General features: G+C 42.1%; 1 protein-coding gene and 1 long non-coding RNA gene across 2 annotated transcripts; both read right to left on the bottom strand.

Moving 5' to 3' along the window:
* On the bottom strand, positions 149–21,351 carry BPY2 (basic charge Y-linked 2). The gene is made up of 9 exons (NM_004678.3): positions 21,321–21,351; positions 20,923–21,045; positions 17,721–17,857; positions 13,193–13,311; positions 11,016–11,133; positions 8,057–8,162; positions 7,240–7,364; positions 565–689; positions 149–470 (listed from the first exon to the last, which is right to left on the bottom strand). Exons 4-7 carry the CDS (start codon positions 13,268–13,270, stop codon positions 7,346–7,348), a joined length of 321 nt encoding a protein of 106 aa, NP_004669.2. The 5' UTR covers positions 13,271–13,311; positions 17,721–17,857; positions 20,923–21,045; positions 21,321–21,351; the 3' UTR covers positions 149–470; positions 565–689; positions 7,240–7,345.
* TTTY4 (testis expressed transcript, Y-linked 4) lies at positions 32,330–69,159 on the bottom strand. Its single transcript, NR_001525.1, has 4 exons — positions 68,999–69,159; positions 41,911–41,986; positions 39,999–40,106; positions 32,330–33,330 (listed from the first exon to the last, which is right to left on the bottom strand). It is a non-coding gene; the product is annotated as a testis expressed transcript, Y-linked 4 (long non-coding RNA).
* Positions 69,160–72,089: the final 2,930 nt, after the last annotated feature.

The following is a 72,089-nucleotide window of genomic DNA, read 5'->3' as shown; positions in this document are numbered from 1 at the left end:
TAATCCATGTAGAAGATGGCAATCCCACTTGATAACTGCATTCCAGGGGGAGAGTCCCAGCCTCACAGATGTGCTGAACCATGCAACCCCAAACCACCTGTGAGTCAGATCCACATATGAGAGGAACAATTTCAATCTTTTACTGCTCTTTTGGTGAGATTTAGTACTTTATTTGCAGGTTCTGTTCTTGTGAGAGAATGATAGTCGCGTCAGCTGGGTGTGAATCCAATAATCACAATAGCATTGGTTTGCTGTTCCCTGTTATAACACTCATTGTACTACTCACATTTTCTATGATACGCTGGGAGTGTCATAATACTGTGTGAACTTTATACCACTATGAGAACCATTACTTTGCTTGTGGCCATAAGAATGGCAATGAGAATCAAAATATCTCTCCTCTTTGGGTCCAGGTATGATAGTTGTATTATTGCATGGTATCTGAAGCTGGGTATATGACAAAATTTTACCTGCGGGCAGAAACAGAGCAGGAGAGTCTCATCACCTGGATGGTGAGCTCAGGATACATTATAATCTTAGAGAAACAGAGAAGACTCACATCACCTGGGTGCTGGACTCCGCAATATGTGATAATCCCTTGTTTTGGCAGACTCCAGAATAAAGAGGAGAGTTGCATTACCCAGTTTTTGCAGTCAGCGTTATGTCACAATTCTTTTAGTGGGCAGGACCTAGGCAGGAGAGAAGAATCACATTTCCTAGATGTTATCACCGATGATGTCACAATGTTCTTTGGTGAAAAAGCAGAAGCAAAATAGACAAATCACCCAAGAAATAGGCTCAGATATATGTGACAATATCCCTACTTGGCAGGATCAAGTAGTAAAAAGTCACATTATTGTGATTCTGACCCAACGATATGTCACAATGCACACATGGGAAACAAAGCAGTTTTTACACCTGGGTACTAGGCCCAATGATATGACAATATCTCCTCATCTTTTAGGGTGACACCTTTAACTGTTAACTCATATGTATGTAAGTCACATTGTCACGTGTGTGCTGGGCCATTGTATGATATCCTCTAGAACATCTGAGAGTTTTATACAACATGCGTGAGATTCACAAACTACTCTGAGGTCCACATGCTCATTTTGACTCTGAATATTATATATTGCCTTAAACCCAGATATGAGAGTCAGTATCTCTCATTTATGCTTAGTTCAGGAATGAGGCTTATTTTTATGCCTGTGAGCTGGGTCTAAAAATGAGTGATGGTTGCACCTGTGGCAAAATCCACAAATGAGAGTCACAATTCCATCTTTGTACTGTTTTACTTGTTAGACTCAGTATCTCAGCAATGGGCTTTCTTAATGAGGGGTGGTGACAAGTTTTACTTTCAATTGTGTGTGTAATTCAGAATCACAATCTTAACTTTTTGCTGGGCTTTGTTAGGAAACGCTGTACCACCCAAGGAGTTTATACAATATTAATTATTGTTCTGTGAGCTTTCCTCAAATACGCAACCCAGGATTTTACCTATTGCCCTAAGCCTTGCGATGAGAGGCAAAATATCTTCTATTTGCTGAATCACAATGTAAGTTTGACCATCATACCTGTAAACTGAAGCAAGGTATATTTTATAATCCCATTTGTGGGCAAAAAATTACCAAAAAGAGTAATGTCACTTAGGTGCTGTGGCACGCAGCATGTCACAGTGCTGTCTCTAGGCAGAATACAGAAAGCAGGGTCATGTTATCTGGATGCTGGACCTAGCAATATGACACAATTTTACTTGTTAAAAAAAGAAACTCAACCAAGGGATGAAAGCCAAAACACTTACAGATTTGGCTGAAGATATGTCAAAATGCCCTCTGTGGCTCTGGCACTGGTGGGACTGAAGCATCATTAGAGTGTTGGGCCTACCATTATGCAATCACTCCCTCATTATTCAGGACTGCAGCAGAAGAGTAACATCATCTGAGTGCAATAGGTGAAATTTTCCCTTTGTGGGCATGGTTCAGAAAAAAGGAAATAGTCACATAACCTAAATCCTGGTCTCAGAAATACATCACAATTTCAGCATTTTAAAGGCTGAGGCAAGGGAAGAGAGTCATATCACTTAGGTCATGGGCTTAGAAACATGTCCCAATGTCCCCAGTAGGCAGAAGTCAGGCAGAATTCAGGCAGAAGAGGAGAGTGGTGTCTCATTGGTGCTTCTTTAGGTGTATGTCTCAATCTAACACATGGGCAGAACCAGACAGAAGAGCCATATAACCTGGGTACTGGGTCCTAAGGTATGTTGCAAATCCCGATTAGTTCAGAACCAAGGTGAAAGAGTTACATCACCTTGGTTCAGGTTTCACTTTCATGTCACAATGCTCTATGTGTGTGAGGCCAAAGCATTTAGTCCCATAAACTAGTTTATTGGCCCAAGAGATAGGTCACAAAGTCCCCTGTGAAGCATAGTCTTGGCAAAAGAGTATCATCACCTGTGTGCCTGGCCTAGAAATATGTCATTCTCCAGGTTGTCAGGGCCCAAGCAGGAGAGCCGCTTAACCTAGGTAATAGGTGCAGAGATATGTCACAATGCCCTACTTTGGGCATGGCTGTGGCAAAAAGTACCCACAGCTGTATGCCTGGCTTCACAATATGTCACCATCCTTCCTTTGTGCAAGGCCCATTCCAGAGATCAGAGTTTCATCCCTATGAGGTGCACACACAAATATGTTCACAATAATTTTGGTTGGCGTGGCACAGGCAAGAATGTGAACATCACCTGGATGCTAGATCCAGTGATATGTACAATCCTTACTGAGAGAAGGGCCCAGGCAGGAGAGTCACATCTCCTTGAGGTTGGCCTAGGTAGATATCACAATCCCACATATGGGCTGGAACAAGTCTGGAGAGTCAAATTACACTGGTGCTTAGCAAAGATTTATATCACAATCACACTGTCAGAAAATTCCAAAGATGTGATTTACAATACCACACATGTCCTGTTTTCATGTGTGACAGTTGACTTCATCCATGAGAGATGATGACAGTCCTTACTGTCAGGCGGGTGTGCATACAAGACTCACAATTTCACCTGAGTTGAACCCTGCTTTGACTCTTTCTGTATAAACCAAAGACTCTGTAAAATGTGTGTGTTGTAATCTTTTGTGATGTTTGTACAAGAAAGTGATTCAGGACATCACGCATGTCCCTAAACTGAATTATAAGAGTAAAAATATTCTCTGTTGGATGAGTCCACATATAAGAGTCATTATTATTCCTGCAAGCCCTGCCTAGGTATTTGTTATAATTTGTTCTGTTGTTATGAATCAGGCCTAACAGCCACATCACCTAAATGCTGGGCCAGAAATATTCCAGTATTCTTTTTGCAGGAGGGGTCTTGTCCAAAATATCACATAACTTGTGTGCTAAATCCAACTCTGTTGCACAATGTTCATTTTGGGCTGTGTCTAGGCAGGAGAGGAGAGTCACAGGACCTAAAAGCTGGGCTCAAGCATGTGTCAAAATGCCTCTCAACAGGAGAGTTTCTCCAAAAAAAGAGAGCCATGTCATTTGAATGCAGTGTTTAGAAAAGGTACAATTACTATAGGAAGCAGGGTACAGGTCAAAGAGGAGAGTCATATACCCTAAATAATGGGTCCAGAAACATGTGACTATTTTGCCTGAGGACACTTTTTAGATAGCACAGTCAAATCACCAAGGTGCTTGATGAAGATATTTGTCAAAATCGCTTTTGTAGGCTATATCTAGGCAGAATTATTAAATCACTCAGGAACTGAAATACAATATATGTCACAATTACACTTGCGGAAAGGTTTAGGTATAAGACTCAACTGTGGGCTTTGTAAATGTGGGATGGTGGCAACTTTTAATTCCACCTGGGTGTGTAATCGAGAGTCCCAATTTGAACTTTTTGCTGGCCCCTGCTATAAAAATTTCTACCACAAAGGAGTTTATAAAATGTAAGTTAGTTGTGTAAGTTTCTGTGAGCTTGGTACAAATATGCAGCCCAGGACCTTATCTATTGCCCCAAGCCTAACAATGAAAGGCAAATATTTTCTATTGGCTGAATCCCAGTATAAGTTTGATCATCATGGCTGTGAGCTTAAACTGGGTATATGTTATAATGACATATGTGGGCAAAACACTACGCAGAAGGGTAACATCACTCAGATGCTGTGCCCAGCAATATGTCACAATGCCTTCTGTATGCAGGGTGTAGGAAATTGGGTCACGTTAACTGGGTGCTGGACCCAGAAATACGACACAATTTCACATGTGTAAGAAACCCAGCCCAGTTATGAGAGCCAAAACACCTACATAATGGGCATAATATATGTCAAAATACTTTCGGTATCAGCAGCACAGGCAGGAGCATCACATCTTAAGGGTGCTGGGCCCAGCAATATACAATATGCCATAATTATCTCTTTATGCAGATCCCATGCAGAAGAGTAACATGATCTGCATGCTGGGCAATAATATGTGTCAAATTTCTTTTTTGTAGGCATGGTTCAGGAGAAAGAGAAGAGAAACAGATCCTGAGTCCTGGGCTCAGCAATGTAACAAAATCCTCCTTTTATGAAGGCCCAGGAAGAAAAACAGAGTCACATCACTTAGGTCATGGGCTCAGAGACATGTCCTAATATTCCAACTAGGCAGAGCTCAGGCAGGTGAGGACAGCCGAGAGTCACATATCCTGAGTCCTGGGCTCAGCAATGTGACAAAATCCTCCTTTTATGAAGGCCCAGGAAGAAAAAGAGTCACATCACTTAGGTCATGGGCTCAGAGACATGTCCTAATACTCCAACTAGGCAGAGCTCAGGCAGGTGAGGACAGCCGAGAGTCACATATCCTGAGTCCTGGGCTCAGCAATGTGACAAAATCCTCCTTTTATGAAGGCCCAGGAAGGAAAAGAGAGTCACATCACTTAGGTCATGGGCTCAGAGATATGTCCTAATACTCCAACGAGGCAGAGCTCAGGCAGATGAGGACAGCCATATCACCTATGTGCTTCCATCAAAATATGTCACAATTTAACATGGGGGCAGAAACTATGCAGAAGAGCCACATCACTTGGGTGCTGGGTCCTGTGATATGTCACAAAGTGCTCTTAACACAGCACCTAGCTAAGAGAAATACATCATACTAGGTGAAGGGTCTCTGCTTATGACACAATGCTTCATCTGGTTAGGACCCAGGGAGAGAGTCACTTCATTTAGGTGATAGGCCCAGAGATATGTCACAATGTACTGTGTGAAGCATAGCCCTGGAAAAGGGTACCATCACCTGTGTGCCTGGCCTAGAAGCGTGTCACTTTCGAGGTTGGAAGGACCCTAGCAGGAGAGCCACATAATGTAGGTGATAGACCCAGAGATATGTCACATTGCCCTCCTCCAGGCATCCACAGGATAAGGAGGAACCTTGCCTGTGCGCCGGTCCTTGCGCTATGTCACTATCATTCTGTTGTGCAGTGCCCATTCCAGAGAGGAGACTCACATCAACTATGAGGTAAACACAGAAATATGTCACAATAATTTTGGTGGGCAGGGTGCAAGTAAGGATGTAACGTTACCTGGGAGCTAGGTCCAGTGATATGTCACAATCATTACTGAGAGATAGGACAAGGCAGGAAAGTCATGTCACCTCGAGGTTGGCCTAGGTAGATTTCATAACCCCACCTATGAGCTGGAACAAGTCCGGAGCCTCAGATTACACAAGTGCTTAGCAAAAATTTATATCATACTCACACTGTCAGAAAATTCCAAAGATGAGATTTACCATCTTACCACACATGCCCTGTTTCATGTGTGACAGTTACCTTTATCCATGTGAGATAATGAGTTCTTACTTTCAGCTGGGTGTGCAAACAAGACTCATGATTTCATCTGTGTGCTGAGCCCTGCTTTGACTTTGTGTGTATGACCCAAAGACTTTGTAAAATATGTATGAGTGTTGTAATATTTTGTGACCTTTGTACAAGAAGGAGATCCAGGACATCATGCATGTCCCTAAACTGAGTTATAAGATGCAAAATATCCTCTATTGGCTGAGTCCACACATGAGAGTCATTATCATGGCTGTGAGCCATGCATAGGTATATGTTACAATTCACTCTGTGGTTAAGAAGGAGGCCTGACAGCCATATCACATAAATGCTGGGTCAGAAATATTCCAATATTCTTTTTGTAGTCAGAGCCCTCTCAGAAATATCACATAACTTATGTGCTATGTCCAGCTCTATGGCTCAATATCCCTTGTGGACAGTGTCTAGGCAGGAGAGGAGAGTAATATCACCTAAATGATGGGCCCAAAATTTTGTCACAATTCTTCCTGTTGACAGGTCCCAGGCAAGAGTGTCATATCATTTGGATGCAGGGATTATAAATACTACAATCCACCAAAGAAGCAGGGTACAGGCAGGAGAGAAGAGTCACGTAACCTAGATGAAGGGCACAGAAATATGTTACAAGAGCCCCTGAGGACATTTCAAGATACATCAGCCAGATCACCAAGGTGCTTGACCAATGTATCTGTCAAAATCTCATTTGCTATACCTAGGCAGAATTATTAAATCACTCAGGAGTTGAGCAAAGGTATATGTCACAATCAGACTTGTGGAAAGGCTTAAGTCTAAGAGTCACCATCCTGCACAAGTCGTATGCTCTAGTCATATGAGTTGTTACTAGGCTTTTGTTTTGGTCTCTGGCACATGGCAGAATATCACCTGTGGCCAGAGAGAACACAAGAAAGTCCCATCACCTATGTGGGTCTGGGCCACTAAGACATCACTATTCACCTTGTGGGTAGGAACCTGGTGGAAGAGCCACAGCACCTGGATTTCAGTGACATATCAAAAGCCTCTCTTCTGGGCAGGGCTTTGGCAAGAGAGGAGACTCACTTCACAAAGGCAGTTGGCCTAGATGTTTGCCACAATGTCTATTCCGTGCAGTAACCAAACTGTAGAGTGGCCTCACATAGGTGTTTGTCCCAGGAAATATGTCACAATCTGCCTGTGGTCTGGGCCAAGGCGAAAGTGAAGAAACATCACCTAGGTACTGAGCCAAGTGATATGTTCAATGCTTCCTGTTGGCAGAACCCAAAAAGAAGAATCACATCACTTGAATGCAGTACCCAGTTCTTTGTCACAATGCCCTGTAAGTGCATGGCCAAGGAAGTAGAAGAGAGTCACATCACTTACAGGATGGACCTAGATATATAACAAAATTCCTTTTGTAGAAAGGTTTCAGGCAGATAACTCACATCATCTGGGTGATGGTCCCAGTGACATATGTAAAATTTCCCTTTGAAGGCAGAGCCACGATGGATGTTATCTATTGCTTAGCTGCTTGTTCCACATATGGCACAATTACTTCTGTGATCTGGGCCTAGAAAATGAGTCAAATTATTCATTTGCTGGACAAAGTGACCTATCCCAATATGACACTCTCATATATGTTCGGAAATAAGTTTCACATCCCACACAAGTCCTGGTTTTGTGTATGTGAGTCAATTCTTTCTGTAAGTTGGATCAAAATGGAGGAGTCAAAATCTCAACAATGGGCAAGATTCATGTATAAGAGCCGCAATCCCCCTTGAACATTGTGGTCCAGGAGGGGAGTCACGGCACCACAGGTGTGCTGAATCCTGGTTCAAATGTTAACAAACCACCTGTGGATCAGGTCCATGTAGGTGAGTAATTATTTCAAACATCGACTGCTTTTTATGTGTGAGATTTAGTCCCTCATTCCTAGACCCTGTTAATATGCGAGAATGACAATCATTTCAGTGAAGTGTGCATACAAGAGTCATATTCTTACCTGGTTGCTGGTCTCTGTTATGACACTCTTTGCACCATTAATGCTTTATATGATATACCTGAGTATTATAATCCTTCGTGACTTTTATACAAGTGAAAAACACAGGGCTTTACCCATGGCCGTGAGACTGGCTATGAGAGTCAAAATATTCCTACAGGCTGGGCCCAGGTATGAGAGTTATTTTTGTCCATGCGTGCTTAACCCAGGTACGTGTCAAAATTTCACCTGTAAGCAGAGACAAGGAAAGGGAGTCAACTCACCTCGACACTGAGCCAGTGATACAGCATAATCTCATTTGTATGCTGGGCCTAGTCAGAAGAGTCACTTCACCCGGGTACAGTTTCACATAATATGTCAGCAAGCCCACTATGGACAGGGAAGAAAAAAGAGAGGACAGTCAGTCCACCTATGTGCTGGACTCCGCAATATGTAACAACCCTCTCTCTTGGTAGAGTCTAGAATATGAAGGAGAGTCACATCATGTAGGTTTTTCAATCAGCGGTATGTCACAATTTGTTTGCTGAGCAAGGCTCAGGCAGGAGGTGAGAGTCACATTACCTAGATGTTAAGCCAAACAATATTTCACAATGTCTTCTGGGTGCAGGACACTGTCAGAAGAGACAAATCCTCTAGCTTATAGACCCATAGATATGTGATAATATCCCCTTTTGGCAGGGTCCAGACAGAAGAGACACATTATGATTCTAACACAGTGATATGTTACAATCCACCCAAGGAAAGGAATTTAAGCCAAATAGTCTCAACACCTAAGCACTATGCCTATTAATAGGCCAAATCCCCTTGTCTTTGAGAGTGACATTATAAACTCTGAGCTGGGTGTGTATATGAGAGTAACAATTTCACTAGTATCCTGGGCCGTTGCATGACTCTCAACAATTTTCAAAAGCTTTATACATCACGCATGAGAGTTTCAAACCACTCTAAGGCCTACATATTCACATGGATTCATGACCTTACATATTCCCCTAAACCCAGGTATAATAGTCAGCATCTCCTCTATAGGCTGGGTTAGAAATGAGACTCATTTTTATGCCTGTGAGCTGGATCTAGAAATAAGTCACAATCCCACCTGTGCCAGATCCACATACGAAAGTCACAATTCCAACTTTGCACTGCATTCATTTGTAAAACTCAGGTTCTTAACAATGGCCTTTGGACATGTAGAATGATGACAGCACTTGCTTTTACCTGGGTGTGTAATCAAGAATCTCAAACTGAACTCTTCACTGGTCCCTATCACCAAACTCTCTATACCAACAAAGAAGTTCATACATTATGAGTTAGTGTTGTAAAGCTCTGTGAGCTTGGTACAAATATGCAACCCAGACTTTATGTATTGCCCAAAGCCTAGCAATGAAAGGTAAAATATCTCCTATTGGCTGAATCTCAGTATAAATTTGACCATCATGCCTGTGAACTGAAGTCATAGTCCCATTTGTGAGCAAAAAAAGTAGGCCCGAGGGTAACATCACTTAGGTGTTGTGCCAAGCAACATGCCACAGTGCCCTCTCTAGGTAACATAGAGGAATTAGAGTCATGTTAACTGAGTTCTGGACTCAGCAATATGAAACAATCCATTATGTGGAAACAAACAAAAACAAAAGTGAAAAAAAAAAAAAAAAAAACAGCAAAAAGATAAGAGCCAAAACACCTACATAATGGGCCCAGGATCTGTGAAAATACCTTCTCTGCCTCCAGCAAAGTCATGAGTTTTATATTTTCAGGATGCTGGGCCCAGCAGTATGTTATAATATTCTCTACATACAGGACCCACGTAAAGGCGTAACATTATCTGGGTGCTGGGCCCTGCAATAGGCCAAAATTTCTGTTAGTGGGCATGATTTGAGATTAAAAAAAAAAAAGGTGAATCAAATAACCTGATTGCTAGGTTGAGCAATATTTCACAATCTCTCCATTGTAAAGACCCAGCAGAAAAAGAGAGTCACTTCCCTTAGTTCATGGGCTCAGAGATATAGTCCAGTGTACCCAGTGAACAGGGCCCAGGCAGAAAGGGAGACTCATATCACCTAAATGTTTCCCTAGTTATATGCCAAAAACCTTACCCACGGGCAGAAACCAGGCAGAAGAGCCACATCACCTGGGTACAACTGCAAGTAATATGTCACCATCCCCAGCATAGATAGGTTTCTTATAAAATTAGATAATGACACCACGTGGGTGCTCTGCTCACCAATATGTAACAATTCCCTCTCTTGACAGAGTCCAGGAAAAAAAGGGGACTTCTGTCACCTAGGCTCTGCACTCAATGGTATATGACAATTTTTTCAGTGAGGAGGATCCAGGCAGTAAAGATGGGTCAAATTTCCTAGATTCTAAATCCAGCAATATGTCAGTGTCTCCTCTGGGCAAAGTACTGGCAGGAGAGACATATTACATAGCCAATAGGCCTGGAGATATGGGAAAATATCCTCTGTTTGCAGGGCCCTGGAAGAAGAGTCACATTATTTTGATTCTGACCCAGTGATATGTAACAATGCCCTAATGGAATGAAATTTAAACTAAAAGTTCTCAACACCAGCTAGTAGGGCAAGATATATGACAAAATCTCCTCATCTTTAAGGGTGACACCATTAAATGTTAGCTATCTGTGTATAAGAGAGTCACAATCTCATGTGTGTGCTTGCCATTGTATGACACTCTCTATAATACCTGAGAACGTTATGCAACATGCATGAGAGTTGCAATCCTCTCTGAGGCCTACAGGCATTTACAGAATTATGATTATGCATATTGCCCTAAACCCAGGTATGACAGTCAGCATCTCTCCTATAGACTGGTGTTAGGGATGAGATCATTATTATGACTGAGAGTTGGCTCCAAAAATGAGTCACCATCCCACCTGCGGCCATATTCATTTATGAAAGTCACAACTCCATCTTTGTGGTGTATTTGCTTAGACTCAGGATCTCAACAATGGGCTTTGTAGATGTAGGATGGTAAAAACTTACTTTCATCTGAGTGTGCAGTCAAGAATCATAATCTTAACTGTTTGCTGGGCACTGTTAAGAAACCCTTTGTATCACCCAGGAAATTTTTATTACATGAGTTAGTGTTGTAAACTACTGTGAGCTTTGTAGAAATGTGCAATGAGTAACCTGACTCTTTGACCTAAACCTGGTGGTGAGAGGAAAAATCTCTCCTATTGGCTGAATCCCAACATAAGCTTGATCATCATACCTTTGGACTGAAGCAAGGTATTTCTCACATTCCCATTTTTTAGCAACCTATGCAGAATATTAACATCACTTAGGTTCTTTGTCAAGCAATATGTCATGATGCCCTCTGTAAGCAGCACCTAGGAAAGAGGGCCACATTAACTGCAGGCTGGAGTCAGCAATATAATACAACCACACGTGGAAGAAATTCAGCAAAGTGGTAAGAGTGAAAACACCTAGAAAATGGGCCAAAGATATGTCGAAATACCTTCTGCGGTCCTGGCACAAGCAGGAGAGTCACATCATTAGGGTTCTAGGCCAAGAAATATGCCACAATTTTCTCTTTATGCACAACCTAGGCAGAAGAGCAGCTTCATCTGGGTACTGGGCCCTGAAATACGGCAAAAGATCTGTTCCTGGGCGTTGTTCAGTTACAAGATGAGAGTCACATTACCTAAATGCTGAGCTCATCAATATCTCATAATCTTACCATTGTAAAGCCCTAGACAAAAATAGAGTCACATCACTTAGGTCACAGGCTTAGAAATATGGCCCAATATCACCAGTAGGCTGGGTTCAGACAGAAGAAGAGTCATATTACCTAGATGCTTCTTTAGCTATATGTCACAATTTAATATGTGGGTGAAAACCAGGTTGAAGAGCCACATCATGTGGTCCTGGGTACTGAGGTATTCACAAGTCCCTCTTAGAAAAGGACCCAGGCAAGAGAGTTATGTCACCTAGGTGCAGATTCCACGCTTATGTCTCAATACTTCATGTGGGCAGGACCAAGCAGGAAGTCACATCACCTTGGTGATAGGACCAGGTATATATGACAAGGCATTTTTGAAAGCATGGCCCTGGCAAAAGAGTTCCATCACCATTGTGCCTGGCCTAGCAGTATGTCACTATTCAATTGGGCAAGTTTCAAGCAGAAGAGCCGTATCACCTACACGATAGGTCCTGTGATATGTCAAATGCCCTTTTTTGGGCATAGCCCTGGGAAAAGAGCATCATCACCTGTGTGCCTGGCCTAGAAACAGGTCACTATTTTGCCCAGTGTTCAAGGCCCTTTCCAGAGAGGAGAGTGACATCTTCTAACTGATGGACACTGCAATATGTCACAATGATATCTGCGAGCATGGCGCAAGCAAGAATGTAACGTCACCTGTGTGCTGGATCCAATGATGTTATAATTCTGAGTGGAGGGCCCAGGCAAAAGAGTCACGTCACTTCAAGGTTGGCTTAGGTAGATACCAAAATCCCATAGGTAGGCTGGAACCAATCTGAAGGGTGAACTCACACAGGCACTTGGCAAAGATTTATATCAGTCATGATGGAATAAAATTCTAGGGATTAGATTTACAATATCAGGCGTGTTCTATTTTTATGTGGGACAATTGCCTTCATCATCTGTAATGGTGAAAGCCGTTACTGTCAGCTGAATGTACATATGAGAATCCCAATTTTCTCCATGTGCTAGGCCCTGTTATGACTCTCTCTATACGACACAAGGATGTTATAAAATATGTGTGAATGTTGTAATCTTCTGTGACCTTTTTACCAGAAGGAGATGCTGGATATCACTTATCTCCCTAAGCCTAGTTATAAGAGTCAAAATGTTTCCTATTGGCTGGGTTCACATATGAGAGTCCTTATCATGTATTTTAGATGTGTCTACAGATACGGCGCCATCTCATCTGTGGTAATTAAACAGGCAGAAAACGACATCACCTAAATCCTAAGCCAGAAATACCCCAACTTTATTTTGTAGAGAGGGCCCTAACAGAAATATGACAAAACTTAGGTGCTAGACTCAGCTCTATGGCATAATGCCCTTTGTGGAGTGTGTCCAGGCAGTAGAGGAGAGTCATATCACCTAAATGAAGGGCCCAGAGAGATATCACAAAGCCCCCCCTTTAAAAAGCCCAGACAAGAGACTCATGTCATTTGGGTGCAGTGCTTAGAAATGCTACTCTTCACTGGAAGCAGGGTTCATGCAGAAGAGGAGAGTCATGTAACCTAGACAATGGCTCCAGAGATATGTTATGATCACTTCCGAGAACCTGTTAGGACACAAGAGTAAAATCACAAAGGTTCCTGGGAAAGGTGTAGGTCCAAATGTCATCTGCGGGCTATAACAAGGCAGGATTATTAAATCACTCAGGAGCTGGGTAAAGGTGTATGTCACAATAGTACCTGTGAAAATCTGGGGCAGGGATGAGAGTAATGATCCTGTCCTGCACGTGTCCTGGCTCTGGGGACAAGCGTCATCATTAGGCTTTTTATCTGGTCTCAGGTAAATGGAACAATATCACCTGTGGGCAGAGAGAAAAAGGAAAGTTCCATCACCTTAGTGGATGCTGGTCCAGTGAAATGTCTCAATTGTCCTTGTGGCTAGGACTCTGATAGAAGAGTCACATCATCCGGATGCTGGTTTCAGTGACATATAAGATCCCCCCTGTGAGCAGAACTTAGGCAGGAGAGAAGACAAACTTCACTTAGGCAATTGGCCTGAATATACGTCACAATGGCCCCTATGTGTAGGATCAAGGCAGGGGAGTAACCCTCGCTTTGGTGCTAGGTTCAGCAACATGTCACAATCTCTCTGGCGGTCAGGGCACAGGCAAGAGAAAAGAAATATCACCTAGTCGCTGAGCCAAGTAATACGTTACAAAGCTTCCTACTGGCAGAAACTTCATTCTCCAAAAAAGTCACATCACCTGGGTGCAGTACCTAGTTACGTGTCACAATCCACCACCAGAAGTGCAGGGCCAAGACAGTAGAAGGAAGTCATGTCACTTAAGTAATCAACTTATATAAAAACCACAGTGCTCTCTGTAGGCAGGCCTCAGGCCAAGATTTTACATCAGCCAAGTGCTGATCTCAGTGATATGTAAAAGTGCCCTATGTTTCATTACCAAAAAAGATGTTACTTATTGCTTAGGTGCTTGGTGCATGTAAGTCACAATTTCAACTGTGCTCTGGGCCTAGAAAGGAGAGTCAAAACACTCAGATTCTGTGCAAAGTTATACTTCTCAGTTACACACTCAAAAATGTTCAGAAATAAGTTTCACAGTCCCACACAAGTCCTGGATTTGGGTATGAGAGTCAACACCTCCTATAAGTTGGGTTGAAGTACAGGTGTCACAATCTCAAAAATAGGAAAGATCCACATAGAAGAGTCTCAATCCCACTTGAAGATTGTGTTCCAGTAGGAAAGTCAAAGTACCACAGTTTGACTAAATCATAGTTCAAACATCACCAAATCACCTATGGATCAGATTCGTGTATGAGAGTAACAATTTCAAGCTTCAACTGCTTATGTGTGTGAGATTTACTACCTCATTTGTAGGCTCTGTACATGTGTGAAGATGAAAATCATGTCAGTTGTCTATGCATCCAAGAGTCACAATGGAACCTGGTTGCAGGTACCTGTTATGAAACTCTTTGTAACATTCAGGCTTTATATGATATGCCTGAGTAGTATAATTTCCCGTAAATTATTACAGGTGGGAGATCTAGGACTTTACCCATGGCCTTAAGACTGCCTGTGAAAGTCAAATATCTCCCACTGGCTAGGTCTAGGTATGAGAGTTATTATTGTGCTGAATCCAGTTATTATATGAGCTGAATCCAGGTATACATCACAATTTCACCTTTGGACAGAGACAAGAGAGAAGAGTTACATTATCTGGTTGCTGAGCAAGGGATACGTTATAATTTCCTTTTTAGTCAGGACCCAGTCAGAACAGTCATATCACCTGGATACAGTCTCAGATAATATTATCATGACCACTAAACCCTGGATTGAAAAATAGAGGATTGTCACGCCCCTAGGTGATGGGCTCAGCAATATTTTATTATTTCCTCATTAGCAGAGTTCAAGACAAAGCTCACTGGCAGAGTCCAAGACAAAGAAGAGAGTCACATCACCTAGGTTTTGCACTCAGTGGTATGTCAAAATTTCTTCAGTGGCCAGAATCCAGGCAGGAGTGGAGAGTCACATTACCTAGATACTATAGTGATATGTCCCAGTGTCCACTGTGGCAGGGCACTGGCATGAGAGACACCACATCACCTAGCTGATAGGCCCAGAGATACGTGATAATATCCCCTGTTGGCTGGGTCCAAGAAGAAGTTTCACATTATTAGGATTCTGACCCAGTGATAATTCACAATGCACCTATGGGCAAAATTTAAGCCCTAATTCTCAACACTTGGTTACCAGGCCTAGTGATAAGACACACTCTCCTCATCTTTTAGGGTGACACCTTTAACTTTCAGCTAAGGTTGAATATTAGAATCACAATCTCACATGTATGCTGGGCCAATGTATGACACTCTTTACATCCGAGGGCTTTATAAAACCTGCATGAGAGTTGTAAACCTCTCAGCGACCTGCATGCTCATATGGGTTCACAATTTTACACATTGCCCTCAATTCAGATTTGATAGTCAGCATCTCTTTTATATGTAGGGTTAAAGGAGAAGACCCATTATTATCCCACCTCCAGACAGATCCACATATAAATTCACAATTGCAACTTTGTGCCGTATTCCACAGTGGGCATTGTATATGTAGGATGGTGACAACTTTTAATTTTACTGGGGTGTATAATCAGTACTCCAAATCTGAACTTTCTACTGGGCCCTGTTATGAAAGTTTTTACCACCAATGAGTTTATACAATATAAGTTAGTGTTGTAATCTTTGGACTTTGTACAAATATGCAACTCTCTGTGTACAAATATTACTCTCTGTGGTTATGAAGCAGGCAGAACAATCACATCACCTAAATTCTTGGCCAGAAATATTCCAATATTCTCTTTGTAGGCAGGATCCTGTAGAAATGCCACATAAATTGTGTGCTAGATCCAGCTTGGTGGCACAGTGTCCCTTATTGGCAGTGTCCAAGCAGGAGAGGAGAGCTGCCATATCAGGTAAATGATGGAACCCAAAATATGTCACTATGCCTCCTCTTGACAGGGCCCAGGCAAGAGAGTCATATCATTTGGATACAGTGTTTAGAAATGATACAGTTACCAAAGAAAATCATGTACAGGTGGGAGAGAACAGTCATGTAACCTATGTGATGGGCCAGAAATACGTTACAGTCACGCCTGTGGATATTATTAAGATAACACAGTCAAATCATGAAGATGCTTATACCAAGGATTTGTCAAAATCTCATTTTGATGCTATACCTATGCAGAATTATTAAATCACTAAGGAGCTGGGTAAAGGTATATGTCACAGTTACACTTGTGTATCGCTTTAAGACTAAGAGTCACCATGCTGCACATGTCCTGGCTCCAGATATATGTGTTGTTATTAGGCTTTTATTTATGGTCTCTTGTATAAGGCACAATATCGGCAGTGGCCAGAGAGAAGAGAAGAAAATCTCATCAGCTACATGGGTGTGGATTCAGTGAGAAGTCACAGTCTACCTTGTGGACAGGACCCTGGCAGAAGAGTCAAATCACCTGGATGCTGGTGTCAGTGAAATATCAAAACCTCTTCTCTGGGCAGGATTTTTGCTAGAGAGGACACTCACTTCACTTGGGCAATTGGCCTAGCTATTTGTCACAATGCTTCTTATGTGCATTACCAAGGCTGGAGAGTGACCTCACAAGGGTGCTGGACCCAGAAATATGTCACAATCTCCCTGTGGTCAGGGCGAGGACAATGCGAGGAAACATCACCTACATTCTGAGCTAAGTGATATGTTACCATGTTCCAGTTGGCAGAACGCAAAAAGGACAATGATCTCCTGGACACAGTTTCTGCTTATGTGTCAAAATGCACTGTAAGGGCAGGGCCAAGGCAGTAGAAGGGAGTCACTTCAATTCATGGTGGATGTAGATATAAAACACAATTCCTCTTGTAGGCAGGTTTTAGGCAGATAATTCACATCACCTGGGTGATGGTCCCAGTGATATATGAAAGTGCCCTTTGCAGACAAGGCCAAAGAAGGTATTACATATTTCTTAGGTGCTTGTTCAACATAGGGCACTATTTCATCCGAGTTCTGGGCCTAGAAAAGAGAGTCAGATTATTCATGTGCTGGACATGGTTACCTGTCCAAATCACACTCTCAGATATGCTTGGAAATAAGTTTCACATGCCACACAACACCTAGTTTCCTGTACCTGAGCCAACTCTTTCTATGAGGTAGATCTTAGTAGAGGAGTCACAATCTCAACAATGGTCAAGATTCATGTATAGGAGCCCCAATCCCCCTTGAAGACTGTGTTCCAGTAGGGAAGACACAACACCACAGGTGTGCTGAATCATGGTTCAAACTTTACCAAACCACCTGTGAATCAGATCTATGTGTAAGAGTAATTATTTAAACATTTGACTGTTTTTTTATGTGTGAGATTAGTATCTCATTCCTACGCCCTGTTCATGTGTGAGAATGACAATCATGTCAGCTGGGTGTGCATTTAAAAGTCCCATTCTCACTTCATTTCTGGCCTCTCTTATGACACTCATTGTACAATTAAGGCTGTATATGATATACCCGAGTGTTATAATCCTTTGTGAACTTTATACAGTTGAAAAACTCAGGACATAACCCATTGTCGTGAGACTGCCTATGAGAGTCAATTATCTCTACTGGCTGGGTCCAGGTATGAGAGTTATTATTCTGCATGTGTGCTTAACCCAGATATATGTCAAAACTTGGCCTGTGAGCAGGGACAAGAAAGGAAAGTCACATTACCTGGGTGTTGAGCCAATTATACAGTGTAGTATTATTTGAAGGCTGGGCATAGTCAGAAGTGTCAGCTTTATGCTGGTCCAGTGATACAATATAATCTTGGTGATGTGACAGCCTCAAAGATTATGTCACCAAGCACACTATTGCCAGGAAAAAAAGAAAAAGAGGAGTGTCACTCTACTCTACCTCAGTGCTGGGCTTTGCAAACTGTAATAATCTGCTGGCTTGGAAGAGTCTAGAATATGAAGGAAAGCCACATCACATAGATTTTGCAATCAGTGCTATGTCACAACTTCTTTGGTGAGCCACACCCAGGCAGGAGAGTAGAATCACGTGACCCAGATGTTAAGTTAATATTTTCCAATGCCTTCTGGGGGCAGGGAACATGCAGGAGAGAAAAATTCCCCTACTTATAGGTCCAGAGATATGTGATAATATCCCCTGTTGGCAGGGTCCAGACAGAAGAGTCACATTACAATGATATGAACCCAGTGATACGTCACAGTGCACCTGTGGGAAAGAATTTATGCCAAAATGTCTCAACAGGTGGGTACATGGCCTAGTAATATACCAAATTTTGTTGCCTTTGAGGGTGACACCATTAACTGTGAACTGACTGTCTACATGAATATAACAATTTCATGTGTTTCCTGGGCTGTTGATTGACACTCTGTGACATTTGAAGGCTTTATACAGCATGCGTGAGAGTTGCAAACCACTCTGAGGCCTACATGTTTGTATGGATTCATGATCTTACATATTACCCTAAACTCAGGTATAATAGTCAACATCTCTTCTGCAGTTTGGGTTCAGGGATGAGACAGTTTATTATGCCTGTAAGCTGGATCCAGAAATGAGTCACCATCCCACCCGTGGCCAGATCCACATATGAAGGTCACAATTCTGATGTTGTACTGTATTCACTTGTTAGACTCAAGACCTTAACAGTGAGGTTTGGACATATGGAATAGTGACAACGTTTGCTTTTACTTGGTTGTGTAATCGAGAGTCCCAATCTGAATTTTTGCTACTCCCTGTCATGAAACTCTCTGTACTCCACACATTTATACATTATGAGTTAGTGTTGTAAAGGTCTTTGAGTTTGGTACAAATATGCAACCCACAACCTCACCTATTTCCCTTGTTCTAGTGATAAAAGGCAAAATATCTCCTTTGGCTGATTCCCAGTGTAATTTAGACCATCATGCCTGTGAACTGAAGTAAGGTATATGTCATAATCCTATTTGTGGGCCAAAACTAGGCAGGGGTGTAACATCACTGTGCTGTGCCAAGCATCATGCCACAATGCCATCTCTAGGCAGCGTATAGGAATTAAGTCATATTAACTGGGTACTGGACACAGCAATATGACACAATCCCATATGTAGAAAAAGAACAGGCAAAAAATCAGAGCCAAGACATCTACAGAATAAGCTCAGTATATGTCAAAATGCCTTCTGTAGCTGCAGGAAAGCATGACAGTCACATTTTTAGTGTGCTATTATTATATATTAGTATATGCCATAATTCTCCGTGTACGCAAAATCCAGGCAAAAGAGTAACATTATATGTGTGCTGAGCCCTGCAATAGGTCAACATTTCTGTTTGTTTGCATGGTTCAAGAGAAATAGCTGTCAATAAATCTGAGTGCTGGGCTCAGCAATATGTCACAATGCCGTCACTGCAAAGACCAGACTGAAGAAGAGAGTCACTTCACTTAGGTCTTGGGCTCAGAGATAGATCCCACTCTCCCAGTAGGGCAGGGCATGGGCTGAAAAGGAGAGTCATATACCTAGGTGCTTTCCTAGTTGTATGTCACAATCTAACATGTGAGCAGAAATCAGGCTGAAGAGCCACATCACCTGGGTAGACCCTCAGGTAATATGTCACCATGCCCAATGTAGACAGATTTGATGAAAAATAAAAGTAAAAAAAGAATCACAACACCTGGGTGCTGGGCTCAGCAATATGTAGAAATTCCCTGTCTTGGCAGAGTCCAGGACAAATAGGAGAGTCATGTCACCTAGGTTTTGCACTCAGTTGTATGTCACAATTTATTTGGTGGACAGGTTCCAGGCAGGAGTATTACCTAGATGCTGTATCTAGTGATATATCACAATGTCCCCTGTGGGCAATGCACTAGCAGGAGAGACATATCACCTGGCCAATAGGCTTGGGGGTGTGTGAAAATATCCCCTGTTTTCAAGGCCATTATCATTATTCTGACCCAGTGATATGTGACAATGCCCTTTTGGAAAGGAATTTAAACAAAAATGTCTCAACACTGGGGTATGACGCCAAGTGATATGACACAATCTCTTCACCTTTAACGGTGACACAATTAATGGTTAGCTAGTTGTTTATATGACAGTCACAATCTCATGTGTGTGCTGACCCTTGTATGACATTCTCTGCAATATCTGAGAACACTATACAACATGCCTGAGAGTTGAAAACCTCTCTGAGGCCCACATGCTTATATGAACTCATGATCTTACATATTGCCCTAAACCAAGGTATGACTCTCAACATCTCTTCTCTAGGCTGGCTTCAGAGATGAGACTGTTTTTAAGCCTGTGACCTGGGACCAGATATGTATGAGTCACCATCCCACCCGTGACAAGATTAGCTTTTGAAAATCACAACTCCAACTTGGTCCTGTATTCACTTGTTAGACTCAGGACCTTAACAATGAGATTTGTAAATGTGAGAAGATAACAACTTTTACTTGCATTTGAATGTGTAGTGGAGATTCACAATCTCAATTTTTTGTTGGGATCCGTCATAAATATCTCTGTACCACCCAGGAAGGTTTTATGATATGAATCAGTGTTGTAAGTTTCTCTGAGCTCTGTATAAATATGCAATGAAGGGACTAACTTATTGATGTAAACCTAGCAATGCAAGGCAAAATATCTCCTGTTGGCTGAATCCCGATATAAGCTTGATCATCATGTTTTTGAACTGAATCAAGGTATCTGTCATAACCCCATTTGTGGGCAAAATCTAGGCAGAAGGTTAACATCACTTAGGTGCTGTTCCAAGCAATATGTCACAATACTCTACCTAGGCAGGGCCTAGGAAAGAGGGTCACATTAACTGGGGGCTGGAACCAGCAATATGCTACAACAACACGTGGAAGAATACCAGCAAAGTTATGAGAGCCAAAACACGTACAGAAAGGGAACAAGATATATCAAAATACCTTCTGTGGCTCTGGCACAAGCAGGAGAGTCATATCATTACGGGACTGGGCCAAGCAATATGCCCTAATTCCCTCTTTACGCATGACCTAGGCAGAAGAGTAACATCATCCAGGTGTTGGGCCCTGAAATACAGCAAAAGTCTTGTTTGTGGGGGTTGTTCAGCAACCAGACAAGACTTACGTTACCTAAGTGCTGGGCTCATTAACATTTCACAGTCTTCTTATTGTCAAAGCGCAGACAGAATAAGAGAGTCACATCATATAGGTTATGTGCTCAGAGATATGGCCGAATGTCACCAGTAGGCAGGGATCAGGCAGAAAAAGAGAATCATATCACCTAGGTGCTTCTTTAGGTATATGTCACACTTTAATATGTGGGAAAAAACAAGGCTGAATACCATATCACATGGTCCTGGGTCCTGAGATATTCACAAGCCCCCCTTAGAAAAGGACCCAGTCAAGAGAGTTACATCACCTAAGTGCAGGTTCCACACATATGTCACAATGCTCCATGTGGGCAGGGTCAAGCAGGAAGTCACATCACCTAGGTGATAGGCATAGAGATATGTCACAAAGCTTTTCTTTTCTTTCTTCCTTTTTTCTTTTTTTTTTGAGATGGAGCCTCGCTCTGTTGCCCAGACTGGAGTGCAGTGGCACGATCTCGGCTCACTGCAAGCTCCGACTCCTGGGTTCACGCCATTCTCCCACCTCAGCCTCCCAAGTAGCTGGGACTTCAGGCACCTGCCATGGCACCTGCCTTATTTTTTTGTATTTTTAGTAGAAATGGGGTTTCACCGTGTTAGCCAGGATGGTCTCGATCTCCTCACCTCGTGATCCACCCGCCTCGGCCTCCCAAAGTGCTGGGATTACAGGTGTGAGCCACCATGCCCAGCCATAAAACTTTTCTTAAAGCCTGTCCCTGGCTGAACAGTACCATCACCTTTGTGTCTGGCCTAGCAATGTGTCACTATGCAGGTGGGCAGATCCCAAGCAGAAGAGTCATATTACCTGCATGATAGGCCCTTTGATATGTCAAAATGCCTTCTTTTGGGCATGGCCCTGGCAAAAAAAAAAAGTATCATCACCTGTGTGCCTGGCCTATGAATATGTGACTATCCTATCCTATGTGCAGTGCCCATTCCAGAGAGGAGAGTTACATCTTTTAAGTGACGGACACAGTAATATGTCACAATGATGTCTGTGTCATGGTGCAGTCAAGAATATAACATTACCTGGTTACTGCATCCAGTGATGTCAAAATTCTTACTGAGAGCAGGGCCCAGGGAGAAGAGTCAAACCACTTCAAGGTTGGCCCTGGGAGATCTCAAAATTTTATATGTAGGCTTCAACCAGTCTTAAGAATGAAATCACAATGGTGCATGACAAAGATTTGTATCAGAGTCATGATGGAATAAAATTCTAGAAATTAGATTTACAATACCACACATGCCCTATTTTCATGTAGAAGAGTTGCCTTCATCCGTCTATGATGGTGAAAGTTCTTGCTGTCAGCTGGGTTTGCATATGAGACTGACAATTTTCTCGGTGTGCTAGGCCCTGTTATGGCATTCTTTATACAACACAAGGGTGTAACAAAACATGTGTGAGTGTTATAGTCTTCTGTGACATTTTTACCGGGAAGAGATCATTGACATCACTTATGTTCCTAAACCTAGTTATAAAAGTCAAAATTTCTCCTATTGGCTGGGTTCACATATGACAGTCACTATCATGGCCGTTAGTTGCGCCTAGGTATATGCTACCATGCTCTCTGTGGTTATTAAATGGGCAGAAAAACCACATCACCTAAACCATGAGCCAAAAATGTTCCAATATTTTATTTGCAGGAAGGGCCATAACAGAAAAGCCACAAAATTTGGTCATAGGCCCAGGTCGTTGGCATAATGTCCTTGCTGGAGAGTGTCCACACAGGAGAGGAGAGTCATATAACCTAAATGATGGGCCCAGAGAAATGTAACAATGCCTCCTATTGAAAGGGCCCAGGCAAGAGGGTCATGTCATTTAAATGCAGTGCTTAGAAATGCTACACTCTTCACTGGAAGCAGGGTTCATGCAGGAGAGAAAAGTCAAATACCCTAGATGATGGGTCCAGAGATTTGTTACGATCCCTTCTGAGGACACTGCTAAGACAGGGAAGTCAAATCACCAAGGTTTTTGGCCAATGTATATATCAAACTGTTATCTCTGGGCTATAAATAGGCAGGATTATTAAATCACTCAGGAGCTTGGCAAAGGTGTATGTCACAACAACACCTGTGGAAAGGTTCAGGGATGAGAGTCACCATCCTGCAAATGTTCTGGCTCTAGGTACAGGAGTTGTTGTTATAATTTTTTTATCTTCTCTCAAGTATATGGCACAATATCACCTGTGGGCAGGGAGAAGAAAGGAAAGTCACATCATCAGAGTCGGTGCTGGTCCAGTGAAATGTCACAATCCTTCTTGTGGGGAGGACTCTGGAAGAAGATTCACATCGCCTGGATGCTGATTTCAGTGATATATCTAAATTCCTTCTGTGGACAAGGCAGGCGTAGGAAGGAGAGGAGAAAAACTGCTCCTAGGCAATTCGCCTGGATATATGTCACAACTGTCCCTATGGGCAGGAAAATGCAGGAGAATGACCTCACCTTTGTGCTGAGTTCAGCAATATGTTACAATCTCTCTGGTGGTCAGGGCTCAGGCAAGAGAGAAAAAACATCACCTAGGTGCTGAGCTAAGTGATATGTTACAAATCTTTCTATTGGCAGAACTCCACCCAAAAATGAGTCACATCACCTGGGTGCAGTATCCTGTTATGTGTCACTAGGCACCATAAGTGCAGGACCAAGGCAGTAGAAAGAAATGACATCACTTACATGACAGAGCTAGATAAAAGCCATAATGCTCTTTGTAGCCGTGTTTCAGGCCAAGATTTTACATCGGCTGGGCGCTGGTCCCAGAGATATGTAAAAGTGCCCTCTGTCGCATTCCCAAAAAGGTGTTATACGTTGCTTAGGTGCTTGGCGAATGTATGTCACAATTTCAACTGTCCTCTGGGCCTAGATAAGAGATGCAAAACACTCATAGGCTGGGCAAAGCCATATTTCTCAATCACACTCTCAAAAATGGTCAGAAGTAAGTTTCACAGTCCCATACTAGTCCTGCCCTCAGGTATGAGAGTTAACATCTCCTATCAGTTTGGTCGAAGTACAGGAGTCACAGTCTCAACAATGGGCAAGATCCATGTATAAGAGCCCCAACTCTGGCCAGGCACTGTGGTTCATGCCTGTAATCCCAGCACTTTGGGAGGCCGAGGTGGGTGGATCACCTGAGGTCAGGAGTGGCCAACATGGTGAAACCCCGCCTCTACTAAACACAGAAAAAATTAGCCGGGCATGGTGGCAGGTGCCTGTAGTCCCAGGTACTCAGGAGGCTGAGGCAGAAGTATCACTTGAACCCAGGAAGTGGAGGATGCAGTGAGCTGAGATGGCACCACTGCACACCAGTCTGGGCAATAAGAGAAAAACTCTGTCTCAAAACAACAACAACAACAACAATAACAAAAAACCCACTCCCACTTGAAGATTTCGTTCCAGTAGGAGAGTCAAAGCACCACAGGTCTGCTGAGTCATGCTTCAAATGTCACCAAACCACCTGTGGATCAGATTCATGTATGAGAGTAAGAAAAATTTCTACTGCTTATGTGTGTGAGATTTAATATCTGATTTGTAGGCTTTGTTCATGTGTGAGAATGACAACTGTGTCAGCTGGGTGGGTGTCCAAGACTCCCAATAGCACCTGGTCACTGGTGCCTGTTATGACATCCTTTGTACCACTCAGACTTTATGTGATATGACAGAGTAGCGTACTTTTCTATGAATTCTTACATATGTGAGATTGAGGAATTTAACCATGGTAGTCAGACTGTCTAAGGGAATCAAAATAAATCCCCTGGCTGGGTCCAGGCATGAGAGTTATTATTGTGCATATGAGCTGAATCCAGGTCTATGTCACAGTTTCACCTTTGGACAGAGGCAAGAGAAGAGTCACATCACCTGGGTCCTGAATCAGGGAAACAGTATAATCTCCTTGTAGGCAGGACCCAGTCATAAGAGTCATATCAGGTGGGTACAGTCTCAAATAATATGTCAATATGCCCACCGTATACAGGATTGAATAAATAGTGGACAGTCACATCCCCTAGGTGCTGGGCTCAATAGCATGTTACATTTCCCTCTTTTGGCAGAGTCCATAACAAAGAGGAGAGTCATATCACCTAGGTTTTGCACTCAGTGTTCTGCAACAGCTTCTTCAATGGGAAGGATCCAGTCAGGAGGGTAGAGTCATATTACATAGATGCTATATCTAGCAATATGTCAAAATGTTCCCTGTGGACAAGACATTGGCAGGAGAGACATATTCCTTAGCTGAAAGACACAGAGATGTTTGATAACATCCACTGTTTGCAGGGCTCAGGAGAAGAATTACATTATGATGATTCTGTCCCAGTGATATGTAACAAGGCATTCATGAAAAGGAATTTGACGCAAAAAGTATCAAAACCTGGGCACTAGGCCTAGTGATACGACACAATATCTTCATCTTTGAGGGTAACACCTGTAAATTTTGGCTGACCATGTATATTAGTGTCACAATCTCATGTGTATGCTGGGCCAATATATTACACTCTGTAAAATACCCGTGGGGTTTATGAAACCTGCGTGAGAATTGCAAACCTCTCTGAGGCCTACATGCTCATAGGGACTCACAGTCATACATATTATCCTAAACCTAGGTTTGGTAGTCAACATCTCTCCCGCAGACAGGGTTAAGGGGGAAGACCTATGATTAAGCCTGTGAGCTGGGTCCAGAAATGAATCACCATTTTCCCTGTGGCCAGATCCACATATAAAAGTCACAGTTCACACTTTGCGCTGTATTCCCTTGTTAGACTCAAGATCTCAACAGTGGGCACTGTAAATGTGGAATGGTGACAACTTTTATTTTCAACTGGTTGTGTAAGCGAGAGTCATAATCTGAACTTTTTGCTGGGCCCTGTTATGCAACTCTCTACCAACAAAGAGTTTATACAATGCAAGTTATTGTTGAAAGATTCTATGAGCTTGGTACAAATATGCAACCCAGGATTTAACCTATTGCACTAAGCCTAATGATGAAAGGCAAAATATCTTTTATTGGGTGAATCCCAATATAAAGTTCGTCATAATGCCTGTGAAGTGGACCTAAGTATATGTCATACATGAGAGCCAAAGCACCTACCTAATGGGCACAAGAGACATCAAAATATTTGACTCCAGCACAGGCAGGGAGTCAAATTTTAAAAATACTGGGTTCAACAATGTGCAATATGCCATAATTTTCTTTTTATGCAGAACCCAGGCAGAAGAGTAATATCACCTGGGTGCTGGACCCTGCAATAGGTCAAAATTCCTTTCTGTGGGCATCATTCGGGAAAAAGAGGAGAGTCACATATCCTGAGTGCTCTGCCCAACAATGAGTCAATATCCTTATTTTGAAGGCCCAGGCAGAAAAAAAGAGTCACATCACTTCAGTCTTGGTCTCAGACATGTGTCCCAATAGCCCCTCTAGGCATGGCACAGGCAGATTAGGAGAGTCATATCACCTAGGTGCTTCCCTAGGAATACGTCACAGCATAACATAAGGACGCACACCGGGCAGAAGAACCACATAATTTGGGTGCTGTGTCCTGAGATATGTCATGAGGCTCTCTTAGGACGTCAGCTAGGCAAGAGGCTTACGTCACCTCAGAGTAGGTTCTCTGCTTATGCCACAATGCTTCATAGGGGTAGGGCCCAAGGAGCAAGTCGCTTCACCTAGGTAATAGGCCTAGAGATATGTGACAATGTCCTCTATGAAGTATGGCCCAGGCAAAAGAGTAACATCACCTGTGTGCTTGGCCTAGAAATATATCAGTCTCCAGATTGGCAGGGCCCAAGTGGGAGAGCAGCATAACCTAGATGATAGGCTCAGAGATATGTCACAATGCCCTTTTTGGGCATGGCGCTGGCAAAAGGCACCTATGCCTTTGTGCCTGGCCTTGCAATATGTCGCTATTCTTTCTCTGTGCAGAGAACATTCCAGAGAAGAGACTTACATCATCTGTCAGGTGGACACAGGCATATGTCACAATAATTGTGGTGGCCATGGTGCAGGCAACAATGTAACATCACCCGGAGGCAAGATCCAGTGATATACTACAATCCTTACTTAGAGAATGGCCCAGGCAGAAGAGTCACATCACCTTGAGATTGGGGCCTAGGTAGATATCAGAATCCCATATACATGCTGGAACAAGCCTGGAGAGGCAAACTACACAGGTGCATGGCAAAGATTGATATCACAATCACACTGTCCAACTATTCCAAATATGAGATTTACAATACCCCACACATCCTTTTTCGAGTGTGACAGTTGGCTTCATCCACGTGAGATGATAACAGTCCTACTGTCAGCTGGATGTGCACACAAGACTCACAATTTTACCTGCATTCCGAGACCTGCTTTGACTCCTTCTGTATAACCCAAGGACTTTGTAAAGTATGTGTGAATGTTGTAATCTTTTGTGACCTTTGTGCAAGAAGGTGATTCAGGACACCATGTATTTCCCTAAACCTAGTCATAAGAGTCAAAATATCCTCTATTGGCTGAATCCACATATAAGAGTCATTGTCATTCCTGATAGGCATGCCTAGGTATATCTTAAAATTCCCTCTGTGGTTATGAAGCAGGCAGAAGAGCAATGTCACCTAAAGGCTGGGCAAAAAACATTCCAATATTCTCTTTGTAGGCAAGGTCTTTTCAGAAATGTCTCAAAACTTGTGTGCTAGATTTATCTCTGTGGCACAATGTATTTGTGGGCAGTGACCAGGCAGTAGAGGAGAGAGATACTACCTAAAACCTGTGCCCAGAAATATGTCACAATGCCTCCTGTTGACAGGATCCGGAAAAGACCGTCATCTCATTTAGATGCAGTGTTTACAAATGCTACAATTACTAAAGGAAGCTGGGTACAGGCCAAACAAGAGAGTCATGTAACCTAGATGATGAGTCCAGAAATATGTGACATTCCCTCTGAGGAGACTGTTAAGATAGCACAGTCAAATCACCAAGGTGGCTGGCACAGATATTTGTCAAAATCTCATTTTGGGGCTATACCTAGGCAAAATTATTAAATCACTCAGGAGCTGGGCAAAAGTATATGTCACAGTTAAACTTGTGGAAAGGTTTAGGAATAAGACTTATCATACTGCACATATTCTGGCTCCAGATAGATGAGTTGATATTAGGCTTTTGTTATGACCTCAGTTATAGAGCACAATATCACCTGTGGCCAGAGAGAAGGAAAGAAAGTTACATCACTTATGTGGGTGGGGGTCCAGTGAGATGTCACAGTCCCCCTTGCAGGCAGGATCCTGGCAGAAGTGTTACATCACCTGGATGCTCACATCAGTGACATTAGAAAACTCCCTATGTGGGCAGGACTTTGGCAGAAGAGGATGCTCATTTCACCTGGGCAATTGTCCTGGATGTTTATCACAATGGCCCTCACGTGCAGTACCCAAGCTGGAGAGTGACCTCACATTGGTGCTGGGCCCAGCGATATGTCACAATCTCCCTTTGGTCAGGGCCCAGGCAAAAGCAAAGAAACATTACCTAGCTGGTAAAACAAGTAATATGTCACATAAATCCTGTTGACAGAACCGTAATAGAAGAATCACTTCACCTGCGTGCAGTACCCGTTATGTGTCACAATGCACTGTAAATGCAGGGACAAAGGAGTAGAAGGGAGTCACATCAATTACATAATGGACCTACATATAAGACACAATTCTCTTGGTAGGCAGTTTTCAGGCAGATAATTCGCATCATCTGGGTAATGGTCCCAGTGATATGTAATAGTGCCCTTCATAGAAAGAGCCAAGGGATGTGTTACATATTGCTCAGATGCTTGTTCGACATATGGCACAATTTCTTCTGTGATCTGGGTGTATAAAAGAGATCCAAATTATTCATGTGCTGTGCAAAGTTACCTGTCCCAATCACACTCTCAAAAAGGTTTGAAAATAAGTTTCACGTCTCACCAAAGTCCTGGTTTCCTGTATGTGAGTAAACACTATCTATGTGCCGGGTCAAAGCAGAGGAGTCACAATCTCAACAATCAGCCAGATTCATATATGACAGCCCATTCTCACTTGCAGATTGTGTTTCAGTTGGTGAGTCACATCACCGCAGTGTGCTGAATCATGGTTCATATGTTACCAAACCACCTGTGAATCAGATTCCTTTATGAGAGTAATTATTTCAGCTTTTGAGTGCTTCTTTATGTGTGAGATTCAAGGGCTACATTAGTAGGCCCTGTGCATGTGTGAGAATGACAATTGTGCATGTGTGAGAATGACACAGATATTTTGCTTTGCCAGTCCAGCTGAGGCTCCCAGGCCACTCAGACTCTGAGGAGAGTCCTGTGAAGAATGACAAACTTGGCACTAAGCAGCTTGCAATCCAGGCATTTCTTCAATATAGAATTAACAACAGAAGCTTTGAGTAAACACAATTGTGGATAATTAACATGGTTAAGAAAGTAGTTCTACAAATGATTAAGGTCAGGTACCATGGTCTAAAATAAATACTATTAGGGGGCAACTTTCCTGGTCGAGCTCCCCACTGAGAGAGCTATCTGGTTCAAAGACTGGTTAATGGAGGTAAAATAAACAGACTTAACTGGGGAAGCCTATATTGTCCCTCATTTTACCCTATGACCTAATATTCTCAAGTAAGAACTGGCCACCTTAAGCCTGTCCAATTATTACAAGCTATGTAACTTTTCAGCCTTCCAAAGCTTTGTGACTCTTCCTTATTACGTTCCCCAGTATTTCCTTTTAATATTTCTGCCACAAACCTGAGTGAATCACAACATACTGGCTCTGTCCAGGTATGAGAGTTATTATTGTGCAGGATTGCTTAACCCAGGCATTTGTCACAATTCCACCTATGAGCAGGAAGAAGCCAGAAGAGTCACATCACCTGGATGCTTAGCCAATTACACAGTATAATCACATTTGTAGGCTGGGCATAGTCTGAAGTCACATCAGCTGGATACAGACTGAAATAGTATGTCATTAATCCGGAGATTGACAGAAAAAGAGAAGAGTCACTCAACCTAGGTGCTGCACTCTGCAATATGTAATAATCCCCTCTCTTAACAAGGAATATGAAGGAGAGTCATATTCCCTAGGTTTTGTAATCAGCAGTATGTTACAATTTACTTGGTGAGCAGAACCCAGACAGGAGAGGTAGGTAGTATGACCTAGATGTTAAGCCAAATGATATTTTACAATGTCCTCTGGGGGCAGGGCACAGGCAGAAGAGACAAATCACCAAGATTATAGGTCCAGAGATATGTGATACTATCCTCTTTTGGCAGGGTCCAAGCAAAAGAGTCACATTTTTATGAATTCTAACCCAGCGATATGTCACAATGAACCCATGGGAAGAAATTTAAGCCAAAATGTCTCAACACCTTGGTACTCTGCCTAGCAATATGCCAAATCTCTTTGTCTTTGAGGGTGACACCATTAACTGTGAGCTGGTTGTGTATCTGATAGTCACAATCTCACATGTTTCCTGGGCCACTGTATGACCCTCTACAACATTTGAAGGCCTTAAACAGCATGCATGAGCATTGCAAACCACTCTGAGGCCTACATGCTTCTATGGACTCACAATATTAGATATTTTCCTAAACCAAGGTATGACAGTCCACATCTGTCTTATATGCTGGCTTCAGGAATGAGACCATTATTATGCCTGTGAGCTGGCTCCAGAAATGAGTCACCATCCCACCTGTGGCCAGATTCACTTACGAAAATTACAATTCCAATTTTGTACTGTATTCACTTGTTAGACTGAGGACCTCAACAATGAGTTTTGTAAATATAGCATGGTCACAACTTTTACTTTCACCTCAATGTGTAGTTGAGAGTCACAATCTTAATATTTTGATGAGCCCTGTTATGAAACTCCCTGTACCACACAAGAAGTATTTATGATACGAGTTAATACTGTAAACTTCTGTGAGCTTTGTACAAATATCCAATGAAAGAACTTACCTATTGACCTAAACCTAGTGATGAGAGGAAAAATATGTCCTATTGGCTGAATATAAGCTTGATCATCATGCCTTTGAACTGAAGCAAGGTATATGTCATAATCCAATTTTTGTGGGGGCAAAACCTAGGCAGAAGTTTAACATCACCTAGGTTCTGTGTGAAGTAATATATCATGACGCCCTCATTAGGCAGGGGCTAGTAAAGAGGGTCACATTAACTGGGGGATGGAGCTTTGTAATATGATAAAACCACACATGGAAGAAAGCAAGCAAAGTGATGAGAGCCAGAATACCTACAGATTTGGCCAAAGATATGTCAACATACTTTCTGTGGCTCTGGCACAGGGAGGAGAGTCACATCATTACGGTGCTGGGCCAAACAGTATGCCATAATTCCCTCTTTATGCACGACCTAGGCAGAAGAGTAACATCATCTGGGTGCTGAGCCCTAAAATATGGCAAAAGGCCTGTTCATGGGCGTTGTTCGGCAACCAGTCGAGAGTCACATTACCTAAGTGGTGGGCTCAATATGTCACAATATGTCAATTGTTTAGGTATATTTCACATACCTAGACAATTTAATAGGTGGGCAGAATCCAGGCTGAAGTGCCACATCACACGGTCCTGGGTCCTGAGACATTTGCAAGCCCTCCTTAGAAAAGGTCCCAGTCAAGAGAGTTACATCACCTGGGTGCAGGTCCCACATATATGTCACAATGTTCCATGTGGGCAGGGCCAAGCAGGAAGTCACATCACCTAGGTGATAGGCATAGAAATATGTCACAAAGCTTTCCTTAAAGCATGTCCCTGGCAAAAGAGTACCATCACCTTTGTGTGTGGCCTAGCAATATGTCACTATTCAAGTGTGCAGGTCCCAAGCAGAAGAGACATATTATCTCTATGATAGGCCCTGCAATATTTCAAAATGCCCTCTTTGGGGCGTGGCCCTGTCAAAATAGTATCATCACCTCTGTGCCACTCCTAGGAGTACGTCACTATCCTGCCCTGTGTGCAGGGCCCATTCTAGAGAGGAGAGTTACTTCTTTTAAGTGATGGACACAGTAATATGTCACAATAACGTGTGTGTCATGGTACAGGCAAGAATGTAACATCACCTGGATGCTGGATCCAGTGATGTTACAATTCTTACTGAGAGCAGGGCCCAGGCAGAAGTGTAACATCATGTCAAGGTTGGCCCAGGTAAATATCAAAATGCCATATGTAGGCTTGAACCAGTCTGAAGAGTGAAATCACACCGGTAACTGGCAAAGATTTATATCACAGTCTTGAAGAAATAAAATTCTGGGGATTAGATTTAGAATACCACACATGTCCTGTTTTCATGTAGGACAGATGCCTTCATCCACCTGTGATGGTGAAATTCCTTGCTGTCAGCTGGGTGTGCATACAATACTCACAATTTATTCTGTGTGCTAGGTGCTTTGTGACACCCTCTATTCAACACAAGGGTGTTAAAAAATATGTGTGAGTGTTGCAATCTTCTGTGACCTTTTTACCAGAAGGAGATTCTACATCACTCATGTCCCTAAACCTAGTTATAAGAGGCAACATTTCTTCTATTGGCTGGGTCCACATAAGAGAGTCATTATCATGCCTATTAGCTGTGCCTAGTTATATGTCACCATCCCGTCTTTGGTTATAAAAGAGATAGAACAAACACATCACCTACATTCTAAGCCAGAAGTATTACAACGTTCTCTTTGTCAGCAGGGCACTAACCGAAAAGTCAGAAAACTTTGGTGCCAGTCCCAGCTCTATCGCATAATGCCTCTTGTGGACAATGTCCAGGCAGGTGAGGAGAGTCATATCACCAAAATGATGGGCTCAGAGATATGTCACAAGGCCTCCTGTTGAAATGGCCCAGGCAAGAGAGTCATGTCATTTGGATGCAGTGTTTAGAAATGCCACACTCTTCACTGAAAGGAGGTTCAGACAAATGGGGAACATCACATTACCTAGATGATGGGCCCATAGATATGTTATAGTTTTTTCTGAGGACCCTCTACAACAGGAGAGTCAAATCACCAAGGTTCTAGGTCCAGGTATATGTCAAAATGTCATATGCAGGCTATAATTAGGCAGGATTATTAAATCACTGAGGAGCTGGACCAAGGTGTATGTCACAATAGCACTGGTGGAAATGTTCAGGAATGAGAGTCACCATTCTGCACATCCTGGCTCCAGGTATAAAGTTGTTATTATTCCTTTGATCTGTCTCAGGTATATGGCATAATTTCACCTGTGGGCAAGGAGAAGAAAGGAAAGTCACATCACTTCAGTGGGTGCTGGTCCAGTGAAATGTCACAATCCTCCTTGTGGGCAAGACTCCTGGAAAAGAGTCACATCACCTGGATGCTGGTTTAAGTGATATATGAAAATCCACCCTAAGGACAGAGCTTAGGCTGGAAAGGAGACAAAATTCACCTAAGCAATTGGCCTGGAGATATGTCACAATAGCCCCTATGTGCAGGACCAAGGCAGGAGCGTGTCCTCACTTTGGTGCTGGGTTCAGCAACATTTCATAATCTCTCTAGTGGTTAGAGCTCAGGCAAGAGAGAAGAAACATCACTGAGGTGCTGAACCAAGTGTTATGTTACAAAGCTTCCTATTGGCAGAGCGCCACAGGAAAATGAGTCACATTACCTGAGTGCAGTACCCAGTTATGTGTCACAATGCACCATAAGTGCAGTGCCAAGGCAGTAGAAAGAAGTCATATCACTTATGTGATGGACCTAGAAAAAAGCCACAGTGCTGTCTGCAGGCAGGGCTCAGGCCAAGATTTTACATCAGCTGAATGCTGGTTTCAGTGTCATGTAAAAGTGCCCCCTGTCACGTTGCTAAAGGTGTTATATGTTGCTTGTTGCATGTATGTCACAATTTCAACTCTGCTCTGGGCCTAGAAAGCAGAGTCAAAACACTCAGATGCTGGGCAAAGTCACACTTCTCATTCACACACTAAAAAGTGTTCAGAAATCAGTTTCACAGTCCCACACAAGTCTGAGCTTCATGCATGAGACTCAACATCTCCTATGACTGGGTCAAAGTACAGGAGTCACAATATCAACAATGGGCAAGATGCATGTATAAGAGCCCCAATCCCACTTGAAGATTGTGTGTCAGGATAAGAGTCAAATCACCAAAGGTCTGCTGAGTTGTGGTTCAAACATCGCCAAACCACCTATGGATCTGATTCATATATAAGGTAACAATTTCTAGCTTCAGCTGCTTATGGGAGGGAGATTTAGTAAATCATTCATAGGCCCTGTTTATAACAAACATGCCAGCTGGGTGTGCGTCCAAGAGTCACAATAGCACGTGGTCACTGGTGCCTGTTATGACACCCTTTGTACCACTCAGGATTTATATGATATGCCTGACTAGGCTACTTTTCTGTGATTTCTTATAGGTGGGAGATTTGGAATTTATCCGTGGCTGTAAGACAGACTATGAGAGTTAAAATATTCCCCCTGGCTGGGTTCATGTATGAGAGTTATTATTGTGCAAGTGTGCTGATTTCTGGTATGTATCACAATTTTCCCTTTGGACAGAAACAAGGCATAAGAGTCACATCATTTGCATACTGAGCCATGGATACACTATAATCTCCTCTGTGGTAAGGAGCCAGTGACATGGGTCATATCACTGGGTACAATCTCAAATAATATGTCATCTTGACAACTGCATACAGGGTTGAAAAAATAGTGGATAGTTACATCCTCTACGTGCTGGGCTCAGCAATATGATATAATCGCTGCTCTTAACAGAGTCCAGGACAAAGGGGAGAGTCACATCACCTGTGTTTTGCACTCAGGGGTATGTCACAATTTCATCAGTGGGCAGGATCCAGGCAGAAGAGGTGAGTCACATTACCTTGATGCTATATCTAGTGGTATGTCATAGTGTTCCCTGTGGGCAAGACACTGGCAGGAGAGACACATCACCTAGCAAACAGGACTAGAGATATGTGATAATATTTCCTGTTTGCTAGGTCCAAGAACAAGAGTACACATTATTATGATCCTAACCCGGCGATATTTCAAAATCCACCTATGGTCAAGAATTTAAGCCACTAATCTCAACACCTAGGGTTACCAGGCATAGTGATATGACACAATCTCCTTATCTTTTTGGGTGACACTTTTTACTGGTATGTATGTAAGTGTCACAATGTAACGTGTTCTGGGTCATTGTGTGACACATTCTACAATATTCAAAGGCTTTATGTAACATGCATGAGATTTGCAATCCATTCTGAGGCCTACATGCTCCTGTTGACTCACAATCTTATGTATTGCTTTAAATTCAGTTATGATAGACAACATCTCTCTTATAGGCTGGGTTCAGACAGGAGACCCATTATTATGTCTGTGATCTGAGTCCAGAACTGAATCACCATCTCAACTGTAGCAACACACACATATGAAAGTCCCAATTCCATCTTTGTACTTTATTTACTTGTTAGACTGAGGACTTCAACAGTGGTCTTTTTAAATGTGGGATAATGAAATCTTCATCTCTCTCCTGCATGACATGTGTAATCAAGAGTCACGATCTTAACCTTTTGCTAGGCCCTGTTATAAAACTCTGTGTACCAGCCAAAAAGTTTACAGAATTTGAATTAGTGTTGTCATATGTGAGCTTTATGCAAATATGCAACTTATAACCTTACCTATTGCCCTAAGTGTAGCAATGAGAGGCAAAGTGTCTACTATTGGTGCAATCCCAATATAAGTTTGATTATTATGCCTTTGAAATGAAGCAAGGTAAATTTCAAAATCCCATTTGTAGAAAAAAAAACTTGGCAGGAGGGTAGCACAATTTAGGTGCTGTGTCAAGCAATATGTCACAATGCCCTCTCTAGGCATGATATAGAAGTGAGGGATCCATTAAATGGGGGCTGGACCCAGCAATATGACACAATCCCAAATGTGGAAAAAAAAAAGAACCCAGACAAATGATGACACCAAAAACTCCTACTGAATGGGTCTATAATATGTAAAAATACTTTATGTTGCTCTGGCACAGGAAGGAGCGTTACATCATCAGGGTGAGGGGCCCAGCAATATGCCATAATTATCTCTTTATGCAGAACCCAGGTAGAATTGAAAGATTATCTGGGTGCTGGGCCCTGCAATACCTCAAAAATCTTTTTCTTGGGCATGGTTGGGGAAAAAAGAGTCATAGTACCTAAGTATTGGGCTTAGCAGTATGTCAAATCACCCCATTGCAAAGACTCAGGCAGAAGAAAAGATTCACATCACTTAAGACACAGGCTCAGATATATGACCCAATGTCTCAAGTAAGGAGGGCTCAGGCAGAAGGGTAGAGTCATATCACATAGGGGCTTCCCTAGGTATATAACACAATCTAACATATGAGGTGAAAGCTGGCAAAAGAGCCACATCGCCTTGATGTGGGCTCTTGAGATATATCACACAAGCCTCCCTTAAGACAGCACCCATGCAAGAGTGTTATAACAAATAGGTGCGGGTTGTACCATTATGTCACAATGCTCCACGTGGGCAGGGCTCAAAAAGATAGTCAGATCACCTAGGTAATAGGCCAGAGATATGTTACGATATCCTTCTTAAGGCATGGCTCGGGCAAAAGAGTACCATCACCTGTTTGCCTAGCCTAGTAATGTGTCACTATCAAGGTAAGCAGGGCCCAGGCAGGAGAGCAAAATCACCTAAGTGATAGTACCAGAGATTTGTCACAATGCCCTCATTAGGACACGGCTCTAATAAAAGATTACTGTCATCTACGTGCCTGACCCAGCCATATGATACTATCCCCCACTGTGTGCAGGGCCCATTGTCATGAGGAGAGTTACATCACCTAAGTGGTTGTATGACATACGAGACAGTGATATGTCACAATGATGTCTGTGGGAATGGCACAGGCAAAAATTTAACATGACTTGGGTGGTGGACCTAGTGATATGTCATGACCCTTACCGAGAGCAGGACCCAGGCAGGAGAGTCACATCACCTAGATGTTGGACCAGGTAGAAATCACAATAACAACCTCAGGCTGGAACCAGTCTGGAGAGTCAAGTCACACAGATGGTCAGCAAGGATGTTTTTTCAAAATGACACTGGGAGAAAATTCCTGAAATGAGATTTACACTACCACACATGTCTTGTTTTCATGAGTGAGAGCTGGCTTCACATATTTCAGACAGTGACAGTATTTACTGTCAGCTGGGTGTGTATATGAGACTCACAATTTCACCTTTCTGCTGAATAGTGTTTTTACACTCTCTGTACAAGCCAAGGGCATTATAAAATATCTGAGGGTGTTATAATCTTCTTTGACCTTTTTTTTTTCTTTTTTACCAGAAAGAGATTTATGAGATTTATTCACTCTTGTTTTTGTTGTTGTTTTTGTTGTTGTTGAGACAGAGTCTGGCTCTGTCACCCAGGCTGGAGTGCAGTGCTGCAATCTCTGCTCACTGCAACCTCCACCTCCTGGGTTCAAGCAATTCATCTGCCTCAGCCTCCTGACTAATTTGGACTCCAGTCGCACACCACCACACCCAGCTACTGTTTGTAGTTTTAGCAGAGATGGTGTTTCACCATGTTGGTCAGCATGGTCTCGATCTTTTGACCTTGTGATCCACCTGAATCACCCTCCCAAAGTGCTGGAATTACAGGCCTGAGCCACCACGACCAGATAATTTACTCGTGTTTCTAAAGTAAGTTAGAAATGTCAAAGTTATTTTTATTTGTGGGGTCTACATAAAAGAGTCATTATACCTGTAAGTTGTGCCTATGTATAGGTCACAATTTACTCTGTGGTAATGAAATAGGCATGACAGCTAAGTCATCTAAATGCTGAACCAGAAATTTTCCATTATTTTTCTTGTAGACAAGTTCCTTGCAGAAAAGTTTTGTAACGTGGGTGTTACACCCAGATGTATGGCATAATGCCCCTTGTGGGCAGTGTCTAGACAGAAGAGGAGTCTCATACCACCTAAATAATAGGCCCAGAGATATTTCACAATGTGTCCCATTGAAAGGACCAGGCAAGAGAGTCATATCATTTAGATGCAGTGCTTAGAAAAGCTATAATCCCCAGTGGAAGCAGGGTCCAGGCAGGAGAGGAGAGTCAGGTAACTAGATGGTGGGTCCAGAGACATGTTACAATCTTTCCTTAGGATATTGTTAAGACAGGAGAGTCAAATCACCAAGGTGATCACCCGAGGTATATTTCCAAATCTCATTTGTGGGCTACACCTAGGCAGGATTATTAAATCACTCAGGAGCTAGGCAAAAGTATATATAACAATAACACTGGTTGAAAGTTCCAGGAATGGGAATAACCATCTTGCATATGACCTGGGTCCAGATTTAAGAGTCGTGATTAGTCCTTTTGTCTGGTCTCAGGTATATGGCACAATATCACCTGTAAACAGAGAGCAAGGAGGAAGGTCACATCACCTGGGTGGGTGCTGGTCCAGTGAGATGTAGTCATCTTTCTTGTAAGCAGGGCCTTGGAAAGAGTGTCACATCACTTGGATGCTGGTTGCAGTGATATATCAAAATCCCCCATGTGGGCAGGGCTTAGGTAAGTGAGGAGACCCTCTTTACCTAGGCAATTGGCTTAGACATATGTCACACTGGCCGCTATGTGCAAAACCAAGGTATAAAAGTGATCTCACCTGGTGCTGGGTTTAGCAATGTTACAATCTCCCCTTCGGTCAGGGTGATACAAGAAAGGAGAAACATCACCTAGGTGCTGAATTAAGTGATATGTTACAAAGCTTTCTGTTGGCAGAACCCAAAATGCAGAGTCACATCACCTGGGTGCAGTATCCAGTTATGTGTCACAATGCACTATAAGTGCAGGGCCAAGGCAGTAGAAAGCAGTCACATCACTTACATGATGAACTTAGATATAAGCCACAAAGTCTTTTATAGGCAGGGATAAGGCAAATATTTCACATCACATGGGTGCTGATCCCTGTAATATGTAAAATTGCCCTTTGTATGCACACCCAGGCATCTATACTTAGGTGTTTGGTCGTCAAATTGTTCAGGGGATCAGCTAACTTTTATGTCCTGACCACATGATAGTAAATATTTAGAAATAAGTTTCACAGTCCCACACAAGTTCTGGATTTTTGTATGTGAGTCAACACTTCCTGTGAGTTGGGTCAAAGCAGAGGAGTCACAGTCTCAACAGTGGGCAAGCTTCATGTATAAGATGCCCAATTCCACTTGAAGAATGTGTTCCAGCAGAGGAGTCACAGCCTCACAGATGTGCTCAATCGTGCATCACCAAACTACCCATATAGAAGAGGAGCAATTTTAACTTTTGACTGCTCTCTTTGTGAGGTTTAATGCCTTATTTGCAGGCCCTGTTCTTGTGAGAGAATGACTACCGGGTCAGCTGGCTGTGCATTCAAGAGTCACAATGATACTTCCTTCCTGTTCCCTGTTATAACACTGTTTTTACCACTCAGGCTTTATATAATATGCCAGAGTGTCATAATCCTCTGTGAACTTTATACCATTAGGAGACCCAGTACTTTACTTGTGGCCATAAGACTGGCTATAGGAGTCAAAAAATCTCTCCTTTCTGGTTCTAGGTATGACAATTTTATTTGTGCATGTGAGCTGAACCCAGTTATATGTCACAATTTAACCTGTGAGCAGAAGCAAGGTGGGAGAGTCTCATCACCTGGATTCTGAGCTCAGGATACATTATAAACTCCTTCAAAGGCAGGGCCAAGTCAGAAGAGTCACATCACCTGGGTACCGTATCAAGTACTACGGCATCATGTCCACTGTAGACAGGTTTGAAGAAAAAAAGGAGAGTCACACCACCTAGGTGCTGAGCTCAGCAATATGTAGTAATTACCTCTTTTGGCTGACTCTGGAACAAGGAGGAGAGTTGCATTACCTAGGTTTTGTACTCCGTCGTATGTCACAATTCATTCTGCGGTCAGGACCCAGGTAGGAGACGAGCGTCACACTTCCAGATGTTACTTCAAGATATGTCATAATGTTCCTTGAGGGTAAAGCATGGGCAAAATAGACAAATTACCTAGCTGATAGGCTCAGAGATCTGTGATAATATACATTTTTGGCAGGGCCCAGGTAGAGCAGTCACATTATTATGATTCTGAACCCAGGATATATCACAATGCAAACAAGGGAAACAATTTATGCAAAGGTTTTAACACCTGGGTACTAGGACCAGCGATAAGACACAATCTCCTCATCTTTGAGAGTGACACCTTTAACTGTTAGCTTGGTGTGTATATGAGTCACAATGTCACGTGTGTGCTGGGCCATGCTATGACACCCTCTGTAATGTCTGAGGGCTTTATATAGCATGCGTGAGAGTTGCAAACTACTCTGAGGCCCACATGCTTATATGAAATCACAGTCTTATATATTGCCTTAAGCACAGGTATGATAGCCAACATCTCTTATTTAGGCTGATGTCAGGAATGTCTGTGAGCTTGGTCAAAAATGAGTCACAATCGCACATGTGGCCAGATCCATATATGAGAGCCACAATTTTATCTTTATATTCTTTTCACTTGTTAGACTCAGTACATCAACGGTGGGCTTTGTAAATGTGGGATAGTGACGACTTTTACTTTCACCTAGGTGTGTAATTGACAGTCACAATCTTAACTCTTTGCTGGGCCTTGTTATGAAACCCTGTATCACCCAAGTAGTTTATACAAGACAAATTTGTGTTGTAAACTTCTGTGAGCTTTGAAGAAATTTCCAACCCAGAATTTTATATGTTGCCCTAAGCCTAGCGATGAGAGGCAAAATATCTTCTATTGCCTGAATCCTAATATAAGAGACCATCATACCTGTAAGCTGTAGCAAGGTATATGTCATAATACCATTTGTGGGCAAAAAATTAGGAAAAAGAGTAACATCACATAGGCGATATGGCAATCGACATGTCACAATGCCCTCTCTAGGCAGAACCTAGGAAGGAGTGTTACATTAACTGGGTGCTGCGCCCAGCAATATTACAGAATTCCACATGTGAAAAATATTAGCCAAGGGATAAGAGCCAAAACTCCTACAGAAAAAGCCGAAGACATGTCAAAAATACTCTCTGTGGCTCTGGCACAGATAGGACAGTACCATCATCAGGGTGCTCAGCTGACCATCTGCAATAATTTTATCTTTATTCAGGACTCTGGCAGAAAAATAACATCATCTGAGTGCAATAGGTCAAAATTTCTTTGCGGTCACGGTTCAGAAAAAAGAGTAGAGTCACATGATGTAAATGTTGGGCTCAGAAACATGTCACAATCCCACCATTTTAAAGGCCCTGGTACAAGAGAGCCATATGACTTTGGTCATGGGCTCAGAGATATATCCCAATGACCCCAGTAGGCAGGGCTCAGGCAGTCAAGGAGATTCATATCACCTAGGTGCTTCCTGAGGAATATATCACAATGTTACATGTGGGCAGAAAACAGACAGGAGAGCCACATAGCTTGGGTTCTGCATGCTGAGATATTTCACAAGGCTCTCTTAGAACAGCTGCCAGACAATGGAGTTACGTCACCTACATGCAGGTTCTCTGCCTATGCCACAATGCTCCATGTGGGTAGTGCCTAAGGAGGAATGGACTACACCTAGGTGATAGGGCCAGAGATATGTCACAAAGTCCTCTATGAGGCATGGCCCTGGCAAAAGAGTACCATCACCTGTGTGCCTGGCCTAGAAACATGTCACGCTCCAGGTTGGCAATACCCAAGCAGGAGAGCCACATAACCAGAGATACATCAGAATCCTCTCCTTTGGGCATGGCTTTGGCAAAAGAGTAGCCTCACCTGTGTTCTCAGTCTTGAATCATGTCACTACCTTTTCTTTGAGCAGGGCCCATTCCAGAGAGGAAAGTTACATCACCTATGAGGTGGACACAGAAATATGTCACAATAATTTTTGTGGGCATGCTGCAGACAAGAATGTAACCTGTGGCCAGAGAGTAGCCAAGAAAGTCACATCAGCTATGTGTGTGCGGGTCCAGTAAAATGTCACAATACACTTTGCGGGCAGGACCCTGGCAGAAAAGCCACATCACCTGCATGCTGCTTGCAGTGACATATCAAAACTCACTATGTGGGCAGAACTTTGGCAAGAGAGGAGAACCACTTAGCCTAGGCAACTGGTGCAGATATATGTCACAATGACCCTCATGTGCAAGACCAAGGCTGTAGAGTGACCACAACTTAGTGCTGGGTGCAGCAATATGTCACAATTTCCCCATGGTCAGGGCCCAGAGAAAATATGAAGAAACATCACCTAGGTGCTGAGCCAAGTGATATGTTCCAATGCTTCCTGTTAGCAGAGCTCAAAAAGGAGAATCATGTCACATGGGTGCAGCACCCAGTTATGTGTCACATTTCAGTGTAAGTGCAGGGCCAAGACAGTAGAAGGGACTCACTACACTTATGTGATGTACCTAGATTTAAGACACAATTCTTGTAGGCAGTTTTCAGCAGATAATTTACATCACTTAGGTGATTGTCCCAGTGATATATAAAAGTGACCTTTGCAGTGGGAGTTCTGGAAACTATTATATGTTTCTTAGGTGCTTGTTTCACATATGGCAAAATCTAGTCTGGGATTAGAAAAGAGAGTCAGACGATTCATGTGCTAGGCAAAGTTACCTCTCCCTTTTATATTCTCAGAAAGATTTGGAAATAAGTTCCACATCCCACACAAGTATTTCTTTTGTGTAAGTGATTCAATTATTCTGTGAGTTGGGTTGAAGCAGAGGAGTTACAATCTCAGCAACGAGCAAGATTCATGTATAAGAGCCCCAATCTCACTTGAAGATGGTTTTCCAGTAGGGGAGTCAGCACTACAGGTGTGTTGAATCATGGTTCGTATGTTACCAAACCACCTGTGAATCAGATCCATGTATAAGAGTAATTATTTCAATCTTTGACTGCTTTTTATGTGCATGATTTATTACCTCATTCCTAGGCCCTGTTCATGTGGGAGAATGTCAATCGTGTCAGCTAGGTGTACATACAAGTGTTCTCACCTCATTGCTGCTTTCTGTTATTACACTCTTTGTATCATTAAGGCTTTATGTGATATACCTGAGTGTTATAATCCTTCGTGAAATTTATACAAGTGAAAAGCCCAGGACTTTACCAATGGCTGTGAGACTGGCTGTGAGAGTCAGTTATCTCTACTGGATGGGTCCAGGTATGAGAATTATTATTGTGCATGTGTGCTTAAACAAGGTACATGTCACAGCTGGATCTGTGAGCAGAAAAAATGCCAGGAGAGTCACATCAGTTGGGTGCTGAGCCAGTTATATAGTATAATCTTGTTTGTAGTCTGGGGCTAATCAGAAGGGTAACATCACATCACCTGAGTGCTGAGCCAGTGATACAGTATATACTCATTTTTTGGCTGGGCCTAGTCAGAAGAGTCACATCACCTGGGTACAGCCTCAAACAGTATGTCACCAAGCCCACTAAAGACAGGAAAGAAGAAAAAGAGGAGTGTTCCACCACCTAGATGCTGAGCTCGGCAATATGTAATAATCCTTCTTTTGGAAGAGTCTAGAATATGAAGGAGAGCTACATCTCCTAGATTTTGCAATCAGCGGTATGTCACAACTTCTATGGTGAGCAGGGCCCAGGCAGGAGAGGATAGTCACATTTTCTAAATATTATGTAAACCGATATTTCACAATGTCCCCTGGGGACAGGGCACAAAAAGAAGAGACAAATCACCTAGCTTATAGACCCAGAGATATGTGATAATATTCCCTCTTGGCAGCGTCAAGGCAGAAGAGTCACATTATTATGATTCTAACCCAGTGATATGTCACAGTGAATCCATGGGAAGGAATTTAAGCCAAAAAGTCTCAACATCTTGGTAACAGGCTTCGTAATATGCCAGAACTCCTTGTCTTTCAGAGTGACATGATTCACTGTGAGCTGGGTGTGAATATGAGAAACACAATCTCATGTGTTTCCTGGATCATTGTATCACACTCTACAACTTTCAAAGGCTTTATACAGCATTCGTGAGAGTTGCAAACCACTCTGAGGCCAACATGCTTGTATGGATTCATTATCTTATATACTGCCATAAACCCAGATACGATAGTCAACATATCTTCTGTAGGCTAGGTTCAGGGATGAGACCCCTTATTTTGCCTGTAAGCTGGATCCAGAAGTGAGTCACCCTCCCATTTGAGGCCAGATCAACATATGAAGATCACAACTCCAATTTTGTTCTCTATTCACTTTTAGACTTAGGAACTTAATAGTGGGCTTTGTACATGTGGGATGGTGACGACATTTGCTTTCACCTGGGTGTCTAACGGAGAGTCCTAATCTAAACTTTTGATGATCTCTTTCATAAAACTCTCTTTACAACCCAAGAAATGTATACATTATGAGTTAGTGTAAAGTTTTTGAGTTTGATGCAAATATGAAACCCAGGACCTCATCTATTTCCCTAAGCCTAGTAATGAATGGCAAAATGTATCCTACTGGCTGAATCCCAGCATGAGTTTGACCATCATGCCTGTGAACTGAAGTAAGGTGTAGGACATAGTCCCATTTGTGGTCAAAAAGTGAGTCAGGAAGGTAACATCACTTGGGTGCTGTGACAAGCATCATGTCACAATGTCCTCTCTAAGAAGGGTATAGGGATTAGAGTAACATTAACTGGGTGTTGGAACTGCAATATGACAAAATCCCATATGTGGAAAAAGACAACCTAGAAATGAAAGCCAAAATTCCAACAGAATGGGCCCAGGATATATCACAATACCTTCTGTGGCTTTGGGTCAGCCATGAGAGTCACATTATTAGGGTGCTGGGCCCAGAAATATGCCATAATCCCTCATATGTGCAGGACCCAGGCAAAAGAGTAATGTTATCTGCATGCTTGGCCCTGCAATAGGTCAAAATCTTTGTTTGTCTAATAACCCGAGTGCTGGGCTCAGCCATATGTCACCAATGTCACCATCCTCTCATTGTAAAGACCAGGCAGGAGAAGAGAGTCACTTCACTTAGGTCATGGGCTCAGAGAAACATCCCGGTGCCCCTGTATGCAGGGCTCAGGTAGAAAAGAAGAGTTATATCACTTATATTCTTCTCTAGTTATATGTCACAATCTAACATGTGGGCAGAAACCAGGAAGAAGAGCCACATCACCTGGGTATAGCCTCAAGTAATATGTCACCATGCCCAATGTAGACATCTTCAAAGAAAAAAAAAAAAAAAAAGAATTAGACCACGAGCATGCTGGGCTCAATAATATGTAATAATTCCCTCTTTTGGCAGAGTACACAACAAAGAAGAGAGCCATGTCACCTAGACTTTGTGCTCAGTGGTATGTCACAATTTCTTCAGTCAACAGGATCCATCCAGGAGAGGAGGGTCACATTACCTAGATGCTATATGTAGCAATATGTCACAGTGTCCCCTGTGGGCAGGGCACTGGCAGGAGGGAAATGTCACTTAGCCAATAGATGCAGAGATATGTGAAAATATCTGCTCTTTGCAGGGCCAAGATAGAAGAGTCACATTGTCATGGTTCTGATCCAGTGATATGTAACAATGACCTCATGGAAAAGAATTTAAACCAAAAAGTCTCAATACCGGTATACTAAGCCAAGGGATGTGGCATAATCTCCTCATCTTTAAGCATGACATCATAAACTGTTATCTAGTTGTGTATATGACAGTCACAATCTCCCAAGTGTGCTTGCCATTGTATGATACTCTCTACAACATCTGAAAACTTTACGCAACAGGCATGAGTGTTGCAAAACTTTCTGTGGGCTACATGTTTATATGGACTCATAATCTTACATATTGCCCTAAACTGAGGTATGTCAGGCAACATGTCTCCTACAGGCTGGCATCAGGGTTGAGACCATTATTAGGCCTGTGAGATGGGTGTAGAAATGATCCACCATTTCACCTGTAGTCAGATTCACTTATGAGAGTCACAATTCAAACTTTCGGTTCTATTGACTTGATCAATTCAGGACTTCAGCAATAAGCTTTGTGAATGTAGGATATGAGTTAATGTTGTAAAATTCTGTGATCTTTGAACAAATATGAAATGAAGGTCCTTAACTATTGACCTAAACCTAGGGGTAAAAGGTAAAATGTCCCCTATTGGCTTAATCCCACAATAAGCTTGATCATCATGCCTTGGAGCTGAAGCAAAGTGTATGTCATAATCCCATTTGTGGGCAAAAAACTAGGCAGAAGGTTAACACCATTTAGGTGTTGTGCCAAGCAATATATCATAGTGCCCTCCCTAGGCAGAGCCTAAGAAATGGGGTCACATTAACCGGGGGCTGGAACCCACAATGTGACACAAAAATACGTGGAAGAAACCCAGCAAACTGGTTAGTGCCAAAGTACCTACAGAATGAGCAAAAGACATGTCAAAATACCTTCTGTGGCCCTGGCATGGACAGAAGAGTCATATTCTTAGGGTCCTGGGCCAAGCAATATGCCACAATTCCCTCTTTATCCATGAGCTAGGCAGAAGAGTAATATTATCTGGGTGTTGGGTCCTGATATACAGCAAAAGCCCTGTTCATGGGCACTCTTTAGCAAGAACATGAGAGTCACACAACCTAAGTACGGGGCTTCTCAATACATCACAATTCTCCCACTGTAAAACTACAGACAGAAGAAGTGAGTCAAATTACTTAGGTCATGGGCTCAATGATATGACCCAAAGTCATTTGTAGGCAGGGCTCAGGCAAAAAAAGTGAGTCGTATCACCTAGGTGCTTCTTTAGGTATAGGTCACAATTTAGTATGTGGGAAGAAGCCAGGCTGAAGAATCACATCACCTGGTCCTGGGTCCTGAGATATTCACAAATCCCCCTTAGAAAAGGACCTAGGCAAGAGAGTTACATCACCTAGGAACAGGTTCCACCCTTATGTTACAATGCTCCATGTGGGCAGCCTATGAAGGAATTCACATCACCTAGGTGATAGGCCCAGATATATGTCACATAACCTTCCTGAAACCATGGTCTTGGCAAAAGAGTACAATCACCTTTGTCACCTGGTCTAGCAATATGTCACTATTCCAGTGGGCAGTTTTCAAGCAGGAGAGCCATATCACCTATACAATAGGCCCTGTAACATGTCATAATCTTATCTTTTGTGCATGGCCCTGGCAAAGAAAAGTATCATTACCTGTGTGCCTGGCTTATGAATATGTCACTCTCCTGCCCTGTGTGCAGGGCCCGTTTCAGAGAGGAAAGTTATATCACCTCAGTGATGGACAACATAATATGTCACAAGGATGTGTGTGGGCATGGGGCAAGCATGAATGTAACGTCACCTAAGTACTGGATCCAATGATGTCACAATTCTTCCTGAGAGCAGGCCAGGCAGAAGAATCACAAGACTTCAATGTTGGCCCAGGTAGATATCAAAATTCCATGTGTAGGCTGGAACCAGTCCAAAGAGTGAAATCAAAAAAGCGCATGGAAGAGTTTTAGATCACAGTCATGATAAAATAAATTTCTAGGGATTAGACTTATAATGCCACATGTGTCTTGTTTTCATGTAGAACAGTAGCTTTTATACATCTGTGATTGTGAAAATCCTTCCAGTCAGCTGGGTGTCCAAACGAGACTCACGATTTCCTCTTTATCCTAGGCCCTGCTATGACACTCTCTATACTACTTACAGGTGTTATAAGAAGGTGTGAGTGTTGTAATCTTCTGTGACATTGTTAACAGTAGGAGATGCTTCATGTCACTCATGTCTCTAAACCTAGTTGTAAGAGTCAAAATTTCTCCTATTGGCTGTGTCCACATATGAGAGTCATTATCATGCCTGTTAGCTGTGCCTAGGTATATGTCACCATGCCCTCTGTGGTTACTAAATAGGCAGGACACTACATCACCTAAATCCTAAGCCAGAAATATTCCAATATTCTCTTTGTATGCAAGGCCCTAACGGAGAAGTAACAGAACTTAGGTGTTATGCCAAGCTCTATGCTGTAATGTTACTTGTGAAGAGTGTCCGGGCAGGAGAGGAGAGTCATATCACCTAGATGATGGGTGCAGAGATATATCATAATGCCTTCTGTTGTAATGGCCCAGGAAAAAGGGTCATATCATTTGGATGCGTGCTTAGAAATGCCACACTCTTTGCTTTAATCAGCGTGCAGTCAGGAGAGGAAAGTCGCATAACCTAGATCATAGGTCCAGAGATATGTTATGATCCCTTCGGAGAACACTGTTAAGACAAAAGTCAAATCCCCAAGGTTTTGGCCCAATTGTATGTAAAAATGTCACATCTGGACTCTAAATAGGCAGGATTATTAAGTGACTCAAGAGCTGGGCAAAAATAAACGTCAGAATAACACCTGTGAAAAGGTTCAGTGTTGAGAGTCACAATCCTGCACGTGACCTGGTTCCTGGTACAAGAGTCATTATTAGACCTTTTATTTGTTCTCAAGTATATGGCACATTACCACTTGTGGGGAAGGAGAAGAAAGTAAGGAAAGTCACATCATTTAAGTGTGTGCACGTCCAGTGAAATTTCACAATTCTCCTTGTGGGTGGGACTCTTGGAGAAGAGTCAATCACCTGGATGCTGGCTTCAGTGACATATCTAAATCCTCTCTGTTGGCAAGGCTTAGGCAAGAGAGGAGACAAACTGCACATGGGCAATTGGCCTTGATATATGTCACAATGGCCATTGTGTGCAGGATCAAGACAGGAGAGTGAACTCACCTTGGTGCTGGGCTAAGCAATATGTCAAAGTCTCTCTGGTGGTCAGGGTCAAGGCAAGAGAGGAGAAACAGCACCTAGGGGCTGAGCCAAGTGATTTGTTACATAGCTTTCTATTGGCAGAACTCCCCTCAAAAACTCTCACATCACCTGAATGCAGTGTGTCACAATACAGCATAATTGCAGGGCCAAGGCAGTAGAAGGAACTCACATTATTTACATGATGGATCTGGATAAAATCCATAATGCTCTTTGTAGGCAGGGTTTAGGCCAACATTTCACACCAGCTGGTTGCTGGTACCAGTAACATGTAAAAGGGCCCCTAGTTGCATTGACAAAAAGTTGTTATACATTGCTTAGGTGCTGGTGCATGTATGTCACAATTTCTAGGCTTGGCCTAGAAAGGAGAGTCAAAATACTCAGATGCTGGACAAAGTCAAACTTCACAATCACACACTTGAAAATGTTCAGAAATAAATTTTACAGGCCCACACAACTTCTGGCTTCGGGTATGAGAGTCAACACCTCCTATGAGTTGGGTCGAAGTAAAGAAGTCATAATCTCAACAATGGGCAAGATACATGTGTAACAGCCCCAATCACATTGAAGGTTGTGTTCCAGTAGGACAGTCAAAGCACCACTGGTCTGGAGAATCGTGGGTAAATTTCACCACAGCATCTGTGGATCAGATTCATATATGACGGTAACAAATTCCAGCTTCAACTGCTTATGTGTGTGAGATTTTTTAACTCATTCATAGGCTCTGTTCATGTGTGAAAATGACAACTGTGACAACTCGATGTGTGTAACACCTGGTTGCTGGTGCCTGTTATGACACACTTTGTACCACACAGACCTTAAATGATACACCTGAGTAGGATACATTTGTCTGAATTTTTACAGACATCTAATTTTACAGAGATCTGAGACTTTACTCATGGCCATAAACTGGCTCTGAGATTCACAATATCTCCCTTGGATGGGTCATGCATGAGTTATTATTGTGCATATCAGCTGAATCCAGGTATATGTTAGAATTTCATCTTTGGACATAGACAAGATAGAAAAGTCACATCATCTGTGTCCTTAGCCAGAAATACATTATATCTTCTTTTTAGGCAGGATCCAGTCAGAAGGCTCATATCTCCTGGGTACAGTCTCAAATAATATATCATCTTGACCATTGTATACAGGGTTGAAAAAATAGAGGGTAGTCACATTCCCTAGGTGCTGGGCTCTGCAATATGTTATAATTCCCTCTTATAGCAGATTCCAGCACAAAGAGGAGAGTCACACCACCTAGGTTTTGCACTCAGTGGTATGTCACAATTTCCTAGGTAGGTGAGATCCAGGCAGGAGAGGAGAGCACATTACCTAGATACTATATCCAGCAAAATGTCGGTGTCCCCTGTGAGAGAACACTGTGAGAGGAGAGACATATCACCTAGCTGATAGGCCCAGAGATATGTTACAATATCCCCTGTTGGCTGGATCCGTGAAGAAGAGTCACCTTTTTATGATTCTAACCCAGCAATATTTCACAATACACCCATGGGAAAGAATCTAAGCCAAGACTCTCAACACCGGGGTGCTGGGCTTTGTCATATGACACTATCAATTTATCCTTTAGGTGACACATTTAACTGTTAGTTTGTTATGTATGTAAGAGTCACAATCTCAAGTGTGTTCTCAGTCATCTTATGAGACACTCTACAACATCTGAAGGCTTTATGCAAAATACCTTAGTGTTACAAACCACTCTGAAGCCTACATGCTCGTTTGACCCAAAACATACATATTGATGTAAACCCTGTTATGATAATCAACAGTTCTCTTATAGGCTGGGTTCAGACAGAAAACCCATTATGGTGCCTATAATCTGGGTCCAGAAATGAGTCACCATCTCATCTGTAGCAAGATCCACATATGAGAGTCACAATTCCATCGTTGTACTTTATTTACTTCTTAGAGTCAGAACTTCAACAGTGGGCTTTATAAATATGAGATGCTAAAAACTTTTTCTCTCACCTGCATTTGTAATCAAGGGTCACAATTTTAATCTTTTGCTGAGCTCTATTATAAAACTCTGTGTACCACCCAAGTTTATAGACTATGAGTTAGTGTTGTAAATTTCTGTGAGCTTTGTGCAAATATGCATCTCATAACTGTAACTATTGCCCTAAGCACAGCTATGAGAGGGAAAAGTCTACTATTGGTGGAATGCCAATTATGTTTGATCATGATGCCACTGAGTTGAAGCAATGTAAGTATCATAATCTCATTTGTAGAAAAAAAAACTTAGTGGAAAAGTAGCACAACTTACATGCTGTGGCAAGCAATATGTCACAATACCCTCTCTAGGCAGGGTCTAGAAATGAGGGTTACATTAACTGGGTGCTGGAGTGCTGGACCCAGCAATATGACACAATCTCAAATGTGGAAAAACAAGCCCAAACAAATAAGGACAGCAAAAACACCTACAGGATGGGCCCAAGATATATAAAAATACTTTCAGTTGCTCTGGTACAAGCAGGAGAGTTATATCTTCAGGGTGATGGGCCCAGCAATGTGCCATAATTATCTCTTTCTGCAGGACTCAGGCAGAAAAGGTACATCATCTGGGTGCTGTACCCTGCAATACAGCAAAATTTATTTTATTGGCATGATTTGGAAAAAGAACAGTCATTTAATCTAAGTATTGGGCTTAGCAATATGTCACAGCATCCCACGGTAAGGGCTCAGGCAGAAGAAAACAGACACATCACTTAGAACACAGGCTCAGATATATGACCCAATGTCTCAAGTAGGCAGGGCTGAGGCAGAAGAGAAGAGTCATATCACCTAGGTGCTTCCCTAGGTTTATAACACAATCTAACATATCAGGAGAAGTCAGGCAAAAGAGTCACTTCACCTTTATGCTGGTTCCTGAGATATGTCACAATGCTCCCTTAGGACAGGACATGGGTGAGAGAGTTACAACAAACAGTTACAGTTTTCACACTTATGTCACAATGCTCCATGTGGCAGGACTCAAGCAGCAAGTTATATCACCTAGAGGATAGGCCAAGAGATTTGTCACAATACCCTTTTTAGGATAAGGTCCCAGCAAAGGAGTTCCATCATCTGTGACCCTAGTGCAGCCATATGTGAGTATACCATACTCTGTGCACAGCCCAATCTAATGAGGAGAGTTGCATCACCTACAGGGCTGACACAGTGATATGTCACAATAATTTCTGTGGGCATAGCTTAGGCAAAAATATAACATGACCTGTGTGCTGGAGGTAGTGATTTTTCGTGATTTTTACTGGGAGTAGGTCCCAGATGGGAGAGTCACATCACCTCAAGGTTGGCCCAGGTAGATACCACAATAACATATGTGGGCTGAAACCCTTCCAGAGAGTCAAATCATATGGGTGATTCACAAAATATTAAATCACAAGCACACTGGCGGAAAACTCCCAGGGTAAGATTTACAATACCACACATTAGTTGTTTTTATGAGTGACAGTTGGCTTCATATATTTAAGATGGTGACATTCCTTACTGTCAGATCAGTGTGCATATGAGACTCAGAATTATGCCTTTCTGCTGCATTCCATCATAACAATTTCTGTACAAGCTGAGGACATTATAAAATACTTGAGGCTGCTATAGTCTTCTTTGAACTTTTTTATTACCAGAAAGAGATTTAATCATTCATGTTTCAAAAGCAATTTATGGAAGTTGAAAATACTTCTATGTGTGAGGCCCACATATGACAGTCATTACCATGTCTGTGAGATGCTTGTAAATTGAACATTGAAATAAAAGCCCAACAAGGTACTCTTAAGGCACTAATCTGTTCCTTACCAACATTTGTAAAGAATTATAAAATAATTTATAAAAATTATATCTTTTCCATTTCTAAGTCATCATTTTTGTTAAATAAGTAATTTAGGAAAATCTGGAATTTTATTTCAGGATTTTTAAACCTCTAAGTTGTAACATCCTTCTCAAAACCACACTGTAGTTACAAAATTATCTTTCTTTATTTCTAGCTTTTGGATGCTACAGAGGGCCCATAGAGTATCAACAAGAGAGATAAACAGGATTATATGGCATGATTAGTTACACGGAATTGCCAAATGGTGTTCAATATTTTTAGGTGATATTTTGGTGACTAATACTAATACATGTTCTAAAATTATATGGGATTTCTAAAATTCTAATGTCTGAAGTATATGCTATCATCCACAATTAAGGTTGTTAGGTTAATTTATTGCAAACCATATAGATAACGAAAATTTTTGTCATATTTCTGACTGTAACTACCTTGCACACTTTGTAATACACAGATAATTATTCCTTTTTTGATTTTTTTATGAAGTGCTTTTTAATCAGCTATAGATCTTTAATAGGTGCTCTCAATTGCAGGCTTCCGATAACTTTGGAGCTTGTGACATTGAAATACAGGAAAAACTTACAGGACTCTCAAAGAGCTAAAATATGTATGAATATCAAACAAAAGAAGAGTTGACTGAATGGACCGGACTAATAGAAAATTGAAGTAGCCCTTCTGACTTTTGTTTGAGACATTACTCATTCTTGTATTATTTACCAGAGTCAAGGAAACATCTTGAGATACTTACAGCCTTTAATATGTGAGCAAGGTGTACTCATGTGTGCACAATTTGGATCACGTTTGCCTTTCTCGGCAGGACTTCTCCTGAATTCGAAAAATAGTTGTGAGTGTTCTTAACTTGTGGCAATATAGGTGTTTGTATCAGTGCAATAACAGTCCAATTTCTCTTCCAACAGAACACAACTGGAGAAACTGGTTGTTTGAACAAGGCCTTGACTAAAAAATAAGCTTCCCTTTAAGGAGTCAAGATCAACTTGCAGAACCAAGAAAATCCCAGTGGAAAAATTGGCTTTATACCTCATCTAAACAGTCCTTTAGCAGGGTTCCTGATCTGTGGTAACTAAATAATGACACTTTCTGACAGGCCCAGGAGCTCCAAGTTTATCTTGGGACCATAAGAGCAGAGAATCACCCAACTAAAAATTATCTGATTGTACAAACCCGTGGCTGGGCTTGACTTTAGAAAGTCCCATCTGAAATTTCTTGTGGAACAGAGTTCCATCAAAGCCAATGTAAAAGACCTATCTAGAAATAATTATTCTTGCTGCATTTTATGCAAATAATCAGGCCCAGTATCAGAATAAAGTTTATTTTACAAACAACTCAGTCCTATCATGATTTATTTTTTAATAGAAGAGGACTGGATAAAGTTTATGTTTCACAACTTATTATATATTTGTCATTAAATTCTAAACTCACAAGTTTTGCATTGTTGCCTACTTTTTAGAACAATCTTGCTTATTTCTGTGACCCCACTAATGATCTTCAACTGCAGCCCACAATAAACAAAAATGAATTGGTACACATGAAAATCTGGATTAACATTATAATTCTGGACAATTATCCTGCAAATTCTGCAGAGTGATGGGAATATATAGGGTGCCCACCTAAATTTTATGAAGCACAACTATAGCCACTAGTTTCCTCAGTATGTCACAGTCATTCTTTTCTCACCCTTGTAGAAGAAGAACTCAATTCCACAGCTTCATCTTAGCATTCAGCTCATGATAAAGAGTCCATGCAATGCCCTGAGACACATTTTTGCCCCAGCCTCAATTCTAAGCTTCTGTTTGACACCATAGAAAAAAGTAAAAAATTTGAGAAATCCAGAGGCAGGTGATAATGGAGGTAAAAAAGCACAATGCTGGTGAGCATAACTAATTCCCAGGGATTAAGCCAAGCCCCCGATTTCATGGATAAAGATTATGCTACTATCCATGCCATAAATGAGGTCCAGTGAACTCCAGAGCTACTGACAGCAGGGAAGAAAGGGTACACATGTGTAAGAGCAGATATATCCACCCCCTTAGGCCTCCCTGTTAACATTGGTGAAAGCTGCCTCGACACCCATGGGAGGCACCCTGTTACAATCAGTGGGACTTGGGGATACAAGGATTGAAGTGGGAAAAAGAATATTCTTTCTCCTATAGCTCAACACACCCTGGGAAATTGCTAGGAAGAGAAAGGAGCCAGGGACTCCTGCTCCTCTATCTCTTTCAAGATAAGTAACCATTCATTTTTAGTCTAGACCCATTTTGAATGCATCCTGAACCCTTGGAACTCCTTTGAAAAAATGCTAACTTTTCATTTTTTCTCCTCCGTTTGCTGTTTAGAGATAGGTAATCACATCTCCATGTTTTGGGACATTCCTCTTCAATGCATCCTCCAAGTTTGGAAGAGTTAATTTCCCAAACATTAAACTGGACAGCTTAGGATTGGACCCAGGAGAAAAGAACCCAGAAGTCTCATATGCTGTCAAAAGGGTAAAAGTTTTTTCTTTCTTTCTTTCTTTCTTTCTTTCTTTCTTTCTTTCTTTCTTTCTTTCTTTCTTTCTTTCTTTCTTTCTTTCTTTCCTTTTCTTTTTCTTTCTTTCTTTTATTTTTTCCTGTTGGGCTTTTGGCCTCCCTCTACCTATGCAAACTGGTGAAAACCCTGGATTTTTTTTGAGCTGTCTCTTCCACATTTCCCTTGGTTCATTTTAATACGTGCTTTTTAGTAACACAGTTTGATTCTCCTCACCTTCAGGCTATCAAACTTCAAACAGTCACACTACCATAGGCTGAGACAATGGCCCCTTTCACTGGAGACACTTAGGCCTCTAAGGAATAACTGACTGCCATTTATTTCACAACAGTGCCCCCTGTCATCAGGAAGCACTTAAAAGTGGTTTTTGTCCTCATCTTTATCCTTATTCTAACAGCAGTTAGATATACTTATTGACAGTGGAAAATAACAGAGTTAGAAAACAGCCAAGTGTCTTGGACAAAACCCCATCTTCAAGCCTAAAACAGCCTGAAGGCTGAAAAATCGAGTGCTTGTGCTAGATGAAGCCTGCCTTTTTCCAACAGATTCTCTTTGAATAATTTCCATCTGAAAACTGGGGGAAGGGAGTGGAGGCTTGGAAGGCCATGGAAACTTTACCCCTTGTGCAGGGAGGAGGAGCCTGGCTTCATCAGTTCCTGTGTGATGGTCTGGTGTTCAGCAATCCGTGAAGTGGGGGCCTGGTAAACACGACTCCCACTCACTTCGTTGAGAGTTTTTCTTTTTTTCTTTTCTTTTACCCAATCAGCTCTACTCTTTATCCTTCAGGAGTGTCCCTGAGCCTAATCTTTCCTAGTCATGTGACAAGAACCCAATTTTGCTGAAGGAGAACGTTCTGCAACATGAGGAATTAGAACGTTTGTTTAAGATAAGCTGAATTTTATGCATGTGGGTTTCATTCTGGCCTCTGTTATTTGCCTTAACATTGATTTAACTGTCTTTATGCCAGCACCACACTATTTTGATTACTGTAACTTGGCAATATGTTTTGAAATAAAAAGTATTTATCTAAGTATATTCTTTTTTTCCAAAGTTGTTTTGCTACTTTTTTTGTTTTGTTTGTTTTTGAGTGTTTACATAAATTATAGTGCAATATTTGAGGGCTTACTCCTGTGATCCCAATACATTGGGAAGCCAAGGAAGGTGGATTGCAGGACCCCAGTAGTTTGACACCAGCCTGGGCAATATGGTGAAACCCTGTATCTACAAAAAATACAAGAACTTGCTGAGCATGGTGGCATGCACCTGCAGTCTCAGCTACTTCTGGAGCTGAGGTGGGAGGATCAATTGAGCTTGATGTGTCAAGGCTATGGTGAGCCATGATTATAGCATTGCACTCCAGCCTGGGTGACACAGCTAAATATTGACTCAAACATTTTAGAATATTTTACTACTTCTGCAAAACAAAAACAAAAACAACAACAACAACAAAAAACTATTGGCTCTTTGAAAGAGTTCTCATTGACCTGTAGATCATTTCTAATACCATTAACTGAGGCACCACTCTTTTCATGAGGGCATTAGCTGCAGGGAGTCTGTCCCTTGCAGACCCCTGACCGAGCGACAGATGAATAAAGTACCCTGTCACACAGATATTCTGCTTTTCAAGTCCAGCTGAGGGTCTGGGGCCACTAACAGTCTCCAAAGGGAGTCCTGTAAAGAGTGGCAGCTGTGCCCTGAGCAACTTGCACTCCAGGCATTTATTTAGTATAGAATTATTAACAGAAGCTTTGAGTAGACACACTTGTGGATAATTAACCTGGTTAAGAGAATAGTTCTGTGAATAACGAAACCTCAGGCACCACGGTCTAAAGTAAATGCCAGTGGGGGCAATTTCCCTGGTTGACATTCCCCAGAAAGGACCATCTGGCTTAAAGGTTAGTTAATGGAGGTGGGGTAAAAAAACTTAATTGGGGAAGCCTCTATTGTCCTTAGCATTTACCCTATGACCAAATGCTTTAAGGTTAAAACCGACTACCTTCAGCCCCTTGAATTATTACAAGCTATGCAACCTTTCAGCCTTCCAAAAGTCTGTGACTATTCCCTATAACTTTCCCTAATTATTTTCTTTTAATATTTCTGCCATCCTCCTGAGTGAATCTCAAAATCCTCCTCTCTGTTCTTTTCTGCATCAGGTTTTTGATTGCAGAGCACAGATATGTGCAGTCATAGGTTTGTCAGGTGAGGTGGTCACTGATCTTATTCCAGCTTTGCATCATATAAATAGCAAATAACACAAAACAATCATGAGTATAATTAACAACACTTCTTCCAGTCAGAGTGACTTGCAGAGTTACTTGCCATCTGAGTTCACTCTGTGCTATTAATGAGGAACCTCACTGGGGGAATGTTGATTTCCTTTTATTTAAGCAGTGATGTTGTTAGAAGCTGGAAAGGGGGTGTTAGTCTAAGTACTAGGGTAGAACAAAGGAGGTTACAAGATGGGCTTAATAGAGCTTGGCAGATACAGGTAGTAGACAAAGTGAGAGAATAAAAAAGAAGCAGGATTTGCATAGCCTTCTGAGTCATCTTTCTCTGATAAAGCTGCATCATCTTGCAGGGTCTCTCCTAGGCTGGCTCGAGTTTTTTCTTCTTTTAATCCTTTGATGAGGATGCAGTGTCTTGGCTGGTGCTTGTGTATTGGAAATTGTAGAGATTGTGTCTGTGCTAAGATATCTCTCATAATCTTTGTTAAAGAGCAGGTTAGTGCTTTAAGAAAAACTTGTGCTTTTAATGTCTTGTTTACAGAAAAACTGGATGACACATCTTTTTTAAATTAATTTATTTTTATTATTGTACTTTAAGTTTTGGGGTACATGTGCACAATGTGCCGGTTAGTTACATATGTATACATGTGCCATGCTGGTGTGCTGCACCCACTAACTCATCATCTAGCATTAGGCATATCTCCCAATGCTATCCCTCCCGCCTCCCCCCACCCCACAACAGGCCCCAGAGTGTGATGTTCCCCTTCCTGTGTCCATGTGCTCTCATTGTTCAATTCCCACCTATGAGTGAGAATATGCGGTGTTTGGTTTTTTGTTCTTGCGATAGTTTACTGAGAATGATGATTTCCAATTTCATCCATGTCCCTACAAAGGACATGAACTCATCATTTTTTATGGCTGCATAGTATTCCATGGTGTGTATGTGCCACATTTTCTTAATCCAGTCTATGATTGTTGGATGACACATCTTTAACTTTAGTCAATATGTTTACTCAGAGAATTTTGTTAACAATTAACATTTTAAAACTTGCTTAGACTTTCAAAACAAAATTATACAACATGTCCTGAATAGTTTTCTTTTTATAATGTTTTTATGACTTCCACAGACAATTTTCAACATGCCTTAACTTTATTTCTTTCATAACCTTCCTTAATAAAGGTGCAGTCTAATGGTTATAACTTTCTTAACATTTCTTTCTCTTTATGTCTTTTCTTTGTCTTACTTTTTGTGACTTTGACCTCTGGTTTTTCTAGTCTTTCTTTTTTTTCCCCTCTATTTCTCTCTTTAACCTTTCTGTTTCTCTCTGATCTTGGACAGCAATTAAATGAGTGTTGGTATCAATAGATACTTGTACATATCTAAGTTTTCCAAATTCAAGTATGGGTGTAACATCTGTTTGCTATAGCAGGTTAAGTTCTGTTTCCCTAGGGTTAACACCTGTTGAAGGAGGGGACTTACCTGTGAGCTGGCAATCTGGGCATTGTAGGATAATTTATTTAGCCAGTCTCTGAGTAAGTTGATAAGTTTCTTCAATTTGGATGGAAAAATTCATGCGATTGGGTGGCTTGGTCTAGCAGTGATGGCTTAACCTGTAGGTTTGCTTGATCACTGCTCATAAGCCAATGGGCTAGGAAGTAAGCTGTGGGCTCAAATATGTGTAATAAAAATGGGACTTGTATGTTGATCTAGCCAATTGCTGAAGTTGGAGAAAGAGTAAACCGTCCTGGCTCCAGAATAGAGTTAAGGCTGTAAAACTTCTTTAATAAATAAACAGAGTAACCTTAGCTTTCTGTTTGCTAGTAAACTCAGATTGCATGATTGAATTATATGGTCTCTACCAGACTGCTGCTTTTCCATGTTTGCGGACCCATCAGTAAACCGTGTTAAAGCATTAGTTACAGGGGAGTAAACTCTTTTTGTAGGCATTATTACCGGAGTATGAGATAAGAAATGAAAGACTTTATCAGCAGGGAGGATGTGCTTTATTTGCTCTGTGTAATGAGATAAAACTATTTGTGGGTGTATTGACAAAGATAATGAAGCTTTGAATTGCTCTTTACTTAAAGGAATCATGATGATATCGGTTATGTCGCAACTGATTTTTAACGTTTGTGACCTGAATAGATGACTTTAGTAATTAACTGAGTATAAGGAGACAGTGTTTTAGTCCCGGTATGGGGGCAAAAAACCCATTCTAGGAAACATAGCCTGGGAGTCATTTGTCCTAGTAACCCTGTAGGGGAGTGTTAGGTGGAAAAAATAAATAGCTGATTGGAATACGGTGGATCAATGCGATCTAGCTTCCTTTGAAAGACGGCTTGCTCAATTTCCTTGATTTCCCTTTTTGCTGCAAGGGTTAAATATCTGGGAGAATTGAGGGCTGGGTTGCCCTTTAAGATAGAGAACAGGTTTTGTAGTTTATTGGTAGGAATTCCAACAATGGGAGAAATCCAGGTAACATTGTCCAATAATTTCTGCTAATCATTTAATGTGTGTAAGTTGTTAGTACTTAGGTTAAACTTTTGAGGTCTTACTGACCAGGAGATTAACAGATATCCAAGATATTTTCAAGGAGGGAACATGGGTACTTTTTCAGGTGCAGTGACTAAACTTTTCAGTTGTGTATTCCTTATGACAGAGGTAAACAAATTTAAAGGTATTGGCTCCGTTGGGGCTGCTAGTAAAATATCATCCATAAAATGAATAATCATGTAATCAGGAATTTTTTTTCTACTAGTTAAAAAACAAAGTTTGCTTTTAACTACTTCTAAACTAACTCATGGGTTGTTTGTAATGTCTCAACCTTTAAACGTTACTGTTTTACTTGAATTTGGTGAGCTTCATCAGGGTGGAAGAGAGATGACAACAGTGGAGGTTATTAGAAAGAGGTTTTCTAATTCTTACATTTTACTTAAATTTTAGCTGAGAACTATAATCTGTGATGTTGCTTGTAAACAAGCAGCACATGAGATTTTGTCTTGGATAGCCTGTGGAGTTAGAGAAAGGAGCAGGCAGGTCCCGGCGCTGTGACTGCTTTACATTTATAAAGTCGCCATTTTTGCCTGTGCCATTTTTTGCCTGTGCTGGCTCCCTTCCCCAGCTGTGGGACACATGTGGCCTGGGTGGAATTTGTCACGTGTGCTTCTGTTCCACTCGCAGCAGGCTAGCTCTGGCTGCAGCTTGGCTCTTTGTTGCTTCTGTCACAGTGTGGGTGGAGTTTTTCTTTCTACTTACTGCTTCCTTGTCCTGGCCCTGTGGCTCTGGCTTTTAGTGATTATTCTTAACCCTTTATGTACCTGATTACTTGGCTGATTTTGCATTACCGGGCAGGCTAATAACTCTCCTTTTATTGCTGCCAGCTGAAGACAGGGACTAATAACTGGAGGGTATTCCTGGTCCTTTTTCTTACGTATTGAAGAAAAAGGCTCAGGTAAAATATCTGTTTCTTCTTTGTTATTTTGGCTCAGTAATATTAGGGCTGACGGAAGAGGAGGTGATAAGGCAGGTGACATTTCCTCCTCGTTCCCCTTTATAGTCTGTTCTGTGTATAATGGAGACAGGGCTGCTGTAATGAAAGCCCATAACAGCTGGGACCTGTTGCCTTTGTGTCTGATGTTGAAGATTTATCCCCACTTGTTCTCAGAGTACTACATCCAGTGTTCCTTTTTCTGGGAACCATGATCTTGGGATTGTGTCCAGAATTGATTCCTTCCAGTGGGTTATTGGTCTTGCTGTCTTCAAGAAGAAGATGCAGACCTTCACAGTGAGTGTTATAGCTCCTAAAGGTAGTGCGGACCCAAAGAGCGAGAAGCAGCAAGATTTATTGCAAAGAGTGAAAGAGCAGAGCTTCCACAGCATGGAAGGGAACCAAAGCAGGTTGCTGCTGCTGGCTCGGGTGGCCTGCTTTTATTCTCTTATCTGGTGTCACCCACATCCTTCTGAGTGGTCCATTTCACAGAGTGCTGATTGGTCTGTTTTACGGAGTGCTGATTGATCCATTTTTATCCAGTGCTGATTGGTGTGTTTACAAACCTTTAGCTAGACACAGAGCGTGATTGGTGCATTTACAATCCTTTAGCTAGACAGAAAAGTTCACCAAGTCTCCTACCCAATTAGCTAGACACAGAGCACTAATTGGTGCATTTACAAACCTTTAGCTAGACACAGAGTGCTGATTGGTGCATTTACAATCCTTTATCTAAACAAAGTAGTTCTCCAAGTCCCCATCTGACTGAGAAGCCCAGCCAGCTTCACCTCTCAATCCCTTCTCTAAACAGGACATCTCAACTGCTGTTGGGAATTGGCCAATGACCTCTCTAGCTACTTCCTGCTAGATAGGGGCAAAGAATTATGCTGCAGTTGTAGTGTCCTCCAGAGGGGAACTCTTTAGGCCACGGAAAGGGCCAGGAGGTTGGTCCAGGGGTCCTCAGTAGAAGCTGTTAGTTGAGCTCATTTGGGGTTCCATTTGTAAGACCATCTCTAGGTTGATAGCCTCAATTCTAGAAGAAAGAAATTTGACAAGAAGGTTAACAATACAGGGCCCGAAGGCAAGTAATGGCAAGATGGCTGCCATGGGAGCTAGAAAGGGGAGGAGCCATGTTGCCCAACTCCAGAGGTTGGTATAAGGGTTTGAAAGATGTCTGATTTCAGAAGCCTTTTCCTGTAAACACCAGGCAGCATCTCGTACTATGCCTCACTGGTTAGTGTAAAAACAACTCTCTTCCCCTAAGAAGGTGCAGAGTCCTCCTTTCTCAGCAGTGAGGTGGTCTAGTCCTCTGCAGTTTTGGAGTGTCACTGCTGGTAAAGAATCTAGCTGGGATTGTAGAGTAAGGATAGATTTTGTTATTTCTCACAAACTATCTGAGAAATCCTTTGAGAGTGTGTGATGGTAAGAAAATGAAGTAGATAAACCTGCTATTCTGGTTCTTGTAGCAGTGGCCATTTCTAACCCTATAAGTAGGGGTATTAGTTGTATGGCCCTGCAATGATGGACTTGAGCTTTGAGGGGCACTGATAGGGCCTGATTTCCTGGGGCAATGTTAATGTTGGGACTTAGAAAGACTAAGGTGCAGGTGCCTGTCCAGTTAGTGGGGAGGCAGATATAGTTTGACATTCCACAGGAGAAGAATATGCCTTGGCTGGGTAGATATTTAGAAATTTACCCTGGCTTTTAAAGGAATAGGGTATACTGTTTTTTCTTTACTATTTCCATATCTCTTTCATTCTCTTTGACTTCTCCTTCATCTCTCTCTTTCTGTCTTTCTGACTCCCTCTTTGTCTGTCTGTCTCTTCCTCTCTCTCTCTCCCTCTGACTTTCTGTCTCTTCCTCTTTTTCCTTTCTGCTGGTCTTTCCCTGCCTCTGCCAGCTGCTTATGCTACTGTTCTCCCCTCTCCTTCCCCTTTTGATGGCTTTGGCAGTGTAAGAGTGCCATGCCACCTCCGTGGGTTTTTACACTGTGTGCAATAACTCCATGATTTCCTTGTGGCATTTAATGGGGGTTTCCCCAGAGGTTAGGAACTCCCTTTCTTTCCATATTGCAGCATGGGCATGTAGGATCAGATGAGCATACTTGCTATCTGTATACACATTTATTCTTTTTCCCTTTCCCAGTTCTAAGGCTTGGGTAAGTGCCAGTATTTCTGCTTACTGGGCTCTGGTCTCTAGGGGAAAACACTTACTTTTAAGTATAGTTACATCACTAACTATGGCATAACCTGCCCTTTGTATCCCATTCTTCACAAATGAACTTCCATCAGTATATAGGCTAAGGTCAGGATTACCTAAGGGGACTTCTAAGAGATTATCTTGTGTGGCATAAGTCTGGACGATAATTTGTTGGCAGTCATGCTTGATTGGATCCCCATCCTCTGGGAGAAAAGCGGCAGGGTTGAGGGCCATGCATGTACATATTTGAAGCACCAGTGCCTCAAGGAGTAGCACCTGGTATCTAAGCAAGTGGTTGTCTGATAGCCATAAACTTCCTTTGGCACCTAGTATGCCATTTACATCATGAGTAGTCCAGACAGTGAGATCCTTTCCTTGTATTATTTTGATAGCCTCTGACACTAAGACAGCCACTGCTACAGCTACCCATAAACAGTGAGGCCAGCCTTTTGCTACTACATCCATTTCCTTACTTAGGTATGCCACTGGTTGGGGGATTATTCCACAAATCTAAGTAAGAACTCCAAGAGCTATCCCTGCTCTCTTGGTGACATATAAAGAGAAGTTTTGTCCTGTGGGAAGGCTTAAACCGGGAGCCTGTACTAGCGCCTGCTTTAAGGTTTTAAAGGGTACTTTTGCCCCTAGTTCCCATTCTACTAGATGAGTATTTACCCTTTGGGTCTCCTTGATTACCGTACAGAGTGGTCTGGCCATCTTGCTGTATCTGGGGATCCATAGTCGGCAAAAGTGGGTGGTTCTAAGGAACCCCCGCAACTGTTTTAATGTCTTGGGGTGAGGATAAGCCAGTATTGGCTGTTTTCATTCCTTGCTGAGGGCCCTGGCCCCTCTGGCTAAGATTAGGCCTAAATATTTGACCTGCTGTAGGCAAAGTTTGGCCTTTGACCTAGACACCTTGTACCCTTGATTAGCTAGAAAGTTCAAGAGATTTAGACTAGCCTGCTGGCATGAGGCTTCCAAACCAGTAGCCAAAAGTAAATCATCCACAAGCTGAAGGACCAGAGTCCCTGGACATGACAAGTGGCCTAGATCTTGGGCCAGTGCCTGACCAAACAGATGAGGGCTATCCCTAAACACTTGAGGCAAGACGTTCCATGTAAGTTGGGACGTGTGATCTGTGGAATCCTCAAAGGCAAAGAGAAAGTGGGAGTCAGAGGCAGAGGAATACAGAAGAAGGCATCCTTGAGGTCCGGAGCTGTGAACCATTCTGCTTCCTCTGGTATTTGAGAGAGCAGGGTATAGGGGTTGGGTACAACTGGATATAGAGGAATTACTGCCTCACTGATGAGTCTAAGATCTTGCACTAGTCTCCACTGACTGGGTTTTGGTCTCCTAGAATTGGAGTGCTGCAGGGACTGCTGCATTTCCTTACTGAGGCTCAAGATTTTAAATGTTTAACAGTATCCTGTAATCCTCTATGAGCTTCAGGCCTTAAGGGAAATTGCCTTTGATAAGGAAAAGTGGTGGGATCTTTTAGCCTGATTTGGACTGGGCAGGCATTTTGCCCTTCCAAATTGTCCTTCCAATGCCCAAACTTCAGGGTTAATTCCCTCCTCAAGCCACAGACAACAAATGGGTAACTTGCTCCCCATATTCATGTAGATAATAGCTCCAGCTTTGACTAATATATCCCTCCCTAATAAGGGTGTGGGACTTTCAGGCATATTAAGAAAGGCATGTGAAAAGAGCAAAGTCTCCCAATTACAACTGAGGAGTTGGGAGAAATACCTGGTTACAGGCTGTCCCAGCATTCTTCAGATGGTAACGGATCTTGAGGACAGTCGTCCAGGACAGGAGATTAACACCGAGAAGACCGCATCAGTGTCCAGGAAGAAGCCAATTTCCTGGCCATTAATGGATAAGCATACCCATGGCTCAGTGAGGGTGACGACATGAGCTAGCACTTGCTCCAGGCACCCTCAGTCCTGTTGTTGGATCCTCTGGTTGGGGTCTTCTGGCCCAGAGAACCATTGTACTCTGGGGCAGTGCACCTTCCAGTGATTGCCTTGACATAGTGGACGTGGACAAGGGGGCAGCTTGTTTCTTATTGGATGATCTTTTTTTTTTGAGACGGAGTCTCGCTCTGTCGCCCAGGCTGGAGTGCAGTGGCGGGATCTCGGCTCACTGCAAGCTCTGCCTCCCGGGTTCACGCCATTCTCCTGCCTCAGCCTCCCAAGTAGCTGGGACTACAGGCGCCCGCCACTACGCCCGGCTAATTTTTTGTATTTTTAGTAGAGACGGGGTTTCACCGTTTTAGCCGCGATGGTCTCGATCTCCTGACCTCGTGATCCGCCCGCCTCGGCCTCCCAAAGTGCTGGGATTACAGGCGTGAGCCACCGCGCCCGGCCTGGATGATCTTTTTTTTTAAGTGTCCTCGTAAACCACACTGATAACAAGCCCTACCGGGTGATTGCCCTGCTCCCTTTTCTGTCCTCTCTGAAACACCAAGGTTTGTTTGTCTGAGGGCCATGACTAAGGCAGCAGCATTTCTCTGATCTCATTTTTCCTTTTGGGCCTGTTCCTCTTGGTCCCTATTATAGAACACCAAGGTTGCCAGGTTTAGTAATGCCTCCAGATTTTGTTCAGGGCCCAGGGCTTGCTTTTGGAGTTTCTCCTGATGTCTGTGGCTGATTGGGTAATAAACTTATCTTTTAGAATCAATTGACCCTTGAGTGATTTGGGTGACAGGGCAGTATATTTTCTTAAGGCCTCCCTTAGCCACACAAGGAAGGCAGAAGGATTTTCTTCCTTTCCCTGAGTTATGGTGGATATCACTGAATAATTCATGTGCTTTTTCCTAATTTTCCTTAGTCCTTCTAGAACACAGGTGAACAGATGTTTATGACTCTTGTCCCCATGATCTGAGTCAAGGTCCCAATAGGGATCCACACTGAGAATGGCTTGCCAACCCGTAGGGAATTTTTCCCTTTCTTCAGCTGTCATTCTATCATTTACTTGACTAAGATACAAGGTATCTCCAAACTCTCAGGCTAAAACTAAAGCCACATTCTTTTCATTAAAGGTCAGGGTTTGATCTACCAATAGCATGACATCTCTCCAAGTGAGATCGAGGCTTTGCCCTAGATCCTGTGGGACATCTATGTACCTATCAGGATCATCTGAAAGCTTTCCCAGGTCTACCTTGATCTGCTTTAAATCAGAGAGGGAGAAGGGGACATGTACCAAGGTTGGGCCAAATTCCCCTCTCCCTAGAGCTTGAAGGGGATGTAATCGATAGCCCGGGGAAGGGTTGTGTTCCTTTGGAGATTTCTTTGCTTGTTTCCTTCTGGGCAGGGGAGATTAGAGGAGGCTTATCATTAATAGGAAGGGGAGCTATAGGGAGGCTAGGATATGCAGGTAAGCTGAGTGTTCCTCCTGTGGGATGTAAATTGCAAGCTTTGCATAGTTTTGTATTCTCCTTCAATGAAAAGAAAACTTGGACTTAAGGTATTGCACTCCTTTTGCCTTACCTCTTACAGAAAAGGTCAAGCTACAGTATAGTATTGTAAGTTATATTTCTCTCAGGTGGCCATTTTTCCACATCAGAGAGAGAATATTGGGTCCTGGCCATAGTGCAGAAAAAAATAAGCCACCACTTTTTCAGGGTTTGTGGGTAAAATTGGTCCCAATGGCTTAGGATGCATTGCAAGAGTGGGTCTGTTAATGCCTGAGTGTTTCCCATCCGAAAGAGAAAACGGCCCACTCTTTTTGTTTGTTTGTTTCTCCACCTGCCCAAGAACCCACAATGGATCCTGGACCCTGCTGATCAGAATAGTTGTGCTCACTGATGCAGCAGCAGAAACACTGGTTTTCCTCCTGGACCACAACAAAACCTGCAGCCTTGCCTGTCCACCCAGACCACAAAGAGGACTGAGAAAAATCGGATTTAGTGGCCCTTACTGACATATTCTCAAAAACCTGTTAGAGTCCTAAGCATTATCCTGTTAATATTGGGAATTTATCCTTGTCCTATAAAGATGTTATGCCCCAAAAATGAAGTGGAGGGCCATACCCTGAGGGAGGGAAGAGATCACCAGAGTCAGAAGAGTGATGCCTTTTGTCCTCACTTATATGAATAAGAAAGATACAATTTCTGAGGCGTCCCATATCCTAGCTTCAGGAATAGGTTTTGTTAAGCCTGTTTGTCTGAGGAGGGATCCTAAAATTCCAGATAGTCCCCCTTAAAATGGGGCTTTGGGCAAAAATTCTCTCTTTCTGATTGCTGAGCCTGAGTGCCAGGAGAAGGGAATAGAGTCCTGGAGTTTATACCAGAAATAGTTCTTACAGGAGAAACTAGAAAAGCACCAGAGACAGGGAGTGGTTTTTAGAAGCAGGACTAGCCTCAGAGAACAGAAGCAAGAGGAAGATTGTCTGACAGGCTTTAGGACCCAGGAGGCAAGGCTCAGGATAGATAGGATAGATGGGAGAGTCTCGCTTGGGCGACATGACTAAGAGTTCCGCCATGGCTGCAGGGTCAACCAATTTGTTGTTGGGACCATGGAGCTGAATGGTTTTCCTATCAACCCTCATCTCAGCCCAGAAGTACAGGGAAAGTGGAAGCTAGTTCCATGCAAACCAACACTCCCAACTCCGAAGAGTTGGGGTTGCTAGAGAGCCCTTTCCCAGAAAGCCTGGCACCCATGTCTTTAGTTCAGTGACCAAGCTAGTTGCTTTTAACTGGCTGACAGGTGCCTGCTATTTAGCCCTAGAATTCTAAGGAAAAATAGGACAGAATAGCAAGCACAAGGGGTCGATGGTACTCACTGCTTGGCAATAGGCAATAGTCCCTTTGTGGTCACCAAAGTGTGTCTGGAATTGATTCCTTCCCATGGGTTCTTGGTCTCACTGACATCAAGAATGAAGCCATGGACTCTCACGGTGACTGTTACAGTTCTTAAAGACAGTGTGTCCAGAGTTTGTTCCTTCAGGTGTTCATGGTCTCGCTGACTTCAGGAGTGAAGTTGCAGACCCTCACAGTGAGTGTTACAGCTCTTAAAGTTGGTGTTTCTGGAGTTGTTTGTTCCTCTCAGTGGGTTCATGGTCTCGCTGACTTCGGGAGTGAAGCTGCAGAGCTTCACAGTGAGTGTTACAGCTCTTAAAGGTGGTGCATCCAGTGTTGTTTGTTCCTCCCGGTGGGTTTGTGGTCTTGCTGGTTTCAGGAGTGAAGCTGCAGGCCTTCATGGTGAGTGTTACAGCTCATAAAGGTAGTGTGGACCCAAAGACTGAGTAGCAGCAAGATTTATTGCAAAGAGCAAAAGAACAGGTCTTCCACAGTGTGGAAGGGGACCTGAGTGGGTTGCCACTGCTGGCTGAGGTGGCCTGCTTTTATTCCCTTATTTGTCCCCACCCTCATCCTGCCGATTGTTCCATTTTACAGAGTGCTGATCGGTCTGTTTTTAGCAAGTGCAGATTGGTGCATTTATAAACATTTAGCTAGACACAGAGCACCAATTGGTGCATTTACAATCCTTTAGCTAGACAGAAAAGCTCTCCAAGTCCCTTACCTGATTAGCTCTACACAGAGCACTGAGTGGTGCATTTACAATCATTTAGCTAGATAGAAAAGTTCTCCAAGTCCCCACCCCACCCAAAGCCCAGCCAGTTTTACCTCTCAGGATTACAACAGTTTGCATTATGTCCCCTAATTGAGCCTGCAAAACTGATGCTCCACTAGCCTTAAGCAACTGTTTCAACACTTTTATATACTGTTTCTGTTGAGCTGATAAATGTTGTCCCATGAGAATACCTCAGCTTGACCCAACTTCTCCCAGAACTTGGTAACCTCGAGTGGGCACCAATGACTTACTGATTAGTCACTGACTTCACCACGTGAATTCTTTTTCCACCTTTGCTTTCAGGGAGTCTGTCGCATTCCTCACTCTTCCTCTACAGCTTTCCTCATGAGGGTGGTTCTCACACTTCCTTCACAGACTGCCTCACACAATGGGCTCCAACTGCAGACCTGGCGATGGGTGAATAAACTACCTGACACACAGATATCCTGCTTTGCCAGCAGCAGAGGGTCCGAGGCCACTCCCAGACTCCACGGAGAGTCCTGTAAAGAATGGAGGCCCACCCTGAGCAACTCACCCTCCAGGCATTTATTTAGTATAGAATTAATCACAGAAGCTTTGAGTAAACACACTTGTGGATAATTAACATTGTTAAGAGAATAGTTCTGTGAATGATTAAACCTCAGTTACCACAGTCTAAAGTAAATACCATTGGGGGCAATTTCTCTGGTCGAACTCCCTGGAGAGAGCCATCTTAGTTAGTGGAGGTAGAGTAAACAGACTTAACTGGAGAAGCCTCAGTTGTCCCTAGTATTTACCCTATGACCTAATGCTTTAAGGTAAGAAGAGGTTGCCTTCAGCCTGTTCAATTATTACAAGCTATATAATAATTTTAGCCTTTTAGCCTGCCAAAAAGGTTTGTTACTATTCCTTATAACTTTTCCTAATACTTCCCTGTAATATTTCTGCCAGCGGCCTGAGTGAATCCAAACAATTAACATCTAAAGAAACTTGCCTATTCTAACTCTTGAAAAATAGTATGCTCAAGAATTTGTCTAGGTTTCATGTATATGCAGATATACTAGTTTTCTTTTGGTTTTTACTTCCAGTTATATTTTATTGTAGTCAGAAATAATATTTTTTGTGATTACCGTCAGTTTAAATATGCTAAAACTTGCATTCTAGCTTAAAAGTTTGCCTATCTAAGAAAACATGCCAAATGTATATAGAAATATGTACTATGCAATTGTTGGGTGAAACATTTTGTAGATTATCCCCAGGTCTTATTTTGCTCTTTAACTTTTATTTTTCTATATATTTTTCTTTTTCTTTTTTATTTTTTATTTACTTTCATTTTTTCTATGCATTTAAATTTGTTTCTATCTTTTATTTTTTATATTATTGTCTCTTCATTTCAAATGTTCTCCAATTTGTGTCTTGTTTGAAACATTTTATTTAATTTCTTTTTTATCTTATTTACTCCCATTCTTATCCCTTTATATTATTTTATTTTATTTCTCCATATTTATCTTTATTTTTACTTTTATTTTTTCTCCTGATTCATAAAGTTTTATTTTATTCTATTGCAAATTGTTTCATTTCTGTTTATTTCTCTTAATTTTATTGTATTTATTTTCTTCATCTTCATTTTATTTACTTTCCCTGATCTTAATTACATTTCTCTTTATTTTTCTCTATTTTGTTTCAGTTTATTTGTCTTTACTATTTTTAATTACTTTAAACTTATTTTTTAATTTTTTTCTCTTGATTTTACTTTTTTCACTTTATTTTTCTATATTTTGTATTGTAAATCAGAAGAGATAAGCTATTTTAGATTGACCCAGCCATAGTGGTCAAAACTGGTGTTTGCTCAGGCTCTCTGGCAGCCACTCTACCTCAGGTATCTCCAATCCAGGGTATAGTCAGGGCCTTCTAGCAGGATTGCTAAGATCCCTGGGCAGATGTTTCATTGTTACAGAGCCATCTAGCATTAAGTCCACGGGCTATTTATCCTGCTTTCCGAAGCCACCTGTAAGCTTCAGTGTTGCTAGGCCAAGGGCCTGGCTGCCCCTTTATTTGTGTGCCAATTCATCCTTCACACATAATCCTGGGTACTGGCCCTTCTTCCTTCTTTACAAAGACAGGCTCCACACCCACTCCACTCCACCAGGGCATATCTAGAACACATGTGTGTCTTTTTGTTGTAAGAAAGAAAAAATATTTTTCTGTTTGTCTGTTTTTGAGACAGAATCTTGCGGTGTCACTCCACCTGCAGTGTGGTGACACAATCTGGGATCACTGCAGCCTCCACATCTCAGATTCAAGAACTTGTCTGGCTTCAGCCTCCCAAGTAGCATTACAGGCATGTACCACCATCCCCAGAAAAATTTTTTTTTTTTTGGATTTTTAGTGGAGACATAGTTTCACCAGGCTGGTTTGAAACCCCTGACCTCAAGTGATCCATCCACCTCAGGATCCTGAAGTACTAGGGTTACAGGTGTGAGCCACCACGACTGACTGAAAAATATTTTTTGAATTTAAACTTGACATATAACAGATTTATTATGAAAATTTCAGCTTTATGGGTAGATATACATGCAATTATGTGTGTGTGAAAATGGTAATAATATGAGAAGATAAACATTTCTACACCTTGTTTAATAAATTTATGGAGTTGTTATTTTATCTTTTCCTGTTTATCTCTACATGTTCAATGGAAAAATACTCAGTGAAGGCTCCTCAGTATGATAAAAAAAAGCTGTGCAATCAGACATTAATAGATGTACAGTGAAGTAACTTCTGGTTTTCATCTGGAGCTCTCATAGTTAGGACTGAAAACTCTTGGTTGTAAACTCATGTGATGAGGAATTATACTATGCTGTCCTCTTCTGCACATCTGTCTACCATCAAAATTGTTTGAATTTGCCAAAAGAAAAAAGTGGAAAGTTGTTTCCCTAACACCTACTCATCTCTCTTTCATAGTTTTTTTTTTTTTTTTTTTTGGTTTGGGCATTGTCCAGATTGCTTAGAAGCTCGTGATCACAGAGGACATATTTGTCAAAAGAAAGCTTTTTTGCACCAGGATTAAGTGAAGATGTTTATTACCCAGGGCCAATGGTTCCTCCAGAGCCAGGATGTAACCATTACTGAAACCAGAAAATGATGACAGAAGTTGAGAGCTGCTCATGGGGAAAGAAAAATGCTCCCTTTTGCTTTGAAAGTGGTCACTGCCTATTCTGGCATCAATCTTACATCTGACCACGATGTGTTTCATGTTCATCTTTCTTGGTATTCCACTGAAAGTTCATCTGAAAAAAGAGGCTTGAATGAGAGTAGTAAAGAGAACAATTGCATCTATAGCTGATGCTTTGGTGAGTTTTGAGG

Source organism: Homo sapiens, chromosome Y, assembly GCF_000001405.40.
Source record: "Homo sapiens chromosome Y, GRCh38.p14 Primary Assembly".
Taxonomy (NCBI): Eukaryota; Metazoa; Chordata; class Mammalia; order Primates; family Hominidae; genus Homo; species Homo sapiens.
This window is presented reverse-complemented; position numbering and strand designations above follow the sequence as displayed.

Excerpts from the sequence above, each read along its gene's own strand:
- BPY2 (NM_004678.3), bottom strand. The coding sequence starts at position 13,270 with ATGATGACGCTTGTCCCCAGAGCCAGGACACGTGCAGGACAGGATCAT. Across the intron at positions 11,134-13,192 it reads CCTGCCCCAGATTTTCACAG|GTGCTGCTTACAGAGGGCAT; the intron begins GTACTATTGTGA and ends CCTCTTTCCTAG. Across the intron at positions 8,163-11,015 it reads TACCTTGCTTCAGTCCAAAG|TGGGCTTGCTGACATATTAT; the intron begins GTATGATGATCA and ends CCCTGTCCATAG.